Raw genomic sequence first — 72,089 nt, forward strand, 5'->3', positions numbered from 1 at the left:
ACAAACAAACATTGAAATGTTTTGTTCCAATTCAGGCGATCCAGTCTATACTTGTATGCTGTGCGCATCACATAGTAAATCTAGGCTAATAACCGGAATAAGAACGCATAAAGTTTTCAAACTAGATATCATGGTTAGTAGAGGCCGATCTTTGATCGGGCGAGCGGGGGTGCTCATGAAGTAACCTTCCCCAATCGTACCCAAGTTCCCGAGCCGAGGCAACTTTGGTGATGACGGACACATGGCCTTAGGCAAACGAGTCAGGGTTTCCTAAATTTCCCCATAATAAAATATTTAGGTGGCCACTCTGTATCTGGTAAAGCAGTCCATGTTTGACACTTCTTTCAAAAATCTGTTTTCTCAAAATGATTTGCCGGATTTGGACTCTTTGGTTCAGATTTAGAACCGTGACAAATTGAGAGTCCGAACTGTAGTGAGCCCAATATCGAACGGAACGGGGGACTCATCCCTCCCGGGGCGTTCGGGGACGTCTACACCAAGGGGTCCTTATGTTTAGATCTATATGGTCCAATCGTGCTCTATTGGATGTACCACATATGAATATGCTTTGTGAACTGCAACATGACAATTAATCGTTTATGATATGATTCGAATTCATGTGATATGATTTTGTACAATGATAGACATCCTTCATTTAACCTCTTTATACTTGTATTAGTCACTGGCCTTTAGCTCACCCCTTTCTTCTATATATATATGTAGGTGGGCAAATAGAGCGTCAATCATAAGGCAACCTCTGGAGTCCACCCTTTTGTCAGCCATTTTGGAAGTGCCTCCATGATGGGATCTTGGTCTCATGTGGAGCCAAGTGTGTCAACCTTGGGAACCATGTTATTTTGTCTTATTTCTTTTGTTCTTTTATTTAGTACTTTGTTTTGGAACCTGAAATGGATGGACAATATGCAAAAGAGTTAGATGTTACGATGTATTTTTGTATCTATATCTACGAAGGAGTTGGAATTTTAAATTTGTTTGATTTTCATGTATGCACCGCTCAGTGGACATGTTATATTTCATTATTGCTTGTACAGTGCCCCTTTATTATTATTATTTATCAGATTTGTCTATGAGGCCGGAGGTAATCAAGGATTACTAGCCGGTCATGACCTAGACCTTTAGGAGTGGGTTTGGGTCGTGATAGTTTGGTATCAGAGCACGAGTTACCGCTCACTTACCTGTCCATTGAGCAATAAGGTGCCTAGAAAAGACTTAAGGATTGCATTCATATGCATTTCAATAATAAGATAAGATACCTATTTTGAAATGAGTATATGTATATGTTTGTGCGTACAATGTATTTGTCACGATACAAGTTTCATATAGATAATGGTAAGAACAAAAGGGAATGAACAAGAAGAGTCTACCTCCAACTGTCTTGACTGGATAGAGAGAATGATGCGTGATATAGCTGAAAGCCTTAGACAGCAACAGCAACAGCAACCACCATCTCCACTTCCATTGCATGTACCATCAGTACCGGACCATCAAAATGAAGACAGAACCATTGCCCTCACCAAAGAGTTTAAAAAGATGAAACCGCCTTTGTTTCATGGCAGAATTGATCCATTAAAGGCAGAGGCCTGGGTATTGGGGACTGAGAAGTTTTTTGAGGTGTTTCCATGCACGGAGACACAGAAAGTGCTGCTAGCCGTCTTTACCCTAGAAGAAGAAGCAAAAAAGTGGTGCATGTTAGTACGAGGCACTAACAGGGGAATCAATTAGGCTTAGTTCTAGAGATCTTCTACGAGAAATACTTCCCACAATTTGTTCGAGACAGAAAGGTTGTGTTTAGGAAGTTCAATGTCTTGTTCTTGTTTTGTAGATCAAGCTTTGAAGAGTTAAGCTATAAACAAGGAGCCAACTGTGAGTAGTAGTGTAATAAAGTTATGTTCTTAAAGTTATGATTTGAAATGCAAACATATGATACGTTTAGAAAGTTATATTATTGTTTTATTATGAATGAACATCCTATATTTCTGGTATCATGTAATAAGATGACTTCTTGAATGCTATTCATGTTCATTATTGGGAATCATGCCAATAATCCCTTGCTAACTAAGCTCCTTATGTGTTACATGTTTCCACTTGAAGTGGACCCTACTTTGTTCCGAAATGCTTCAAGAATGTCATCACTATGTATATGTATGCAAGTCAAATTTTGTTACCATATGCAAATTATGCTATGTACAAAATACTTGTGTTTGGGTTTGACAAAATTTACCGGTGTTCATTCATTAGCCACTTTACTATATTACTATTCACTAAGTTTTGGCTCACTCCTTTCCCTATATGTATGTAGGTGATGTCACGGATCATGTTATGGATAAGAGAGCAAGCTAGAAGTCTTTTCTTTTGTTTTTCTTCTTTTGAGAGCAAGAGTTTTGGTTCAAGAGCTTTATTTTAGAGTTTATTTTTGGTTGTATATATTGTGAATCATATACTTATCTTTGGATGTTGTTGTACTAAGAAGACTAAGATAAATAAATAAAGTTGTTTGCTTGTATCATATAATTTATGCACAGGCTCTGGTTGGATTTTTGGTAATTAATGGGCTAGGTCAATCTTTCGCTGAAGCCCCATTATTTTTTGTCCAACCTTGTTTTTTCTTGTTAGGCTTTTGGTAATTGAGCACTACTGACCGGTCATGACTACTATCCTGTTTGGGGCGAGATGCGTGACATAACTTGGGGTCAATTTGTGATTCAAGAAAATTATGAGGGCTAAAGCCTTAATTTATGAATTGGAGCATTTAATTAAGTGTAGTATTTAATTTAATTAAGATTTTGAAATTTAATTCGGTTAAAGTTTCTTTGTTTCGAATTAGATGGTGAATGGTAATGAGAATCAGAAACCTAGGGTTTTGAGAAGAAAATATAATTAGGGAATTAATTTAATTATTATTAGGATTTTGGAAATGATCCCTAAATTTTCGGGTTCAATTAGGGTTTGCAAGTTTTCGGTTGGCTCACGTTTTTGACTCTAGGGTTAAAATTAAAATTAATTAAGAAATCGAGAGTCAACATTGATATAATTTAGAAGTAAGGGTCAAAAGAAAAAATTACAAAAGTCAAGGGCCTCACAACCTATCCCCTTTAAACAAATTTCGTCCCTGAAATTTAACTATACATTATTTTCAAACAACTACGGGTAGTTTTCCCTTATCAAGTCCTCTCGCTCCCAAGTGGATTCTTCAATGCCTTGATGACGCCAAAGTATCTTTATTAAATGGATTGCCTTGCCTCTAAGGTTCTTCTCTCGTCTAATTTGAATTGCTACATGGCCTTCTTCAAAAGTAACATCTTTATCAAGGCTAATTTCCTCCAAATTGATGACGTGCGATGGATCCGTGAAGTACTTCTGCAGCATAGATACGCAAAAGATGACATGTATTCTAGCTAACTACGGAGGTAAAGCCAGTCTATATGCAACTTCTCCAATTCGTTATAGTACTTCGAATGGTCTGATATATCGAGACGAGAGCTTCCCTTTCTTCCTAAAACGTATGATTCCACGTCAAGGTTGAACTTTCAAAAACACGTGGTCACCTATTTCAAAAATTAGAGGCCTTCTTCTTCTATCCACATTCCTCTTTTGGTGGTCTTGAGATGCCTTCAATCATTGTCGGATAAATTTCACTTTCTCGGTAGTTTCTAGAACAAGTTCGGGTCCTACTGGACTTGCTTCACCTACTTCAATCCACCAGATCGGTGATCAGCAAGGTTTCCCATACAATGCTTCAAAAGGTTCCATCTCAATACTGGCTTGGAAACTATTGTTGTACGAGAATTCAATTAATGGAAGGTGCACTTAGATTGGCCATCTATCTGTGGATGAAAGGCCGTACTAAAACACAACTCAGTGCCCAAGGCCTCTTGTAGACTTTCTGAATTGGGAGATAAAACGTGGGTCGTAGTTTGACACAATGGTTACCGGGATTCTGTGTAATCAAACGATCTCTTGGATATAAAGGTTGCACAAGGACTCCAATGTGTCACTTATCTTTTAGGGTAGAAAATGCCCTATTTTCGTCAGACGGTCCACTATAACGCAGATAGCAACACGGCCCCTTAGGGTTTTGGGTAACCCAGTCACAAAATCCATAGTCACATGTTCCCACTTCTATTCAACTATTGGTAGAGGCTGCAACATTCCTCTTGGTTTCTAATGTTATGTTTTCACCAGTTGGCATGCAAGGCAAACCTAGCCACATCTTTCTTCATACCTCTCCAACAGTACTGTCGCTTCAAATCGTGGTACATTTTAGTCCCTTTGATATGTACCACAAATGCCGAGCGATGAAATTCCTTGAGTATTCTTTCTCCAAGTGACTCACTACTCGACATAAATAGCCTACCTTGGTATCCCAATCTTCCATCTGAGTGAATTGACCAGTTGGGCACTGGTTCCCCTAATTCCAAGAGTGTCTTGATGAAAACTACTTTTTAATCGTGGTCTTGAGATTCCATGACTTCATTTATTAACTTAGGCATCACATTTTGTGCACCAAAGTATGCCTTCCCTTATTGAACCTTCACTTGAACTCCAAATTCATTGAGAGTTTTAATCATATCTCATTCTTTCACTACCAGTCTAGCTATCATGCCCCTACTCTTGCAATTTTACTCGTCTGCAACTACGTTGGCCTTATTGGGATGACACGAGAGAGTAAACTGATAGTCTTCAAGATACTTCATCCACTGTCTTTGCCTTAAGTTTAGGTCATTCTGTGAAAACAAATACTTTAAACTCTTATGATCTATGAAAATCTCAAACTGTTCTCCATACAAGTACGCCATTGTTTTAGAGGTAAAACCATGGCCGCCAATTCCAAGTCATGCGTTGGATAATTTCACTCATTCGGCTTCAACTACTTGGAACCATAGGCTATTATCTTTCTGTTCTGCATAAGCACGCAACCTAACCCTTCCTTTGATGCGTCACAATACACAGTTTACCCTATATCTCGTTCTAGAATGATTAATATTGGTGTAATCTCGTCTTCAACTCTTGGAAAGACTTTTCACAAGCTTCATTCCATTCGTTACTCCTTTCTGCATCAAATGCGTCATTGGCTTAGCTATTTTAGAGAAATATTGAATGAACCTCCGGTAGTTCCCAACCAATCCTAAGAAACTATGGATTTTCGACATAGTTTTTGGTTGCTTCCAATCCAAGAATGCTTCTACCTTGGTTGAATCTACGACAATCTGCTTTTCAGATACTACATGTCCTAAAAATTTTACTTCTTTTAACCAGAACTCACATTTACTTGCTTTGGTGTACAACTGGTTATCTCTAAGGACTTGAATAACAATCCTCAAATGTTGGTCATGCTCCTCCTCAAACCTTGAATATATTAGAATATTGTCAATGAACACCACTACAAACTAGTCGAGATATAGTATAAAGATCTTGTTCATTAGGCTCTTCAATACTACTGGTGCGTTGGTTAGTCTGAAGGGCATTACTACAAACTTATATTGACCGTACCTAGTCCAAAACGCAGTCTTCGGTATATCCTGATCCTTGACTCGTAGTTGATGGTAGCCTGACCTGAGATCAATCTTTGAATAAAACTTTCAACCTCTAAGTTGATCAAAAAGGTCATCAATTCTTGGAAGCAGATACCAGTTCTTGATCGTGACTCGATTAAGTTGATGGCAGTCGATGCATAACCTTAACGTCCCTTCATGCTTCTTAGCAAATAGAACGGGGTGCTCCCCATGGCAAGGTACTTGGCCTGATAAATTCTTTTTTGAGTAATTCTTGTAGTTGTGTCTTTAACTCCCGTAGTTCCATAGGTGTCATATGATAAAGGGCCATTGATATTGAAGCAGTCCTGGCTTGTAGCTCAATACTAAAGTCCACTTCCCGGGTTGGTGATAATCCTGGTAATTCCTTAGGAAAGACATCTGTGTACTTATGGACTACTCGAGGGAGTTCCAACTCAACCCGTTCTTTTTCATTTAGAACCAAGCTTGCCATGCATCCCGCAAGTTGATCGTGCCATCATGTCTTACGTTTTGTTATGGTTAGGGAATCTTGCCTATCCCCCTTAAAGTGGAAACGTGTTCCATCGGGTGCATAAGCCACTGTTTTCTTTTGATGGAAGTCAATAATTGCTTTGTGGGCGAATAACCAATCAATACCCCGAATAATGTAAAAATTAGACAGTTCCCTGACTCGTAGGTCACAGGTGAGGCGTAAGTCTGAGATTCCTAGTTCACAATTTCTACATATCATTCCTGCTAAAACACTTCGCTCCATTGGCGACATTACATTTAAGGCAATACTCTAAGGGTGTGTTTGTTTTGAAGGATTAGGGAGTGGGATTGGACTATTAGTCCCACCGGACTAATAGTCCATTGTTTGTTTCATTTTTTTTGCTCCGGACTATTAGTCTCACAAATATGAGACTATCCTATCCCATGGGGGAGGTGGGATAGAAACCATGGGATCGGTATCCCATGGGATTATTTTGTAAAATGTCCATTTTACCCTCCATGTTATTACTTAGCAAACAATTAGAAAATGATAAAATAGTCTTTTGGACATTTATAAATTATTTTTTTAGTGTTGTTAATTTAAAATTATATATTAAATAAAAAATTTTAATTATAAATTATAAATTATGGCCTTATAAATTAAATTTTTTTAGTGTTGTTAAAAAATTAAATTTACATATTAAATTAAATTTTTTTTTAGTGTTGTTAATTTAAAGTTATATATTAAATAAAAAATATAAATTATAAATTAAATTTATTTAAAAATAATAAATTATAAATTATGGCCTTATAAATTAAATTTTTTTAGTGTTGTTAAAAAATTAAATTTACATATTAAATTAAATTTTTTTTAGTGTTGTTAATTTAAAGTTATATATTAAATAAAAAATATAAATTATAAATTAAATTTATTTAAAAATAATAAATTATAAATTATGGCCTTATAAATTAAATTTTTTTAGTGTTGTTGAAAATTTAATTTATATATTAAATAAATTTATTTTTTATTATCGTTAATTTAAAATTATATATTAAATAAAAAATATAAATTATAAATTTAATTTAATTAAAATAATTAAAATATTGTGCAAAAAATAAAATAAAACAAATTTTTATTTAATCTAGTTAAAAATAATTAAAATACTAAAGCTATGTTTAATATTGCAATTACTTAGTAAATAATTAAAAATAATAAAATAGTCATTTGAGCATTTATCTTTCTCCATAATATTTCAAACAAACATTAGATAACTAAAAATAGTCCAATCCAGACATCTAATCCCATGACTAAACAAACATACGATACAAATTTAATCAAACCAAATAGTTCCAAGACTAATAGTCTGATAAATTAAAATTTCCCTTATCTAGTCTGTCCAAACAAACACACCCTGAGAGTTTACATTCAAGTTTCAAGGATTCACAAGCTGAAGATATAAAAGAATGCATTACTCCAGTGTCAAACAAAACAAGGACCCAAGATTTATAAAGTACCAAGTTACCTTTTATCACAAACGTATCCTCCTCCCATTCATTCTGTAATGGAAAAACCCTGCCAGTTGCCTTCTGGTTATTGCCAGTTCTAGCATTCAGGTTACCTCCATTCTTCTGGTACGGTTGCCCAGTTGGCCCCATCTTGTTTATCCACAGCTTTTGCCCTCCAACAGCGTAGGCATTTGCTCCAGATCCTACTCCTTGATATCCCAACAAAGGAAGTTGGGGGCATTCACTCTTCTTATGTCCTAACTACTGGTAATGAAAGCATTAGATCTGCCTTGTTAGCCTTTGTTGGAAACTTCCCTTCTGACTTTGTTGTTGTGGTTGTTGTAGTTATTGTTGTTGCTGCTGTTGTGATTGTGGCCTGGCGTAAGGTTTTAGGGTTGCGCTTCCCCTATGGCTCTGCTATGGTCCACCAGATGATTAACCTTCTTTCTGTTTGTTCCAAATTCTTCTTGCACCCACCACTTCCTTCTCAGAATCTAAAGTCTACTACTTCAGTGTATGATCGGAGACGCTGTGGTAAGACTTTCCCTCTAATTGTGAGATCCAAACCCTATTCAAATTTTGTTGCCTTCTCTTCATCATTCTCTACATACCGAGTGGTGTAACAAGCTACCTCTTTAAACTTTGCAGCGTATTGCGACACGGTCATGCTGCTTTGCTTTAGTCATTAGAGCTCCAAAACTTGCCCATGCCTGATGGTGTAGGGAAAATATTTCCTTAGGAATAGCTCCTTGAATTGTCCCCAGGTTATGGTGGTAGTGTCGCAGGTATCTTTTACCAATGCCCACCAGTGATCGGCTTCATCGTCTAATTTGCATACAGCTAGAGTAATTCAGTCAGCATGCTTGGTGATTCCCATTGTATCCAACATCTTCTCAATCTGGCAGAGCCAATTCTCCGCTACCCTCAAATTTGGTACTGTAGTGCATTTTAGTGGCCTCTGCTTTCTAAATTTGAAGAAAAGATGGGTTCTATTATTCTGCTTATTCCCTCTTATCTGTCCCAAATATTCCAAAATCTGGTTTCTAACATGATTAAGGATTTCAGCTCTTGTAGGCATTGGTCCATCTTTTGCACAATGGTTTCTAGGTACAGTACTTATGCATTGTTGTTCGAGGCCCCAATTGTTATTGCTCATTTCTGGGTAGCCGTTGGCGTAAGTATCCACCATTCTGTTTATAATTTGGTGAGGCATAAGTTACGTTCTACTTACGGTGGTGATTACTTAAGACCAATTAAACTAATTAAAGTTCAACTTTCCTAGGGTGTTTGAAATAATAAGCATACAATAAACAAGGAATACAAGAAATCATATAATACAACTTTATAATAGTAGGCGTCATTACAAAAGGTTACATCTTGTTAGCACAAGTGTGGTTATCACACTTCCCTCTACTATTCTTAGAGTTACATTATGACGTACTACACATATATATTTACAACACATAAATAACTAGGGGTTACGGATTACAATTCTAAGCTTGGTTGCTACTGAATTGATCAAAGTCTTCTTCTAGGTTATTATCCTAGAATGAGCCAATTGCTTGCCCTAGTGTGAGGAATGGTGATCCCGACGCTTCTATTGCTCTTGATACTTCGGGAGCATGTTTAGAGGGTATCACAGCTGGTTCAATCGGGTGGGACCCTAGTTTGAGTATTAATTTAGGATAAAAGCTCCAGCTCCCAGCTTGTGGAATGTGCAAAAACCCAAGCCCATTCTGAAGTGCCTCAAACATTGCTTCTAGAAATTTTTGGTTCGTCCTTCTCAAGCTCGAGTGCATGCTTAAAAGCCCAATACTGACTCGTAAGTTGGCGTCAGATTACAGCTCTCTTTTGTTCTGGGGTGAGATAGGGATGTAATCCCTCCAATTTTCTTACCTCATCGATCAATTTTTCTTTCTCCGCTCTCTTACACCATAGGTCATAAACTTGTGGGTCAAGTAATTCAATGTGTTGTTTTTCTCAAAAGTGGTAATAACCCTAGTGGTTGTTGTACCAGATGTTTGATGGTTCATCGGCCATCCTATGTTAAATAAAGAAAATATGTTATTAGTCACTTTAAGTTAATATTAAATAATAGTGTTATAATAATACACTGGTATATAGGGAAAAGGTAATTAAAGTCACAAATCGGGTTACGCGAGTTGAGGGTTGAACCTAGACTCTAATACTAAGTTGTGACACCCCAAATTTTACTCTAAGAGTCAGGGTAATATCACTAAAGAGTCATCTGGTCAATAACCAAGTAAGATCCCAAGAAGGTCAGAGGAATCAATATAGCCTCCCTTCTAAATCTAACCACCTTAGATAGCAACCACAAGAAGCAGACTCAAATTATTCAGTATGTCCCTCTTTTGCTGCTTTATAGAACTTACTCTTGATGCCTACCAATGGTTACATATCGCTTAGCGCTAACTGAGGACCTCAAAAGAGATGGTAAAATAAGGGTCTTGCTCATTCCCCCCTTTCACTAAGCACCTGGTCGAATACAACCGATCTGTTCAAGGGTTCCGAAACACCACTTGCGCAAGGCTTTACTTTCAATTAGGGAACACTTCCCGTCAATCCGTACTTAACACATTATCATCTCATCATTATTCAAATGATCGAAAACTCAATACCACCCCTTTTTGTTTCCCCTTGAATTAGATATTTTGAGATAAAGTTAGAACAACTTATCAAGACAATAATATCTACATATGTATCAACATTATCAAAGGACTATGGTAAGAAACATGACTATAACACATGCAAATATTATACCAAGACATGAACAAGTGATAATAAGCATATACATGAAATTAAGAACATAAGTTCATCAACAAAAGTAAATTTCTAGCTTTTGTGCACTTTAAAGATTGAAATTAAAAGAGACATTTCAGATTTTTCCTAAACTTAGCCTTCCTATGGTTTTTAGATATTTTCATCTAATTTTCAAAAGTTTCATAACTTTCTTAGATTTTTAATTATTTCGGAAATACTTCAGCGCTGTCCAAATTCGTCAACTGTTGCAAAAATTGGGTTTTCTCCCAAATCGATCACTCTTTTCCAATTTAAAAAAAAAAAAAAAAAAAAAAAAAAAAAAGATAGCACTTAAAGGAAGATTTTGATATAAAAATTAGGTGAAGGAGAATTTTCTTCATTTTTCTATAATTTTTGCAAATGGGCTATAAATACTGGTTCTTTGAGTACAAAGTTTGAAATAAGAGATAAAGTAAGAAAATGGGCTAACCTTGCATAATTTTTCACTTCTATTGTGATTAATATCTTCTTCCAGAAGATAGCTTGAATGATCAAAAACCAGTGTGAAATCTAGAAAAATCACAACACAAATCGCAACTCGCAAGAAATCTGGAATCCCAAACAGAAATCACGAATATGCCAAATAGAACATGCAAAATACACGCAATATATGTGGATATATTCTAACAGATATATGATAACCAACTAGAAGGGTAAAACAGTAAAAAAAAAATGATTATAAAATAAAAAATAGGACCTGGTGGAATAAAAGTCTCAATTCATCGGATTAAAAAGAATATAAGAAAAAAGGTTAGACTAATTGATATGAGTGTCTAGAGCAAGATTTTCCAGTAAATTCCCCTTCTACTTTTTTCAATTAATGTTTATTTATTTTTATTTGTTAACAACCTCCAAAGTTTAAAAAAAACAACATAGATTTTAATTGAAAAAATAAAATAAGACCCAAAATAAATAAACAAAGTTTGATCCAACAAGAGAATTGAAATCCAGATAATTTAGATGCACACCGATGAACCCGACCAATTATACCTATTTAAAATTCATATTAACCCACTTAAATTAATAAATAAGTTTAAATGGATTGCTTATTGTCAACCCAATTATAATTGGGTTTACATGGATTGGTTACTCATTTAAGTCTGTCCAAATTCTATCACTAATTCTAAAAAATTTTAAATAATTTTTTTAAGAAAAATTGAAAATTTAGAAAAATTAAAAAATAAAAAATATTTTTTGTAAAAAATTATAAAAAATAAAAGAAATCGGAAAAAATAAAAAAAAGGGGAAAATTCAAAAAAAATAAATAATAATAAATAAAATATATATTTTTTAAAAAATAAAATAATTAAAATTTTAAAAGAAAATAAAAAATAAAAAAATATGTATTTTTAAAAAAACAAAAAAAAATTATTTTTCAAAGAGAGAGAGAGAGAGAAGAAAGTAAATGGCTTGGTTGGGTTTATTTGTTCAACGTGTATCCAATTTAACCTAACACGTTTAAGTCCATTTATTAAAGGGGAAATTACCCACAGGTCCCATGTGGAACATGTGGACACCATTTAATCCCATAACTTTTTGAGTACACTCAAAAGTCCTTTTCCTCTATTTTTCTGCTTTGTGCTTCCCTCTTTACGTTTTCTTCTCTCGTTTTTCTTCCTTCTCCTCTGCCTCTGTTTTCAGTAGCAGCAGCAGAGCAGTCCAGCTTTACCCAAGCGTGAGGATAACAACAAAAGCAAAAATAAAGCTGGCAGCATCCAAGTTCCAAGTCAAGATCTACCGTTACCAAATCATGTTCTTTCCACTCATGCTCTCTCTATTTCTGAAATTACTTACCACTGGCGCAATATCTCACTTGATCTAGATTATATATGAAGTCATTCACTGAATAATGCAATCCTTTTGTAGAAGTCTTCATCCAAATCGCAACCCTGCTCTTCGAAAAAATCAAAATCAAAACCTAAATCTAAATTAAAAAATCAAAATACACAAATCTACCGAATTTATACAAATCAAAAAAAAAAAAAAAAACTAATAACAGAGGAAGAAGGAGAGAATAACAGATTCCGAACAAGTAGTTTTCGAGTTTTAGTTACAGGCGGTAAAAACTGTAAAATTTTGCAGTTTCAAATTTTTTTGGTACTGGAATGAATCATGGTATAAAACTGTAAAATTTTACAGTTTCATAACATATTTTTCAGTTTGATTAATTTGACTCCGGCAACTTCCCGGCGATGTTGAACATTCCGACGAGTCTCCGGCAACCGTTTGACGGAAGTCCGATGGTAGTAAGATGTGAACAGTGTCTGTAAATTAAAAAAAAAAAAAGGATTTTTTGGTAACAATTAAAAATGTATTGTACTAATTGGTGCAAGTGTTTTGTTTTGGGATTAGCTGGATCTTAAACTTGGTACATGGGACTTATCAGTAAGTTTCCCTTTATTAAATGAGTGGGTTTGGGTTGAATTGCTTTAAATGTATAGCTATTTTGATCAGTCCATGTAAACCCAATTACTCGAGCTCAAACTCAATAAAAATTTAACAAACTGAGTTTGAGCTTGACTCGAGTTTGAGCGTGTTCACAAGCTTTAATGAGCTAAATAAATTATAAATTTATACTTATGTATAAGACTAAAATTACAATTGAAACTTTGATTATGCAATATATATAAACATACTAAAAGAAAAGTTTATATCTTACCAAAATAATAATATCTATCACCACTATTATATAAATGCATTATAGTTATTATTTACTGTAAATAAATTTAGCTATTATTTATATTATTTAAATATATAAATAACATATTTATCCTATTTTTTATACATATATTTTATATTATTTAATATATAAATAATATATTTATTTTATTATTTAAATAAATGTTAAATAAGTTGAGCTAACAAGCTGAGTTTTAATATATTTGAACTTGTTTATTCTAACTCGAATTCAAGTTCAAACTCAATAAAAATTTAACGAATCGAGTTTAAATGAACTTTTACCAAACCAAACTCAAACTAATTTACGAACCGCCCTATTCAATTACAAAAGACTAATTCCACAGTCGAAAGAAGTCATACACATGAACAATTCTTCAAAGAACAAATCTATGTTAAGAAACCAACTCTTACATACACTCCATACCAAGTGGTGATTTTTTTTTTTATTAGTAGATAAGACAGTAATTATAATCTTAAGAAATACTTATATAATCGAATAGAGTACTAGTTCACAATAATTAAAATGTCTAAAAACCAATAACTAAAACCCACCAAACCCAAACCCTACAACTACATACAATCAACCTCCATAATGAAGGAGAAATAAACTACCGCACTACTAAGGATATCACATTCTTTTCCATAGAAGTTGAACTCAAAACCTCATACCACAAAAAGTGTTACACAACCATTAGGCCAAATACCTTGATTGCCAAGTTGTGATAAGGACCCACAAAAACTTATTAAAGTATTCAATATTTCTGTGTCTAAATAGAAAAAACATTAAATATTTTTAGAATATTATATTACGTGACATGAGAAAACACAGCATGCCCTAATTACAATTATGCGAATGGCTTCCCTCCTCACTGGAGGGTATTGTTGTTCCAATGGGATCTACCACGTGTCCCGTTTCGATAATTTAAACCGTTCAATATATAGAACTCATCGAGTACTATATGCCTGTAAAAAATCACGTTGATCGGATATCTATAGCTATGTGATCAAATCATATTTTTGTAAGCCGTTTATTTCTTACCATCCATTTATTTTCATACAAAACTGATTTGATCAATAGCTATCGATATCCGATCAATATACTGCTTTACATACATATAATACTCGACGAGTTCTACATATTCAACGGTTCGAGTTATCAAAACGAGACTCACGGTGAATCCTCACAGACCCAACAGTACCATTCAATTCGCAATTAGACTAGAGGAAAGCTATTCCCTTAAATTGGGAATATTGTTTCATAACTACCTAATAAAGATAGTTAGCATGTTCCGGCCATAAATTTTCTGCTATGATTTTTTAGAATTCACGTATGCAATTTCATATTGTGCTTGGAAACCAATAAATATAATTACATGTATCGCTTAATAGATAGTCATTAATGTGTTAAAAAGACTTTCATTAATATAATAAGAGCATTGCTATTAATCCCTACTTTTTTTCTTAGAATCCCAACCTCATTCATTTTGTTTTTAATTCCAATTTTGTTCCAATCTAAAATTTCACTTTTACCCTTATTCCTAATCTTCTAAACCTAATTTTCCAAACTCTAGCCTAGCCTTAATCACCTCCGGCAATACCACCATCTCCGACCACCTCTCACTACTATAACCATCGCCATCTTTAACCACCCCTCATCACTACAACCTCTACCATCTCTAACCACTCCTCACCATCACAAATACCGCTCCCTCCGTCGCAATCAGCCATCACCTCTACCGACAAGCACCCTCATCCCCTATTGCAGATCTAAATCAGAGAAGAGAGATCAATCCATTCAACACTGTTTTATCGAACTAAAAGGATTTGTTCATCACGGTGTTTCTGAACATTTAGGATTCGTTAAACATTGTATTGTCGAACATTTAAGATTTGTTTAGCACTGTGTTACTAAACCCACTCTGCCATCGTGAACTTTCTATCCATTGCGAGAGAGAACGAGCGAGTGAGCGAGCGAGAGAGAGAGAGAGAGATGAAAATCTAAGATTTTCAAAAGAAGATGAAGAAGAAAAAAGAGAAGAGGGAGAAAGAATGCAAGAAAATCACTCGCCATAAGGTTTTAATGGTCGCCATTGTTGATGGGTCTTTTCTTTTGCTCTTTTTCTCACCTATACTTGATTTGAATGCAAGAAAACAAAGAAAACAAATAGAGAATCCAGATTAGAGAGAGAAGCGGAAGGGGATAAGGTTTGGGTTTGGGTTTGGGTTTGGGTTTGGGCGTATAATTGGTATTAACGTGGAGGTTTAAAGAAAAAATGTAAGAGTTTCATTTTGCTGAGTGGGGGTTTAAAGAAGTAGATGGGCCAAAGTAATTAGGTGGGGGTAAATATTAGTCCTCATATAATAAATTATAAGGTAAATTATAAACAAACTTCTTAAAATTTATCTAAAATGTAAATTCCCCATTGCCGTTTTACAAATTACATTTGGTTCCTTTAAATTTTTAATCGCATAACAAATAAATTTTTTTATTAATAGATTAATAAATCAGTTAATAATTTTTAATGATGTCAAAAATTTACTATATTTCAATTAACAATTCTAGTAATTTTATTATTGTATAAAAAAGTAATTAAGAAATTTATTTTTTTGTTAATCCTGTTAGATAAAAAATTTTGACAACAAATATTTATAATTTTTAAATCTACAAAGAGGAATTTATATTTTAAACAAATCTCAATGATGAATTTGTAATTTACCAGAAATTACATAAAAAGAGCAGATTATTTCCTAATTGATTCGTTGTTTACACTGCTTAAAAAAAATAAAAATAAAAATAAAAAGAAAAAGAAAAAAAATAAAAAGAAAAAAAAGAAAAGAAAGAGAAAAATTCTAAATTAAATTGACAGAATTCTATCTAAGATTGACAAAAAAGACAATTAATTAACCATAATATCAATGGAAAATACAAAAACTAAGGAGTAGTTTCGAATGATCTAAATAAATGTACTTTTTGACTTTTTATGAAATATAAGTTTAGTATGAATTGGATTTGAAGTGTTGTGAAAGAGAGGTGATGTGACTTAAATAAAATGATGTGACTTAAATAGGATAGTGACTTTTTAACTTTTTGACTTTTTTAAGTTATGACAAACAAGGCCTAAATTACAGTAACAATTATGTACCTTAAAAAACAAGAAACCAAAAAAAATATTAAAATCTTTTCTTTTTTCCTTCCTAAGCATCTTGGTGTGTGAAAATGGGTAGTCAGATTCAATATAAACTAACCCCAAAATGCTTTTCTTTCATATAATTTTTTTTTAAACATCAACTGTGATAACAATATCATGTGTCTTCTTTTCCTACAACGAACCAGCACCAAGCCCATCACAATGTAAATTGAAGTCGACAAAAACCACATATAACTCCATGTTATTTTTTTTGGCCCACATACAAAACAGACGCAAAAGAAGACATCATCTTGTAACATAGTAACCTCAGCATACAAAAAAAGGGCTTCAGACTACTACTAGTACTACTAATACAGATCAAGATGAAGATGAAGATCAAGAGAGGGGAGGAGGCTCTTCCACCTTTGCAGTCTGCTGCCGCTGCTGATCAGAGGACACCGCTGGACTAATATTATTATTACTGCACATCTTATCTTTAGATGATGGTGCAATCCTTGCCCGCTTTTTTTCTGGTCGATTTATATGTTCAGAAGGAGGCGCTTCAGACAACGGAGTAGAAAGCCCTGGCCCACCAAGCCGTAAATCTGTATTCTCGGCTGGGCCTGCCCATGCTAGCGGATTTACTGCCAACCAAATATATGAAACACACTATGTCATTAATTAATCAAATAGAACAAAAACTTAGAACTACAATTAATTTGGAGGAGTTTTCACAAGCAGCCTAGGGATGGATATATATGATTGAAAATTCTCCAATAAAAAAGGGAATATATTCTTTATATATATATATATATATTAGGCGTTTACGTACCATCAGAAGATTCAAGAAGACCAGCCATCCCCACATTAGTGCCACCACATGGAGCTGCTATCAAACGAACAGGAGCAGGACGCTTCCTCACGTAATTCTCTTGCAAAGGTCTTGGGATTTGAAATGAAAATTGTGACATAGTCACCCCTGCCTCCATGTACTCTGGATGTTCCAGCAAGTACCTGAAGTTAATCACAAGTTATCTATCAAGAGAGAAACAAGGACATCTAAGCTTTCGACATGAAATGCTTTCCTCAAATATATTTTACACATTTTCTATTGTTTGGTTGAACAAAAAGTAGAACATTCTTTAAAGAAAATATTTTTCGTCATAGTTCGACGTGAAATGTTTTTTCTCAAATATATTTTACGCATTTTCTATTGTTTGGTTGAACAAAAAGTAAGTACAACATTCTTTAAAGAAAATAGTTTTCGGCATAGTCTCCAAAATGACTTGTTATTAAAAATTCTGTGACTCAATTGTTCAATTGTTAGGAAGTTAACTTCCAGCTTGGCTCCTTCAGCACATTGATTTTTTTAGAGGTGAAGGGTGGCTCTACATTGGCTTTTACCCAACGCATACGATAGAATGTTTTGTTTCAAGTAACAACCAAACACCGGAAAATACAAAGAAAAATATTTTTCTGTGGAAAATCAATTCACATAAAAAATATTTTCAGGTGTAAAATATTTTACGTCGTAACAAATGGAACCCTAAAGTAGACTACCCACCAATAATTTGTTTACACATTATCTTCGTATTAAACTAATATTACTGGCAAAAAAGAAAAAAGAAAAAAGAAATGCAATACCAGAATGATCAAGCAACATACCTTTGAACCTCAACCATAGAGCGAAGTCTCTTGCCTGGTGGTGCAACATAATACCTGAAACCATCAAAGAAAAAATTCACAATGTCTGGTATTTGTCAGTGAATCAAAATACCTAATATGACCTTTGCAGCTTTTAGAAGGTGCATGGGACAAAGCTAACTAAGAGAAATTCTTCTAATAACCCTCTATTTTATAAGTATTTCCACAATGGATATCAAAATAGATCAATAATTAAGCACAGATTCAAGTTTAGACAAGACAGGAGCGGCGAAGTGTGTTCAAAGGAGTCAAATAGACAAAAAATAAAATAAAAAAACATTTCAACTTGATCCCATTTTAGAAGTTCCCCGTACGGTAGAACTCTTTCATCCTCTGATCCTTTTAAAAGGTCAACAAATTTTTCAAAAGAAGAGAAAAAAGTAAACTGAGAACCGCAAAAGAGCTATGTGGTGGAATGTTCCACTTTTTTTTTCCCAGAACTCCTCTTTATTTCATTAGTATTGTATTCATATAATGTATATGATATATGAAGAGTAAAAAGTCAAACTGAGAACTGCAAAAGAGCTATTGAGGTGGAATGTCCCACCTTTTTTTTCCCCCCAGAACTCCTCTTTATTTCATGAGTGTATCCCTATAATATATATGTTATATGACTGGCAACTATTTACATATTATGTAATAGTATAATAAATAAAAAAATTAAAAAAATACAAGATGTAAAACGTAATTTTTCAAATATAAAAAAACATGAAGGTAGATTTTTTATTTATATAAATTGTTAACCAATAAAATGCCTTGCAATGATGGTCTATCTAATCAATTATACACCAAGATCCCAATTATATATCTTATAAACTATACAAAAAAATTGAAATAAGTATATTAAGAAATGATTGATTTGTTGATTTTCTTCTTATTAGATTTTTACAATGCTTATGCAAGAATTATCTTCTACCAAAAGCTAACAATTTTCTTTTTTTGCCAAACTTATTTTGGTCGCCTCCAAACAAAATTTCTACCTGCATCTCTAAATTGAAGCTAAATTAAGCATACACCTGATGCACCCGTACATCACATAGGCTGGACACAAGTTGTCATAATTTTATACAAGTCAATATTAACCCACTAAGACTAAGCATTAAAATGGATGAAATCCTATCCAATAACAGGACACATTTGGAAGTATCCGACTAGTGTTAGTGCCTGAGATGGACACACCACCTTCTTAGAAGTATTTGCACTTTTTCTACTACCAAGCTATATGAAAAAAGCTAAATTACCATAGTGCATCTTTTCTCATCTTTTTCCCCAGGAGGGCTGCATAAAGGGCCCTCTGTCTCTCTCTAATAGATATCTCCTCAGCAGGAAGTATGCACTTGATGTAGAAGCACCACACCTCCATGCCAAGTGTTTTTAACCATTACCAGCCAATACATGATAAACCTCAAATATACCAGTCAGTAGCTAGCCATGTAGTTTCCTGATTTGTGAAGGAAATATTGGTTTACTTGTGGAGATTGGTGACTTCCACATCTGATAAGCACTCCGTAGAAGAATAAAAAGAAGTTCTTCATCACCTTTTTAAAATGTTACCAGACAAAATGAAAACCCTAAAACTAAAGAAACAAGTTGAGCAGAGGGCTACTCTATGCATGTGGGATTCCTTGACATGAAATAAATAGAGAGACAAATGGAAGAGGATACATACACATCTGCAAACTTGGTGCTTCCTTCACCTCTGATCCGTAGCAGCCGCTGCCACCCAGGAGGAGGTTGGGCAATATTAGGCTTATCAATTGCCCAGAGCCTGCTGCCATCTTGACAAATGTCAGGTGGATCTTCACATGATATTTCAGGCCGCCACTCACGAGCTGTTTCACAGAAAAAAGGCTGCTCTAAAATGTGTTCGCGTATTTCCTCATACTTTTCCTTCGTAGGTATGAGTCTCCATTTAAAACAGTTGGCACACTGGACGGTGAAAGCCCCCACAGATGGCAACACTCTGGAAGATGTTCTTGGGAAACGCGGACGTTGGTACTCGGCATCAGGGACAACTTCAATTTCACCAGTACCAGTAGCAGCAGGGTCATAAACCACCAATTGCTTCTGAGCATCTTCACCAGACTGATTGTCATCATCATCTGCGCTATGTTCCTCGTCCTCTTCCTCTTCCGATGAAATTACATCTATGGGTTTCTGAATAGTGTTATCCAGTTGATCTGAGAAAGTAGAACTGTTGAAGCCATTTTCTTCCCTTTTCACCCTTAGGGTAATTTTTGTAGGCCGTGACTGCATCTCAATAGATCTCAACCACCTGGTGTAACAACTAATGAAAAATGCTCATGTGATTTAACTCAAAAGTCCTTCTAAAGTTTTCAAATATATATATATATATATGTAAAAGTATCTACTTGATTAGCAAATTTCAAATGGCATTTATTCAAACTTGTAAAAAGGGAACCATATGGGAACAAGAGGAATGGCATATCTGAAATTTGGCAGAGAACACGTTTTAGACATTGGCTAGTCAAGTCTTAGTTCACTTTCGGTCTTCATTTTTAGTATAGATTAGTTGCTGCTTGTTCAATAATTAAAAACTCGGTCTATTAACCTTTAGGTTGAGGGTTCAAAACTTCAAACCCAAGGGGGCATACATAATTATTTGCTGCTGCTATAAATTTATTTATGTTTTATTACATTATAAAGGTCAGGGGAAAACCATGATCATCTTAAATTTGCTAGACCTAGAGAGATGGGTTGGCCTAGTGGTTGATGGACCATATTATTGGCTAGTATATGTTCTTGATCATCATATTTGGATACATAAAATGTCTTAACAAGTTAGTGTCAAAGTTTACACCTTCAAATCCTTGTCCTAATAATCGATGCAAAAGTCTAGCCGCCTATAAAATATCTAAACATACTTATATTACTTCTCATTCACTTGAGGAAGCTTTAATAACTGTATGATGCATGAAACAACCTGACGTCATGGAGTGATTTCTAAGTAGAAGTCCTGAATCCTTTTTCTTTCTTTTTTTCTTTTTCAAAAACCCATTTATATGGGTTACTGTTCATGACTCCAACAGTCACCAACATCCTAAACTAAAAACCCGCTAGAACCCTAGCTTTTTCCTTACAATTCTGACATTCATTTAACAATAAAAACCTAAGATACTTGCTCTCCGGAATTTACAGCACCTAATACTTTTCACTTCTAGCAACCTATCACCTTTAAACCCTTCGTTATCAAGAAGCCTAAAATTGATCTTCCATCATCTTAAATTATACATTCCACAACCAAAACCCATAAACAACCAATAGGCTATATACTTTTCCAAGTTTACCCTTCTCCTCATGATCCTCAAGTTTGACTTTGGTGATCGCACCTAATACAAACTTGGAACATCCTCAATGCTAAATCTTGTGATTACGCTGTAGGAGTATGGACCTTTTACTGACCCTGTTCTCTTACTGTATAATTGGTGAAATTTGAATTTAAATCATATTAAACCAAATTTGAGCTATTGGCAACTTTGACCACTCTAAAGGGGGAAAAAATATTAATAGAAAAAATTGCACAATATAAATGAAAAAGACAACATTAAGATGCATATATTGACACAAGCATAAAGAAGCTAGTTTTTTTTATTTATTTAACTATCATAAATTTATCACCATGTATTGCGGAAAGGAAGCGCATAGACAAACCTTGCATGTTGTACAAGGTTCACTCCAGACTAGATACCAAAAATACAACTATGTCAATGTTGATTCTCAAAAGCCATTTACGAGTCAATTTGACAGCTATAAAACCTCATTAAAACAAGAACATTAGAACAACATGATCTCGTGTCACTAGTTCAAATTTGTTCCTATCAGATGATTAATTTGAATGCGTATCTAATTGATATGGACTACATATATATTATTAATAGTATAGATTAGAATCTATAGTTTTATCCATCCAAGTGCTTATAGATAGAGAAATATCTCCCAAATTTTCCCTATTTTAGAGATCAATTAAGAATATATATTCTATAAAGGTATGCAAAATAATGGGAGCTGCTAATACCCCCACCTAATTACGAAACACTCCCCACCCCTTTATTTATTATTACCATTTTACCCTAAACACAAATTTCCCATTTTATTTATTATTTTCATTTTACCCTAACACAAAATTCCCATTTTATCAGCAAATCAAGCCACCTCCCCACCAGTTCCAGCCACCTCTCCAGCCCCTATCCTCCCTTATCTGCCACTCTCTGGCAACCCTCACCACCCCTGCCACTATCTAGCGCCGACCGCCACTCCCCAACCCTTCTACAACCCTCCCTCCCTCCACCTGCACCGCGACCCCCCACCACCACGATGCCCCACCTTCTCTCTCTCTCTCTCTCTCACAATCACAAAGGGGTGAAAGCAGTTAAGGTTTCACAAAGGTGGCGGCGGCAGGCTAGGGATGGCCAATGTTATGATATATATGATCAATATCAAACTTCAGGACCTGAGCAAACAATCATGCACACAACGAATCTAGAACTGAGAAGTAAAATAACAGAAAATCAAACTCGCCAAAGCAACACAAGAGATTTACGTGATTCACCCAAATCTCAAGTTACGTCCACGAAGTCAACAAGGATCTCTCACACTCAATCTCTTGACAATGATCTATCTCTAACTCTCACTATTGTTTCTCTTATTGAGATCACAAAATTTATGAATGAATAAAAAATATAGAGCCACATGGGTGTATTATTTATAGGCTAGCCTCAAACCCAAACATAAATTAACAAGGAAAACAAAACCTAAACTAACATGGAAAAACTTAACCGATAAGGAAATAGTTTAGAATCCAAATCTAACCAAACACTAAGGGTCTGTTTGGAATGATTTCCAAACTATATTTCTACCCCCATATTCCAACATGATGTTTGGATACCACACTCAAATCACATTTCCACAACATTTACAAAACTCTGTTTGAGGTGCGATTTTCAAATTTTTTTTTTTCAAATTTGGCCTAACCGGTCGTCCGGCCGGTTGAGCGGAACAGTGCAAATTTTTTTTTTTTTTTTTTTTTTGCAATTGACATATGTTAATTTTTATATATTCGAAAAAAATATTTTCCAAATTGTTAAATTTTTTTTATGTGCTTTAATAGAATTTTGAGTTGTATGTTTGGTTATGAGTTGTAAGTTTTGTATCAAATATCATATGTCACATCAGAAATTCCCCACTCTTTTCAAAACTCTTTCACCAAACAAATTTTCCACACTCAAATCATAATTTCAAAATTCACAAACTCAAAATACAACTCATACTCTCAAATCATATTTATAAAACTCTACCAAACGCAACCTAATTTTCTTATTTCATTTTCCTAATCTGATTAGGTTTAGTCTTGTTTCAGGCCCACCAATAACAATCTCCCACTTGGAGACTAATCAAGACATGAACAATCTTCACCCATAACTCTACAAAACACTGCAATGACTCGAACCATCAATCTCACATGCCAATGCCAACTGAAGTTGCTTATAGCTTCAGCTTGTCAACTGTAACCACCTTATGTTAGTCTTGTTTCAGGCTCCACCAACAACAATCCCCTATTTGGAGACTAATCAAGACATTAACAATCTTTACGCATAACTCTACAAAACACCGCAATGACTCAAACCATCAACCTCACGTGCCAATGCCAATTGAAGTTGCACATAGCTTCAGCTTCTCAACTGTAACCACCGTGGTTAACATATATGCAGGATTTTCACTTGTGGATGTTCTTCAAGCTGAACTTGCCATCCTCCAAGAATGAATGAACAAAATGGTACTTTATATCAATCTTCGCAAGATGTATTGCACTTTGACTATCATTGTACAACTTGCAATCATCGAACTTCTTCCATGATTCACCTAAGAAATTTTGTAACCATACCATCTCTTTGCAAACATACTCCGCTTTTGTGGTTGAGATAGCCACAATCTTCTGCAACTGAGAGACCCAACTAATTGCAGCGCTACCAAGAGAAAACACATACCCTATTATTGTGCTCTTCCTACTATCAATGTCAACAGCTAAATCAGAATTAATATATCCAAGCAAGTTGATCTTTGTGCTGCCCTACCAAAGAGCCATATCACTCGTACCTCTGAGATACCTAAATACCCACTTGGCAGCTTCCCTATGCACTTTTCCAGGATTGTTCATGAATCTGCTAACAACTCTCACTGCATAGGCAATGTCTGGTCTCAAACAGACCATGGCACACATCAAGCTACAAACAACTGAAGCATATGGTGCCTTCGCCATGTATTTTTGCTCTTCATGTGTAGTTGTTTGTCAAACTAAAGTGGCTTGCTAATGGAGTGCCTACAAGCTTTGCACACTCCATGTTGAATTTATTGAGTACTTTTTCAATGTAGCTTCATTTTATTGTTCCTCTTGTCCCTGCTAATTTGCATCCCTAAGATTTGTTTTGCCGCACCGAAATCTTTCATTGTAAACTGTTTGGACAACTCCTTGAGAGTTAAAATCTCAACGATGCTTGAACCTGCAACAAGCATATCATCTACATACAAGAGAAGTATTAAATATTAAGTGTCAAGCTTTTTGTAATAATGACAATGATCACCATGGCACCAATGGAAGCCACACTTGCCATGAAGCTATCAAATTTTATGTACCATTGTCTAGGCGCGCTTGTTTTAGCCCATACAAACTCTTCTTCAATTTACATACTAGATTTTCTTTCCTAGCCACATCATAGCCCTGTAGTTGATGCATGTAGATATCCTCTTCTAAATCACCATGAAGGAATGCAGTTTTAACATCTAACTGCTCTAGATGTAGATCTTCAACCGCAACAATGCTAAATACGGGTACAAATTGTAGAAATTTTTACCACGGGAGAGAAAATCTCGATATTATCATACTTGATTTTTGTTGGAAACCTTTCACCACCATCTTGGTCTTGTATAGCTTGGTGCCATCAGGTTCTTCATTGTACTAATTCCCAAGTCTAATTCGCTTGTCTCAACCTATAAAGCTTCCTCCTAACATTTTGGCTCACCATTATCAGTTAACAATAGATAATGCAAGGAAGAAGAATAATGATCAACATGTTTCTTGTCTTGTTGACCTCCTAAGCAGTGGGACTCCAAAAATTTATGAGGATGAGGTCACTCCAAAAACTTAAGTTCCACAAATTTTATGAGAAAAAAAAAAATTGAAGTAATCAAAATTTGACCTTCTTCAACTTTAAGTAAAATAAACTTCTAATAAAATACTATTGTCTTATGAGAACAAAAAATAAAAAAATACATAAATTTCTACAATTGTATTCGACAAGGTGTCATTTTTTGGAATCGTTGCATGATAACCTCATTGTCAATAGTGTCAAACACATCATTTTCTATAGATGTTATCAAGTAATCATTCAACCATTGATCTCCCATTCGGTTACATAACCAACTCTTTACATATTTCATTGCCGACAAAACTCTTTCTACTGTAGCGATTGCAACTGATTAAAGTAATGATAATTTCACAAGCAAGTATACCAATGGATGTATAAAATTCTTCTTTGTCTTCACCAACTTCATAGTGGGTGGGTCTATTACTTTGTTGGTGGGCTCAATCGGTGAATAAGTAAATGTTTTATCATAAAAAAATAAAATAAAATAAAAAATTTAAGGATTTTGCCATGACTGGTGGGGGGATGGGACCCCATCAGTCCTTAAGTGGTGTCGCTCTTGCTCCTAAGAGGACGAGGAGGCTACATCTTAGTGGGTGGTGTAAACTTCACATTAGTATCTTGAGGTTTCAACACATCATTATTAGAAATCTCTTCAAGTTCAACCATTTCAGGTTCTTTAGTCTTGTCATCAAGCCTATCCTTGTACATGACAGATTCGTTAAACACCATATCCATTATTTTTCAATTTTCCATGTCCCAAAACCGATACCCATAATTATTAGAGCCATACCCAATAAAGATGTACTTGTAAGATTTGGGAACTAATTTGCTTCTTTTATCAAAATTAATATGAACATAAGAGATACAATCAATTATTTCTAAATGAGATAAATTTACCTCTTTACTAGTCCACGCTTCTTCTGGGATTCCGCAATTTAGAGGAACTGAAAGACCTTTATTAATCAAATATGTTGATGTACCGTTTCGACTTCTAATGATGTTATCGCAATCTCACTATGGGTACCAAAGTCCCGTAGAGAGTACCTTCCCTTTTTTCGCGAGCCACTACCACGGCTACTTTGGTCATCTTCCACGTATCACCGTCAAAGATTATCACAATACCGAAATCTGTGAGTTAGCCAACAAAAATCAAATTCTTCTTCAAACATAGCACATGTCTGACATCATTGATTTTCAAAATTATTTTGTTGGGCTGGTATATTTGTACTTCACCCTTGCCGATTATGTTATAGATTTCATTGTTTCTAAGGTAAACCTTTCCGAAATTACGTGAGACAAAATTGTGGAGCAACTCCTAGTGCAAGGTAGCGTGAAACGACACTAAAATCAATCACCCACAATTCTCCACTTGTTTCTAAAGCCAACACCAGTGCTTCAAAACCATCTTCATAAAAAACATTCACAAACTCCTCACCTTGGTTATTGTCGTTTTGTTTCTGAACTTTCCAGTCCCGGTTTGCGTGACCAGTCTTACCTCAACACTTGCCTGTAAACTTTAGTCGAGACGAAAATCAACCATTCCTGGATTTACTTGTGCTTCTCTTCTTGTTGTTGCCCTTGTTGGGCTTCGTGCCCCTCTCATCTGTTGCCAATGCTGGACTAGAGTTTTCACTGTTATCTTTTCTTCGGGTGTCTTCATTCAAAACGAAACCCTACGTGATCCATGCTCAACTTTGTGAAATCGATGGAATTGCTCAGTGCAACAACCAACGAATTCCAATTCTCAAGAAGACATAATGACGGTGCCAAAACCTTGACTTCTTCGTCAAACGAGATACTAATTGATTCCAACTAACTGATCGTTGAGTTGAAATCGTTAGCGTAAATTACACTTTGCACCAAATCTCACTTTAGCCCCTACACATGAAATTATGACAATCAACCCCTGCACTTCTGGTCAAATCCCACTTTGGTCCCTACACATGAAATCGTGACAGTCAACCCCTAGCACTTTTGCTCAAATCACAAGTGTCAATGTCCCTTTTTTGTTACTTCATTTTTAAATTTTTAACAAAATCCATTCATGTGACAAAAATGTGACACTACAAAATGAGAACAAGAGAAGAAAATCATTCACATTTCCCACCAAATATACTTTGTTCTATGTGATAAGCACATGAGAATTATATAATACAATATATATATATATATGTGTGTGTGTGTGTGTGTGTGTGTGTGTTCATATGGTAAAAATTGGGACGAAGAGGCGAGAAAATAAAGCTTTTTTTAAAAAAATACAAGAAAATAAAGCTTTTGAAATAAATAAAAATGCAACAAAGAAATCAAAGGAAAAGGAAAATGAATAAACAGAAGACTGTGAAACTATGAAGAACAGAGTTCCATAATTCCAGTTTATGCAAAACCCTAGTTCATCTTCTTAATCGTTCACAATTTACATTTTGTTTTAGCCTAATACAATCATAATTTGATGTAAATTTTGGGATAAAGTGTATTTGTGAAAAATGTAAATGATTTTCCTCTCTTACTCTCATATCACGATCACATTCTTGTCACATGACTAGATTATGTAAAAGATTTAAACAATTGAGTAACAGAAAGTGGACTTTGACACTTGTGTAGGGACTAAAATGAGATTTGACCCAAAGTATAGGGGGTTGACTGTCACAATTTCATGTGTAGGGACCAAAATAAGATTTAACCAAAAGTTCAGGGGGTTGACTATCATAATTTTATGTGCAAGGGCTAAGGTAGAATTTAGTGCAAAGTGCAAAGGTGCAAAGGTGCAAAGTGTAATTTACCCAAATCACTAATATGCTCAATCACAACTCCCCCTTTGAACATCTTCAAGTTGAACAACTTCTTGGTCAAATGGACTTTGTTCATGACTGGGGGCTTCTAATCAAATCTTCTGTTGTCTTCTCGTTGCGAATATCAAACGCAACTGACGCAGCAAAGGATAGCTTATCGTACCTAAGATTTTTCAGTCGAGTAACTCCCACTCACTGGTCTTCATTGTTTACGGCTTGTTCGCCACTCCTGTGAGAGGAAGATAAATATCCTTCTGATATAGATAATCCTCTATCAGCATCTTCCACAATCTGAAATTTGAACCATCGGATTTTTCAATGTTCACTTTGCCTTCGTCTGCCATCGTTCTTGCTCTAGGAACCAATGCTCTGATACCACTTGTTATGATATATATGATCAATACCAAACTCCAAGACCCGAGCAAACAATCACGTACACAACGAATCTAGAACTAAGAAGCAAAAGAACAAAAAATCAAACTCACCAAAGCAACACAAGATATTTACGTGGTTCACCTAAATCCCGGGGTGCGTCTACGAAGTCACTACGGATTTACTAAGATCAATATGAAAGGAATTACAAGAGTCTCTCACATTCAATCTCTCTACAAGGATTTATCTCTTACTCTCACTATTGTGTATCTCTCACTAAGATCACAAAATTTATGAATGAATAAAAAATATAGAGCTACATGGGTGTATTTATAGGCTAGCCTCAAACGCATACATAAATTAATAAGGAAACTAAAACCTAAATTAACAAGGAAAACTTTAATCAAGGATATAGTTTAGAGTCCAATTCTAACCGAACACGAATTTCCTTATTTCCTTTTCCTAATCTGATTAGGAAGTCTTGTTTCAGGCTCCACCAACAAAAACCACGCAACGAGTTTGTTGTCCCCCACCCCTGCCCCGTATCATATTGACGGCGGGACACAATCGAGTTGGTAACAAGGGTGGGGTGATTTTATCACTTAAAAAATGAAAATACTAAATAAATAAATAAAAAAGATAGATAATATAGTATATTATGGATAGTAATTTATAATAAATGAAAGTTAAAAGACATAATATAAGAAATAAATGAATGCTAAGTGTAATGTTTTGGGTTTTAGTTTTATCATATTGAAAAAAAATTAAATTAAATGATATATAAATATATTTAGTAAATATAAACGAGGCAATAGAAGCAAAACTTGTCGCAGCCCCACTTCCTCATCAGGCCGATAAAAACCCATGCGGGGCAAGAGGGGGCAAAGAGAAGCAGCGAAAAATGGCCATCCGTAGTGGCAGCTAGGGTGGCGTGGGAGTTGGGCAACAGAGGTGGGAAGGTTTGGGGGTGGCGCTAGAGGTAGGCTAGGGTTTCTCGAGGATGAAAAGAGGGTTGAGGACTGGGGGAGGCTCGTCGAAGGGAAAGGAATATAGGGTGTCGCAGAATGTGGAGGTGGGGGCATGGGCTACTAAAGGAAATTTACAAGGCCATCCAAAGGGTAGAAATGGGATTATGATGGATGGTCAAAGAAATAAGGAGATGAGCAATTATGGTGTATGGGGGTCCTAAATAATTAAGTGGGGCCTATTAGCAACTCCCAAATTATTTGACTCTATTTTATATCTATTTAAATTTTCATAAATTCTGTCATTTTACTAATTCATCCTAAATAACGAACTAATGAATCCCCTTCCTTTTGTCATTGGACTTCCTCATCAAATTTATCATAACATTTGTAATGATCAACTTTATAAAGATCCTAATGTATTCCAAAAGCTCTTAGGATTCGTCCAAATAAACCTTAATTAATTGCTTCCTCTCCACTAATAATAATGTACTTTATGGCGAAGAACAAGTTTTTCTTTGATCTTCCCAAAAGCTTCTTCTACTTCATGAGGATTACATAGAAGGCAAATTTGGTAATTAGATATTATTCGTATCATGGCCAATCATATATGATTTGTGGTTATGAGACCGTGTAGATGAAAATTATCCCTAATAATCTAAATGATTAAGAGATAAGAAAATATATCATGTATTTCCATTTAACATGTAGTAAGGGAACAAATGACCATTCCAATAGGAAAGTAAACTATTTCTCACAGCGAGCAGAGACTGATGTTGTACCAACTATATATTACACTCAATAATAGGCTACTATTTCAATTGTCATGAGTGGCTAATTAAAAAAGTTAACCAATTTTTACATGGTAAAAAGTATGTAGTTGATTAATTAGGTCAAACTCTTAGAAGACACTAGGATTGTGATTCTCTTGTGATCTACACTGTGTTACAAAGCATATATTTAATTAATAGTTTGTAGGCCAAACCCATTATCCTCCCCTTACTCTTAGCACCCACAATCTCAATGTTCACATTTTCTAGCATGCAATGCTGCATTCCGGCTTTAATCTTCAACCAATTAAACAATTGAAAGTATGTAAAGACCAGAAAATTTATTTTTTTATGCATTGTTTAAATTGGATCAATAGTAAAATCTTGGCCTAATAACCTTGAGGTTATGAGTTCAAGTCACGGAGCAATCACTTTGTGCACTATGCCAAATGTTAGGTTTGTACCCAATCTTTTTCCTCTCAGACACACATTAATGTGTCCTAATTGGGCATTATTTTTTTTTTTTTTGTTAATTATTTAAATTGTACCTAATTAATTTAATTTTTCCATTTTGAACATGGGTAATTAAACTAGTGGACTAAATCAAGTGTATTTAGGCCCTAGTTGCATGGTAGTTTCCTTGACCCTATGGCACTCATACGGTCTGACAATTGTAAAAATTGAGTTGCTAATGTTATGTAAAGGTCGTAACAGCCATTATAGTATTGTTAAGGTCGTTATACTTCTATTTTCCACAGATTTTGTATATACAACCACTTTTTTCTCATTTCTTCTCTCTAGCTATTAAAATCACAATAATAATAATAATAATAGAACTTATGGCAGAAAATCTTAGATCTGTATGCTTTGAATGTCCAATCTTCAAGCCTTACAAGACTTGAGTTGCTATGAAGGTTAAATAAGCTTACTTCACTTCTTTCTTTCTACAAACTGTCATTACTTCTCTTTATCGACAAACTTTCATTACTTTCTCACTTGATTAATTGATTAATAACTTATATCTATTTGATTTTAGGTTAAATTTGTTGAACAAAACTTGGATATCATGTCATGTATTTTTATACAATAAACTTATGTTATTCACTTTTAATATTAGATATACTTCATTTTTTTTTTTCCCTAAACAACTAGGAAGTTATTCACAAGTACAATTAGAAAAGTAAAGAAAATTAAATACATCCAACAAAAAACAAATCAATAGAAACTTAAAATTGGTGTAAAAATTAGTACATATATTGGATCATGTTTAAAAACTAAACAAACTCACAAAAATTATTTTGAACCTCAATAAATGTGACTTTCAAATAAAAATGTGTATCGATTTGGTTTCCAAAAGTTGTGCAAAAACTTTAAAAATTCACGTTTTTGGTTGACGCCACCGTTATGTTACGTTCATTACACCTCGCAACTGCATTAGTGCCACTGTTACAATTACCGTAGGCACCACCATTACTCAAAGCCTTGCTTGGAAGACTGACTTAGGCCTCGTTTGGGAACCCTCATTTTTATCCAAAAAGTAAAAAAGTTACTAAATTAGCCAAAAAGCCAACAATTCATACCAAAAAGTCAAAAATTCTCTTTTCTCTCTACTTTTTGCACATCTTTTCGTAAAAAGCCAAAAAGTTATCCCAAGCATACTAGTTTTTTTTAGCTCATATTGTAGCCAAATAACCAAAAAGTTACTAAATTAGCATGTTCCCAAACGAGGCCTTAGCATCTTTTATATCATTTTTCCAAACACAATAGAAAGAAGGCTGCCCCCCGTCCCCTTTTTTGCAGAATCGAAAGCCCCTTCCCCTTTCTCTTTATTTGTTTTCCTTTTGCTCTTCAACACAAGCTAGGAAGCATGGATATGGATATGGAAATATGTCCAAACTTAAAAATGTATACAGGTACAGCGAGGATACATTTGTAAAAAACAATATTATTATAATTTTTAGTAATGTAGTATACATAAAAATAAAATCTAAACCTAAATCCAAAGCATATTCATAAAGCCTATGATGCACGGATATGGACACGGGACGCGACACGAATATGGGAACACACAAATTTTTAAAAAATGGGGGACACAACATGCTAGGGACACATTTAATATATGTAATTTTATTTATTTATTATATGTCTAAAATAAATATAAAAAAATTATTAATTTTTATACAATTACTAAAATTAATTAACATTTTATACAATAATAAAATTAATAAACATATTTTTTAATTTTTTTTAATAAAAAATGAGTTTTTTTTTAAACAAAAATAATTTATTTTATGAATTTTAGGTTTAACAAAAATAAGGATAAAAAAAATAAAAAAGAAATAAAAAAGAGGGAAGAAAATAAAGGAGAGAAATAGAGAGAGAGAGAGAGAGAGAGACGGGTGAATCAACAAAAGGGGGAAAAAATAAAAAAGAGAAACAAAAGAGAGCAAAGTGAAATCAGAGAGAGGGAGAGAGAGAATAGGAGAAGACGAAGAAAAGGGAGGAGAAGAAGATGGAGACAGAAAACAAAGAGGAGGAGGAGAAGAAGAGAGCAGAGAATACCTCAGCTTCTTCAATTGATCTGAACAAGTTAAGGCTCCTCTCCTCTCCTCTCCTCCCTTGATCTCTTTCTCTGTTTCTCTCTTTCTTTGTCTCCTCTCCTCCCTCGATCTCTGTCTTCTCTCCTCTCTCGATCTGTTTCTCTGTCTCTATTTCTTTCTCTTTCTCTTTCTCTTTCTCTATCTCCTCTCCTCCCTCGATCTCTTTCTCTCTCTCTATTTCTCTTTCTCTGTCTCCTCTCCTCCCTCGATCTCTTTCTCTCTCTCCAACAGTTAGGGCTTCGATCCACCTCATGCGTGTCTGGAAAGTGTCACAGCGTGTCCATGGCGTGTTCGACTGGAAAAATTCAAAAAAAAAAAAAGAGGACACGTTAGAGAGAGTGTCGGACACGTGTCCACCGCGTGTCCGTGTCTGACACGTGTCCTTGTCCAACACTCGTACGCAGGCCCTGGGGACATGTCGGTGCTTCATAGCATAAAACATTTTTAGCACTATAAATTCGTTAATTAATCATTCATTCAATTGAAAAGTCCAATCCACACTTCTCCTTAAAACCCAGATATTAATGAGAGGGAAAATGGAGCCTTTATAACCCGTACAAATGGGACAACTCCAGGCGATGTGGGACACATTCCAATACACTAATACATGGTTAAAGTAAAAACAAATTGGTAAAAAAGAGAAATTCCTATTAAGCCAAGTCTTCGAACATTCATAAAGCTTCTAGTACTAAATTCATTAATATTAAACATTCATTCATTGGCATGCCACTTTCACTTATTGAACCAAAAATTCCCAAACCCGAACTAATTTTCCTAAAATTATAAATTTGGTAAAGAAACACAACATTAAATTTTATGCCTTCTACTGAAAGGAAATTTCCATCACAACAGCCAACCTCACTTAAGAAGGAAAATTTAATACAACATTAATATTTCAAGTATCATTTGCATATAGACTTCACTTAAAAAAAATAAAAAATAATGCAGAAAAAACATGTCAAAACTGACTCTCTGTCAACATAAAATTGCAATAAAGAAAATATCCCAAGAAGATTGTTGTACAAAAAATTATAAACTTAAATGGTAAACCCAATATGTAACTCATTCTTTAAACCCAAATCAAAACAACACAACCACCACTGCGATTGAGATCAATAGAGAGAGAGAGAGACAAACTTATTGGTCGATTGAGAGTGAAAAGGAGCCTTCTTGTTGTTCGATCGAGATAGAGAGTGAGAAAGAGTCATATTGCTGGTAGATCAAGACTGAGAGGGTGAAAAGATTGTCGATCGAGTTCCTTGTCCAATATTTGCTTTGCCAATTGAAAATTTGAGGTTAGAGGTTTTTTTTTTTTTTTTTTTTAGACATAGAAGGATGCTGAGAGTTGTCAATCGTTTGTTCTATTATTTTACATTTAGGTTTATTATTTTTACAATTTGACCCCAAAAAAGGTTTTAAATTTATTTTTTTGACCTTCTTGTATCCCAGAAGTATCCGGCTACATAACCTACACATTCGAAATTCAAAAAAATTATTTTAAAAAAAAAATCAGATACTCGTTTGTCGTATCCTGTGCGTATCCCTCCATATTGGACGCGTATCCGTATCCAATACTCATGCACAGGCTATTTTGGAGTATCCGTACTTCATAGATTATGACTCATTTGTTTATGTTTTATCATGTTAAAATTTCACTCACCTCAAATGTTAGTTCATTATGTTTGATATATATATATATATATATATATATTTTACTCCTAGGCTTCATTTGAATAGAAATAAATAAATAATGGCAAGTGAATGATAAAAAGTAAAAGAAAAAAAAAAGGAAAGGAAAAGAAAATACATTTTCTCATATGAATTTGATTATGATGAAAAATTTTGCAAAAAAATAAGAATTCTAATTATAAATAACTACTTTTATAACAAATTTAAGCTTGCTTGTATTTTCTTGCGTTTTTTGCAAGAAACTGGAAGCTAAGTTACCATATTATTATGAGTTGTACAATAAAACTAACTTCATTGTAACTTCCACCACTTTCATACTAAACAAACTTAGAAAACATTTATTTTTTTCCATTTCTTTCATTTTCTACCATTTTCATCCTAACCAAATTGCGCTCCAAGGAAACCACAAGAAAACATATCAGGAAAAAAAAAAATCAATACCGCTTTGGATCACCAAATTCACCATTCTAGAATGTGAGTGTACCATGTGCGTTCCAAAACGTAATTTGCTAGGGTATCAGCATTTCCAGGTAACATTGGTTTTAACTTTTAATAGATCGACACCATATCTCCTTTTTCCATTTTCTTTATTAAAGCAAACCATATCTCCTTATTATTACTCCATCCTATGTCCCTACATTGGCATGCAACCTCTATTTATAAGCACTGGTCACCTTTGTCCTTTATTATTATTATTTTTTCGGGTATTCCCTTTTTTCAATTCCTTATCCTTCTAGTACAATTCATGACTCACACATCATCTCCTTTATACAAAAGAGAAAAACAAAACAAAAACACCAACAGTTTTAATTTGCATCATTCCCAAACACATAATGAGAATGTCTCATTGTGCCCATCTAATAAATTTACTGGTTTAAAAAATAAAAAAAAAATGAGCTTGACTAACTATTTATCCCAGTAGCAACTGTCACCCAATACTTTATTACAAGCATATTTAGATGCTACAGCTATACATATAACCGAAATGGTATCTCCATTTAGAACATAGCTATATTGAATCATCCACAAACACACAGGTTTCATATTAATAGTGAGGTTATAAGGCACGAAGGCAATGAATCCTACTGCACAAACACAATAAGCGAACCTTCTAAACAGCATATCAACAAACTAGCAGCATCACATTTACAAAACTAAATAATAACTGACCTCTTCGAGCTGGTTTCACTCAGATGATTTGATACATGAATCAATTAGATTTCAACATTAATGGGATCCTATATTGCCTGCTGCAAATGAAAAACACCCAAGACATCAAACAATGAACATGTCCAGAAAAAATAAACGAATACATGGATTTATGAAAGCAAGCACAATCATAAAAACACCCAGACCAACAATGTAAAGATTATCTTAAATCAATTTGCATAATAATTTGAAAAAGAAAAACAAGAGGAACGCGCATATAATGATCAAACAATGTCAATCATAGAGCTATAAAAAATAAAATAAAATAAAAAAATTTATTATTACCGAAAACTTATAATAACATGCCAAACAAACCCATGGCTCAGAATAGGCAAATCTACACCAGAAACCACATATTCAAGTTGACAAATCCATAACCAATATCCTCAAAAGATAAAAACCCTAGGAAAATGAACAATTCTAACACAACGACCCAACCAAAGAATAAACAAAGCTTCACAAATCAATGCATACACTACCATTCGTGCAACAAACCGATCAGAAACCATAACGGCCTCAAATATCATTTCGGATAAACCCCCAGAATCGATCCAATCCACAATCTACACAAATATATATATATATATATATATATATATGTATGCATAACTACTTATATAGTATGAGGTAAGAGGAGATTACAAGGATCAGAGATCTGAACTGCTGATCATCGCCACCATATGCGAATCTAACGGCTGATATTTATCACAAACTGTCTTGATCATCTGAGTTATGTACAACTTTTCGTGTATACATATATATAATATACGATAATCGGGAAAGGAGATAGGGTTAACAAAAGGGGGTTTTGGTCTAGGGTTTCACAAAATGGGGAGGGATGAGTTGAGGACGGAGAGGGGAGAGAAATGGGTTGTAGTAGAGAAAGAGATGCGGAGAGACAGAGGAAGATTTTCATACCTTGAGGCAAAATGTTCAGATGTAGCCGCAGAGAATGGAGATGGAAGAGTTTCCACTTCGAGGGAAGGTCTTTTAGCAGCGTCGCCGGAGGGCGAGACAACCGTCGGAGTCGCGTCGGATTAGCGTTGGGAGAAAAACGTTAGGAGGGAGAGAGAGAGACAGAGAGAGGGGAACGGATTGAGAAGGCTTAAATTCGAGGGAGAGACTATTGGTGTGTACCATATAATTACTAGAGGGTATCTAGAGGGTATGTAATTTTTTTTTTTTTTTTTTTGGTACTATAAAAAAAAAAAAAAAAAAAAAAAAAAAAAAAAAAAAGAATGTTATGAGGTGTTATCACTACGTTCGTAGGTTCAGGTTTTAGAGTAGTCGGTTGCTAAACTGATTTGATCTAACCCATAGGAAAGGACTTACCACTAGCCTGATTTAACTTAATCCATAGGAAGGGACCTACTACCGAGGCATTAGTGGAGCTCATCAACCGTCCCAGCCACGGACAAGTTTCGATCGGAGTACAGCGCGAGATCTCCGAAGAGAGCCCCTGGAAAATCTAGGATTTTTCGCGCCCCCAGGAGTCGAACTTGACTCGTGACTGTAGGAAGGTAATGCCTTCACCACTGGGCCACCATCCTCGGTGGTTAGTGGGTATCTAATTTAGATATGAAAATTTTAAATCTTAATATTTTATTTTTAGAAAATTTTAATAATGGAAATTTAAATATAAATATATTTGTTAATGATTTGATGAAATTTTTTTATATTATGTGTATGATCTTTTGTAAAAGGTTTAAAAAATATTCAAATTTAAAAAAAAAAAATGTGTGTTCTTAGCTTAAATCAAATTCTTATTTATGTTAATTAAATTTATCAAAAATCATGAATTCTACTTGTATTAAAATATTTTTTAAAAAAAATAACGAAAAATTCTATAATATATAAATTATGACTTATTTATAATTCTTGGATTATTATTTTGGTTATTAATCGAACAGTTTTTTGCTAAATTCTTATGTTTTTCTGTTATATCTAAAGCGGTGCATCTAGTTTTAAATTATATTTCAAATGGTGTTTGATTATGATTTATTAGGATACTTTTATATGACAACATTTAAGTAAGGACAAATTACATATACTCCCTCGAGTTTTAGCAAAATTACAATTACCCCTGAAGTTTGAGAAATTACAGATACCCCTGAAGGTACTATTTGCATAATAAATTAGAGGACAAATTGTTATGAAAATATAAACCTCGGGGGGCAATTTGTTATGAAAATATAAACCTCAGGGGATATTTGTAATTTCCGAAACCTCAATGGAGTATCTGTAATTTAGCTATACCTCGAGGGAGGTATATGTAATTTGCCCTTAAGTATTTTATTACATGAAAAAAGTGCTTAAAGTGGGTTAGCTCAAAAGTAAGATTTATGTTTATCTACTATCTACTACTATTATAAAAGTATAAAGAATTGTCATTTTTTTATTTTTTTACATATCCCAAAAATACTCTTCCAAACTTGTTAAATATCAATAAAACTACAAACAGTCACAGACATCTTTTGAAATTTAAACACCTTCAAACATTACAATTTACTATCAATCAAACACATTGACCAGTTAAATAACAATAGGCATGAAACTAGAGTTAGATTATGCATCTTACTTCTAAAACTTATTGATCAATTCATGACTTGGTCATTAATTTGCATCAGGTTCGGGTATGTATTGTTGTATTGTTCTTTCTTATTTCTTCCTCAAACCCTCATCTTTTTGTTTTTTCTTTTTTTTTTTTAATTATTTATACATCGTTTGGTTTTGATCATATAATGATATATATATATATATATATCATATTTGTAGTGACTCAATTTTTTTTTTAAATAGCCAGTGTATAATTTAATTGAGTAAATTTACGAATTTAAGTGCTGTGTAAATTCTGTGCGAAAACAGTTTGGTTTTGTATTTTTTTAAAAATAGTTCCCGATATCAAAAAATTATGAAATTTTTATATGTTGTTCTCATATAAGTCTAGCACGTTGAATAAAAATTTTAAAATTAAATGATGAGTATTTATTTTATGAAAATTCACGGATTGATTGATGTTCAATTTAATTTATAACATAATTTTGTTATTTAATTTTTAATGTTTAGATCATGATTTAGATAGATTTGCTGGGTCTACTTTGATATGTAATTGGGCGATATTTGACTTATGGGTGCGAATTTAATTCAAGACCCATGATTTAGATTTAATTTAATTTGAATTTATTTAATTACTCATATTTAACTATTTGGTCCTTTTTTATTATGTGATTGATAGTAACCACAGTGGGAGTTGTTAGTTGATTTTATGGTGCATATAGTGAAAAATTATATATTTTTGTAGTGAATAAAATGTGTATATATTTCGTGGTGAGAAAAATATTATATTTTGTAGTGTACAAAAATATTATATTTTGTGATGAAAAAAATTATATAATTTTATAATTTATATTATAAATTATGAGATATTATTACAAAAATTATATATATATATATACATATACACATATATATTTTGGGAGACAAACCCATGTAGGCCCCATTTTGTTTCCTTGCCATCATTTCTCCTTTCTTTCCATTTCATTTGATTTGTTTGGCTTGAGTTGGTTGATCCTTTTGCATCTCTGTCACTTTTTGTCCGTCTCCCTCTCTCTCTTTCTTTTTTCGCCATTTTTGCTCATACTTTGAGCTTCAAATGGAAATCCTTAGACTGAGATTTTACAAAAACTTTGTAAATGAAAGTCGGAGAGCTCGTCGTGATCTTCGCAATAGTAGTCTCAGATTCATGATTGGACAAGATGGGCCTTCTAGATCTGCTTTTCTTCATTATTTAAGATAAGGACTTTCTTCATATTTTTACATTAAAACTATGTTATGGTTATTTTGAGAAAATATATTATTATAAGAGGTATTGCATATATATATTATTTTTAATATTTTTGTTAGGTAATTTTTGGAAGAATAATTATGTTGGAATGTTAAGAAAAGTAGTATTTTGAGGTTGATTTGGGAAGACCACATTGTGTTGAAATTTTGTTACTAAAAATCTAAAAATTTAATTTTAATAGTTGTATGGATTGTATCTACATCATATTATGATTAGATGATTTATTTTAGGAAATATTAAGTTGAAATATTTTTTTTATCTTTGATTTGGAATTTATTTTTGAGAAAATTAAATTTATGTTGATGAATATTGAGTAAATACTTAAGTTGGGATTATAGAGTTGTTTTGGGATTAAAAACTCTAAAAGTGTTATATTCATGATATTTTATAAAAGATGATATGTTGATAATTCAGTTGTGTTTATTTTTATGAAAATAAAAATGTGAAATATGGACTTTCAAACTCATAACCTTAAAAATGTTATTATTGGGCATATTTCATAATTTTTGATGTAAATATCATGTTGGTTAAGTTATTTTAGAAAAAGTTGTAAAATTGTTATTGGTAGAGAATTTGGTAAAAATATTACCTCTTATTTAGCTTGGCATAAAAAATGGTTATGCTGAAATATAGTTATATATATATATATATATATATATATTTGTGCAAGATTTAGATAATTTTCGAAATCATTCTTTAATTTGTTTTGAAAATTGATTGTTGATTCAAGAAGATGAGAAATTTTTTTTTAAAGTGGGTTTACTTTCTTGTTCCTTTTAAAATAGAAATTGAGAGATTTTGAATTATGAGAATTGAAGAGAGATATTTTTTGTGACTTTCTTTCAATAAATGAAGATGAGTGGTTTTGGTAAGAAAACCTAAAAATTAGGAGTTTTTAAGAAAGATGTTGACAAACTTTGAAGATGTTGTTATATTTATTTTGTGTGCCAAAATAAATGATATTTGAAAAATTGTTTATTTGTTTACATATAAATGATGGTTGTCATGGAATATGAGAATTGTTGAAGTTTTGGAAATTGTTGTTCAAAATGTTGATATAGTCTTAAAGTGACTAAATGGTTGAGATTACTCTAAGTGTGAGAATTATGTTGTCCTATGGATGAATTGGAATAAAAATATTTATATTCATCTTGAGAAATTATATTGAAATGAGAATTTTGATCACAATGGGAATATTATATGGAAGCATTGAAAGTGGAAGAAATATTACATTGTATTATTAATCATTGCATTGGCATATCAATTCATTTGATAATGATGCGCTTTGAAATTTTGATTTGAAAACTTTGCATTGAGAAAGGAATATTGGGAAACAAGTTTTCATGAAATGATTTTGGGATAAATACGGTGGCAAGTCTTGAAAGGTGGTATAGATGATAGGTGTCAAGTCTTCCAGTTAATACTGGTAAATATGACAAACCGGTAGTACCTGTATAGTCTACTTGCAGACACCGGCCTAGGGATTACCTGAGTCGTATTTACCATCTTGGAATTTTATTGAAATTGTTGGATTAATGTGTTTTCAAAATGGCATTGTGCGTAAGATTTTTAAAAGATGAGGAAAATATTTTGAGCATGACATGGCATATGCATTCATCTTATAAGGCCATATAAAATGGATTTAATGAATTGTTTAATTATTTGATTCAATTGATAATGAGATAATTGAATGAATTGAAAAAGATGTCATGTTGCTATTGAAATATGTTTATTTATTTAAGTTAACTTGTTGTGGTTAATTAAACAAATTGGATTTAAGAGATTATATAATAAAATCATATAGTTTTGACATGATATGATTTCACGTATATGTATGAGTATTTTGGTACCCACATAACTTCTAATGTTTTAATATGAGATTACTTGGTGAGTTAGTGGTTGCTCACCCCCTGCTTGTACATGTGTACAGGGAATGCTTTTCAGATTTGAAGATCAAGCAATGGGTTTTACCATTTCATAAGTGTAATGTAGTGATGGATTGTATTACTTCATTTGTTTTTTGGCTGTTTTTTTTGTAAAGAGTAGTGTCCTCTCTTTGATTTTAAGCTGCAGGACATTTCTTTTATTTGTGTGCAAATGTCATTGTGGTATAACGAGAGGGAATATGCATATTTAATTATTCATCATTTCATCAAAGGATGAAATATTTTTTGTAAATGGACTTAATTAATGAATATTGATAAGGTTATCCGAATAATAAAATACGGGGCGTTACAATATTCTTGTAAAACAATTAATTTTATCTAATTTACCAGAACAATACAAGTAAATTTTATATTATTACTAGCGGTGGGTGTAAGTAATTTTGTTGTTTCCTCCACTACCTTCTCATAAACACTGAGTATTCAAACACCTTCAAACATTCTCATATGATTATTTTTGTAATAATTTCACTACCATGACCTATTCAATATTTGTCTCATCCACTACCTCCTCGTGAACAGCGGGTGAGAGAAATTTTGTTAGATTCAAATCAAGAAAATTCATAAAATTATATAAAGGAAAAAAAATATGTTTGTAATTAATCTACTCATCTATAAATTTTTTAGCTTTTAGGATGTGTTTGTTTTGAAGGATTACAGGGTGGGATTGGACTATTAGTTCCATCGGACTAATAGTCCATTGTTTGTTTCATTTCTTAATTTTAGATTAATAGTCCCTATGGACTATTAGTCCCACAAATATGAGACTATCCTATCCCATGGAGGAGGGTGGGATAGAAACCATGGGATTGGTATCCCATGAGATTATTTTGTGAATTGTCCATTTTACCCTCCATGTTATTACTTAGTAAACAATTAGAAAATGATAAAATAGTCTTTTGAACATTTATAAATTATTTTTTTAGTGTTGTTAATTTCAAATTATATATTAAATAAAAAATTGTAATTATAAATTATAAATTATAAATTTAATTTAATTAAAAATAATAAATCATAAATTATGGCCTTATAAATTAAATTTTTTTAGTGTTGTTAAAAAATTAAATTTACATATTAAATTAAATTATTTTTTTAGTGTTAATTTAAAATTATATATTAAATAAAAAATATAAATTATAAATTAAATTTATTTAAAAATAATAAATTATAAATTATGGCCCTATAAATTAAGTTTTTTTAGTGTTGTTGAAAATTTAATTTATATATTAAATAAAAAAAATTTTATTGTCGTTAATTTAAAATTATATATTAAATAAAAAATATAAATTATAAATTATAATTTAATTTAATTGAAAATAATAAATTAAAATATTAAAATATTGTACAAAAAATAGAATAAAACAAATTTCTATTTAATCTAGTTAAAAATAATTAAACTATTAAAGTTATGTTTAATATTGTTATTACTTAGTAAATAATTGAAAAGGATAAAATAGTCATTTGAACATTTATCGTACTCCATAATATCCCAAACAAACATTGGATAATTAAAAATAGTCCAATCCAAACATTTTATCCCATGACTAAACAAACATAGGATACAAATTTAGTCCAACCAAATAGTCCCGGGACAATGTATCCTAGAATGAATTACAATCCCCCCTTATCCAGTCCGTCCAAACAAACGCACCCTTAATGTTAAAAACACTTATAGTTCCCATTATTACTACTCTTTGTTTAATTTTTTAATTTAACTAAACAAACAAACAAACAAACAAACAAAAAAATCTAACTACTCTTATATGCAACAATAAAATTATCAAAATTATTCATTGAAAAATATTTTTCATATCATTAAAAATCATTAATTCACTTAATAATTTATTTACAAAAAATTTAATTATTAATATTGCATACAAATCAGAAAATAATTTTTAAATTAAAATATTAAGATGTATAAAATGATAGTTTCAAAGAAGTTTCGTATTACAATTTTGCAACCACGAGATAAAATTTTGAGATTTCTACAAAAATAATAGTTTAAAAGAAGTTTTGTATTCCAATTTTGGAACCACATGAAAGCGAATGATCACATCACTATGATGTAATAGAAGTTGCGTATAAATCAATCTAAAAAAAATTGAAAGATTTATTATTTTAATGGAGAGGACATAATTTATAAATAAAGTACCAACAATGATTCATCCCATTTTTTCCCCCACCCCATTTGACCCCCTCTCTCTCTTATTGGTTACATTTTTTTTTCTTTTTTTTCCTGCTCCTCCAATCACCACCCGCCACGTGGCAAAGGGGGGTGACGGGGTGACCCCCAAAAGGGGGTCCCAGGCATTATTCATAAAGTAAAACAGAAAATACAATGGTCGTACGATTTATAAGATTAAATTTAATTTTTATTAGATTTATAAGATGCAATTTGTCAGATTAAATTATTATTTTAAGTGAATTTAAATTAATTTAATTAGATGAATTTACAATTTTGAGTTGAACCTATCATCTTTAATAATTGGTTAAGTTATTTCCAGGCCGACGGACAAGAAGTTTCATATGGTGATTCCATGAAATTTCTGATCAACGAATACACAATGAATAACTTATAATTCAACATTGCTTCATGTTCAACTGATTCAAATAAAAATGAAAACTTATAGGGGTATAGAATTAGTTATAGAATCAGATACAATATTATGGGAAAAAATTTAGTTTAAATTTTATTCGCATTGGTGATTCCATGAAATTTCTGGTCAACTAATCTACACAATTAATAACTTATAATTCAACATTGCTTCATGTTCAACTAATTCAAATAAAAATGAAAATTTCTAGGGGTATAGAATTAGTTATAGAATCGGATACAATATCATGGGAAAAAAATTTGGTTTAAATTTTATTCGCATTATTTAAACATTTTTCCTTCTCTTTTCAAATTCTAATCCAAATTTATAATTTAGATCCAAAATATTTAAATATCACCTAATGTGAAAGAGTTGTGTCCAATCCAATAACCATGTGAAAGAACTTTAAAAAAACATATACAATTCAACAACTTTATTGAATGCCATATTGGTTGTATAGATAAAAGGTGCCAAGTGCACTTTTTTTTTTTTTTTTTTTTTTTTTTTTTTTTTTTTGCGCTAATGCATTGTCAACCGTAGTTTGGAAGAGAATGAATTGAACACTTAATTTGAGTACAATTTTACACCTTATAAAAAGAAGATTTGACATTGGTTTTATATATATACATATATATATATAGAGAGAGAGAGAGAGAGAGAGAAATGGAGAAAGTCCATCCCAAAGGGATATAAATCATTAAATTCAAAGTAAAGTCTTGATTGGTAACAAAGACACACAGGAAAATGTCACCGGAAAAAGTCACCAGCAACGAAAAACTTGACAGTAACACTTAATTAGTGTTTAAACATCTGAACATATATATAAGAGTAATTTTTCTCCTACTTTCTTGTTTTTCAAACTCACATTAATATACATACGAGCTGATTGGATTTTTTTGCAAAATAACTAATTTCTACTTTGATTTAAGTTCAGTCCTCTTATTGGTTGATGCTTGTTCATTCTTCTTTTTTTACTAAATAGTTCAATATAGGCACTTCCCCTTCTCATATGTAGCTCAAATTAATTTTTTTTCCTCTATTTTTTTTGCTCTAGATTATCGATCAAAACATGGAAAGAAAATACTCCAATACCAACAAAAAGAGATGGACAATACCAATGGTATGAACTTGTATGTCAATTTCAATGAATAAATAAATAAAATGTTCATGATTTGTTACAGTTACTAATGAAAGGATTTATCACAGATGCAATTTTAGAACGTCTTTATAACAGTTGCGGTTTAGACCTGACCCTTTTCATGTTCTTAGATTCATACTCTTAACTGCTGTTTATAAACTCTTACTCTCATTGCTAGTTGAGTTTGATTGTTTGGGAGCTATTATTGTATTTGAAACAGGTTAGGAGTTTGTTTTTCAAAGAAGTTGCTGTTTAGTTTTCTTTTTGTTCGCTCGAGCAATGTTTTGGTCGCTCAAGCGGTCTTTGAGATCTTCAGTATTTTTACTGGTCTGTAAAACTTCTAGAAGTGGGATATCTTTGCTTGAGCGGTATTTTTTGCACTTAAACAGTCTTTTGTAGGTCTGAACTTCTAAAAGGGGGTCATTGTGCACTTGGTCAGGAAAAAGGGAGATTTTATCACTTTTTCACTTCCTTTCTCTCTCTAAAACATTTCAAACCCTAATTTCTTCACACTCTCTCTAGTTCCTGCCTTAAAACCCCAAATACTTCAAATCCATTGATTTCTCCACCCTAGTTCCTTGGAGAAAAAGGTAGAGCTTGTAAAAAGTTTTGTGTTGATTGGAGAGGATATCGTTTTTGACTCCGCCAAACTTCAACCCTTGCTCTTTCTTCTTCTAATATTGAGGTAGAGATTTCTTCAACCTTTGGTATGATTTTTAGCCTAGTTATTTGTTCATTGAAGAGATTAAGTGATTTGGGAATTTTGGATTAAACCTAAGATTTGATTTTGAAATGTAAAAGAAAGGTTTTCAAATGGGTACTTGAGAAAGGTTATGGAGATATGTTTTATGGTTGAGATATGTTGAAATGTTGGAATTTCTTTACTAAAATGTGATTTTGAAAGTAAATGAGGTTTTGTTCTAAAATCATTGATATTTGGTTTATAAAAGAAAAGAGAAAAGATGTTGGGTTTTGAAAGAATGAAATGAATGTATCTGTTGATGATAAGGGTGGAGTTAGATATATGATATTGCTCCATTTTGAAAATGATGATATTATATCTTTTGTTGAAAATTATCTGTTAAATAGAAATTATATATTTTGGGCTATCAATGGAGGATAACTTTGATTGTTGTAGAAATTGCATGAGGATTAGGTGAATTGGAACTAATTAATCATACATCTTGCATTGAGCATTGTTTCATACTTAAGCATTGAAAATGTATTGTTTTGAGAAAAATAAGTAAATACCTTAATGAATGTGGTTAAGGGGTGTGGTTATGGTTATTATATTGGCCTGTGTGTCCTTGGTAAAAGTCCAAAAAGCCATGCAATTAGGTGTTGATCCTTTTGGTTAGTACTGGTAAAATGGCTTTGATAGTGCTTGTGTAGCCTACTGGTAGACATGTACCTAGAGATTTCTAGTGTTTTGTATCCACTGCCCTGTTTTCTGATATAAAAGGATATTTTTCATGAATTGATATATAATCCTAGAATTGCATTGTTTTGAGATAAAAATGTAAAGGTGCCGTTTAGTAACACTTGCCGTTTGGTAACACTTATCTGTTTGGTAACGTTTACGTTTTCAGTTTATATTTACAAAAATTTTATAAACTGGTTTTTGTTTATTTTTAGAAAAACATAAACTACAAACGCGCTTGGTAATTGACAAAATGTTTAAAAAAAATTTAAAATATAAAAAAGAATGAAAAATGACAAGTGGTGGCAAGTAGCGGCGGAAGACGGTGGTGGAAAGTGGTGACGGTGGGTGGTGGGTAGCGGATGGTGGTGGTGGGTGGGTGGGTGACGGTAGCGGGTGGTGGGTGGTGGTGGGGGTGGTGGTGACGGGTGGTGGGTAGTGGTGACAGGTGGGTGGCGGATGACGGGTGGTGGTGGGTAGGTGGCGGGTGGTGGTAGGTAGGTGGCGGGTGGTGGTGGTGGGTGAGTGGGTGACGATGGCGGGTGGTGAGTGATAGCGAGTGGGTGGTGGTGGTGGTGGCAGGTGGGTGGCAGATGACGGGTGATGGTGGGTAGGTGTAGATGGGTGGGTGATAGTGGCGGGTGGTGGGTGGTAGCGAGTGGGTGGTGGTGGTGATGGCAGGTGGGTGGCGGATGACGGGTGGTGGTGGGTAGATGGCGGGTAGTGGTGGTGGTGAGTGGGTGGGTGACGGTGGCGGGTGGTGGGTGGTAGCGAGTGAGTGGCAGATGACGGATGGTAGGTGGGTGGCGGATGACGGGCGGTGGCGGGTGGGTGGTGGTGGCGGGTGGTGATGGTGATGGTGGGTGGGTGGGTGACGGTGGCGAGTGGTGGGTGGTGGTGGCGGCGGGTGGCGGGTAATGGGTGGTGGTGGCAAGTGGGTGGTGGATGGCGGGTAGGTGGTGGGTGGTGGTAGTGGTGGGTGGGTGGGTGGTGGCAGGTGGATGGCGGGTGGGTAGTAGGTGGTGGTGGGTGGTGGTGGCGGATGGTAGCGAGTGGGCGGTGGTGGGTGATGGTGGGTGGCGGTGGTGGCGGGTGGCGGGTAGTGGGTGGTGGTGGCAGGTGGGTGGCGGATAGCGGGTAGGTGGCGGGTGGTGGTAGTAGTGGGTGGGTGGGTGACCATGGCGGGTGGTGGTGGTGGTGGGTGGTGGCAGGTGGATGACGGGTGGGTGGTGGGTGGTGGCAGGTGGATGACGGATGGGTAGTGGTGGTGGGTAGTGGGTGGTGGCGGCGGGTGGGTGGCAAGTGACTGGTGGTGGCGAGTGGTGGATGGTGGTGGTAGGTAGGTGGTAAGTGGTGGTGGCAAGTAGGTGGCTGGTAGTGGTGGTGGCGGGCAGTGGATGGTAGTGGCGGGTGGTGGGTGGATGGCAGGTGGGTGGTGGTGGTGGCGGCGGCGAGGGGTGGGTGGTGGTGGCAGGTGGGTGATGAATGGTGGTGGCAGGTGGTGGTAAGGGGTGGGTGATGGGTGGTGGTGGAGGAAGACGGTGGTGGAAAATGGTGGCAGGTGGTGGCTAATGTTGGGTGGTAAAAAAAAAAAAAACTAAAAACTCAAAACGGAAATACATTTTTTGTGTTTTCATTTTTTAGCCAAATTTATAAACTGAGACCACTGATTTATAAATCAAAAATTTTACCAAACAAGTTTTTATTTGAGTTTTTAAAATTTTTGTAAATATAAACAGAAAACTGAAAACGTAAGTGTTACCAAACGGCATCACGTTTTCAGTTTTCTGTTTATATTTACAAAAATTTAAAAAACTCAAATAAAAACTTATTTGATAAAATTTTTAATTTATAAATCAGTGGTCTCAGTTTATAAATTTGGCCATAAAATGAAAATACAAAAAATGTGTTTCCGTTTTGAGTTTTTTTTTTTTTTACCACCCAACACTAGCCACCACCCGCTACCATTTTCCACCACCGTCTTCTGCCACCACCACCTACCACCCACCAGCCACCACCACCACCAGCCACCACCACTCACTACCCACCCGCCACCACCAGCCACTACCCACCACTCGCCATTACCATCCACTGCCCGCTACCTACTTGCCGCCGCCACCACTCACTACCCACCTGCCACCACCATCCACCACCTGCCACCTACCATCACTAGCCACCTGCCACCCACCCGCCACCACCACCATCACCCGCCACCCACCTGCCACCACCATCCACCACCCACCACCACCCGCCACCTACCTGCCACCACCCACCCCCACCTGCTATCCGCCACCCACTACCCGCCACTACTACCACCCACTCGTTACCACCCACCACCCGCCACCGTCACCTGCCCACCTACCGTCACCCACCCACCACCCACCCACCGCCACCCACCATCCGCCACCCACCTGCCACCACCGTCACCCACCCACCCACACACCACCACCACTCACCCGCCACCACCCACCGTCACCACTTTCCACCACCGTCTTCCGCCACCACTTGCCACCACTTGTCATTTCTCACTCTTTTTTCCATTTTTAAATTTTTTTAAACATTTTGTCAATTACCAAACGCGCTTGTAGTTTATGTTTTTCTAAAAATAAACAAAAAATAAATAAAAACCAATTTATAAAATTTTTGTAAATATAAACTGAAAACGTAAACGTTACCAAACACACGTTTTCAATTTTCTGTTTATATTTACAAAAATTTAAAAAACTCAAATAAAAACTTGTTTGGTAAAAATTTTGATTTATAAATCAGTGGTCTCAGTTTATAAATTTGGCCAAAAAATGAAAACACAAAAAATGTGTTTTCGTTTTGAGTTTTGAGTTTTTTTTTTTTACCACCCAACACTAGCCACCACCCGTCACTATTTTCTACCACCGTCTTCCGCCACCACCACCCACGACCCACCACCACCTGCCACCACCACTCACCACCTACCACCCGCCACCGCCACCACCACCACCACCACCACCCACCACACACTTGCCACCACCACCCACCCCTCGCTGCCACCACCACCACCCACCACCCACCACCCACCTACTATCCACCCGCCACCCGCCATTACTATCCACCACTCGCCTCTACTACCCGCCACCTACTTGCCACCACCACTCACCACCCACCACCCACCTGCCACCACCATCCACCACCTGCCACTACTAGCCATCCACCACCACCAGCCACCTGCCACCCACCCGCCACCACCACCACCACCACCACCACCACTACCACCATCACCCACCACCCACCCGCCACCCACCTATTATCACTACCCACTCGCTACCACTTACCACCCGCCATCGTCACCCACTCACCTACCACTCGCCACCACTCGCCATCTGCCACCCACCTGCCACCACCACTCACCACCTACCACCACCACCACTATCACCCACTCGCTACCACCCATTACCTGCCACCGTCACCCACCCACCCACCATCACCACCCACCACCCACCACCACCTGCCATCCGCCACCCATCACCCGTCACCACCACCACCACCACCACCCACTCGCTACTACCCACCACCCGCCACCGTCACCCACCCACCCACCCATCACTACCACCAGCTACCCACCACCCACAGTTATCACTTTCCACCACCGTCTTCCGCCGCCACTTGTCACTACTTGCCATTTCTCACTCTTTTTTATATTTTTAAATTTTTTTAAACATTTTGTCAATTACCAAACGCGTTTGTAGTTTATGTTTTTCTAAAAATAAACAAAAACCAGTTTATAAAATTTTTGTAAATATAAACTGAAAACGTAAACGTTACCAAACACACCAAAAACGTTTAACAAATGACATGCACATACATTCACCTTATGACTAGATTAAGATTTATACATTGTGTTAAAGTATCTCTACTGGGATTTAGCTCACCCAATGTGGAAAACAACTTTCAGGTGTTGATGATATGCCTCCACTAAGGACATAGTTTGGGAGGACTTGGAGCCAAGAGTTTCTTTTGTTTTCTTTTGATGTAATTATTTTTGTACAAGCCTTGGGCTTTAATTGTATTGTGTTAAACTCATTTTGTTGTAACCAAGCATTAGCTTGGAAAGATGTAGCCATTAAGGCATGAAATTACTTGATTCTCCTTTTATTTCAATTCATGAACTTATGTCATATGCTACAGATTCAGGATCTAGGATTTATGAATGTATATGTCATCTTTTGTATGATTAAGGAGTATAAACATAATGTAAAATACAATGCTAGTGATCTATTCTACGGAATGTTATGATGTGGGTTGTTGTTATTATTTCGGGACGTTACAACTTGGTATCAAAGCTACCAGGTTTGAATACTTTGGGAATGTGGGATCTGGTTTTTACTATAATGGGTTATCTCTCTAGATGATATTAGAAGTAGACCTAGTGTGCTATGTGATAACATATTTATGTGATTAGATGAGTATGTGATTTAATTTCTAAGATATTGATTGGGTCTACAAGTTTCTAGAAGTCCTGTTAGAAGAACACTTGATCACTGCTATTTCTAACTAGAACTCTAGCAATGTTGCAGGATGATCATTATCTAGAAAGGAAATCCGTTTGTGTTTATGTGATTAAGTGCTTATATGGAGTGAATTACTTGTTGTCCACCTCATTACGACGTGAGTGAATTAGCTTTGACACATTTGTAAATGTGCTAATCTATTGTGTTACCTTTATTAGGATCTTAAGACGTAGATGTAGTGGTGGTAAATGTGGCAGGCCTAGGCAATAGGAGATGTCGATACCGGATGAAATTCTGACACAAGAGGATGGAGTTGGTCAGGCCAACGTGGCTGAGTTAGCAGGTCAGCAAGCCATAGGCGCCTTAGCCCACAAGAAGGCTACAGCTGTGCGGGAATCCATGGACATTCTTAAAGCTGATATTCAAGTCTAGGCCCATGTTGCTGAAACAGGGCCATCTTTTTTTAAGAGGGAGCTTCTTTAGTTGAATTCGAATAAGTTTTTGGAGGATCCTAAGGAGCCACTGAAGGTAGATGAGTGGCTAGAGTAGATGATGAAGACATTTGAGATGCTTGGCATCGAGGACGACGGTTTGAGAGTGACCTTGGCATTTTTCCAATTGAAGGGAAATGCGGGTCAATGGTGGAAGTATGTGCGATGGTGTGTTAGTGTGACTTGGGAGACCTTGGTTAACGCCTTCCAGGATAAGTTTTTGCCACCCACTGTTAGGGAGAAGCTGAGAGATTAGTTTTAAAGCTCAAGTAGCTAAACACACTAGTAGTCGAGTTTGAGGTTACTTTTACTAGTTTATCAAGATTTGCACCAGAACTTGTAGCGATGGAGGAATGCCATTGCATTGAGTTTGAGAAGAGGTTGAGGATCGGGCTCCTTTTCAAGGTGATCAGGTCTATGATTAGGGATTACGGTCTCCTTGTGAAGGTGGTGGCTCACTTAGAGACCGCGATCCAAGCAGAGAAGAAGTAGATGAGGGGCTCTAGGTAGAGGACTTAGAAGGTTTAGGGGATGTTAGAGACAACAAACGACAGAGGGGTTTTAACCCACAACAGTTCCAAGCGGCACAGTTGTGACGCCCCGATTCTACACTATTGGTTGTAGTCAAGGGAGAGTCACTAATGAGTCCTATGGTCAATAACTAAGTAAGATCCCAGATTGCTGGAGGAGTCAAATTAGTCTCCCTTCTAAGTCCAGCTTTCTTAGGCAGCGCACTACCCTTTTGACAGATTTTAAAAGGTATTGACATAAGGTCTCATAAGCAACGATAAGGTTCATACATATACGTAGAATATAAATACATAACAATCACAAATATACTTAATTCAAAAGCTTGTTCCATTACATTATATCCCAAAAGAAAGTTTAGATCTTCACATGAGTCTTACAAAATATCAAAAAGAAATTTCTAACTTTCCTAAGATAGCCAAAAGTCTTCGAAGGTTTCAGGCTCGTCGTCTCCAGCTATAAGTCCCTTTTCGTCACCTGGCATGATACGCCGTGAGCTTTGAATGCCCAGTAAACACACACACACCCCGCTCCTTTTTCCCCAGTCCAATACACAATCACCAATATAACATCAAGTAGTAATGCATGATACTCAAATAAATAAATAAAGGGTTATAAGTTAGGTGTTAGTAAGCTAGAAATCCCACAAAGAGATTTCATCCTCTCAACCACAAGAATCGGACGCGGATTATTCTGTATGCCCCCTCTTTTGCTGTTTTGTTGCAGAACTAACCTCGGATGGCTACCAACGGTTATATACCGTGTAGCGCCAACCGCAGGGCCTCAAAAGAGACGGTAAAATAGGGCCTTGCTCGAATCCCTCCTCATATCAAACCACCTAGGGTCCGAATACAACTGCTCCGTTTAAGGGTTCCGAAAACCACTTGCGCAAGACCTTAACTTCCAAATAGGGAACGCATCCCAACAATCCATACATCACACATTATCATCTTTTCATTACTCAAGAGATCGAAAACCCAATACCATCCCAATTTAGTTTTCCGTTGAGTTAAATGTTTTAAATCAAGGTTAGACAACTTAACAAGATAATAGTATCCACACAAGCATGCATCAATAAGATGAAGAAGGTAAAGAACATAACCATAACACATACAATATCATGCCAAGATATGATCATAAGCTAATAAACATTTTCATGAACACAAGGGCATAAGACATCAAACATAACAGAATTTTCCAAATTCAATATCACATAAGGATTAGAATGAAAGGACTATTTTAGGTTTTTCACCGAACTCATCCTTCCTATGGTTCGTATAGAATTTGATCTAGTTTCTAGAACATATTTTGGAAATGGGATAGCTTTTCTAGATTTTAAGTTATTTAGAAAACATTCCAGCGCTGTCCAGATTTGTTGATCGTTACGAAAATTTGATTTTCTTGCAAACCACTCACTGTTTTTCTATGAAACCAATTTTAGTTGAAAGCTAACTCCTTAAGGAAGATTTTGACATAAAATATAGGTCTAGAATAATTTTATACATTTTTCTATAATTTTTGAAAGTGGGCTGCGAAAACAGATTCTAAGGTTCAATGCCCAAAACAAGAAGATTTATGAGAAAAGGGGTCCACTAAGGGAAAGTTTTCATTTCTTTTGTGATGAAAACATGCTAACTAACATATATTAAACTCAGAAATTTGCTTGAAAGTGTGCCTTTGGAAAGTTTGAGAGATTGGTATGAAAAAAGATGGTTTTGTGCCGAAATGATGGAAGATACAAGAGAGGTAGAATCAATGCTCAACTCTTAGCATTTTTAACTCAAGTAAATCATCAATAACACATTTGAAAACATTATTTAGAACCCTTAAGAACATGTATTTGAAAAAGGAAAATGAAAGAGAAGGGTGTGTTGTGGCTTACTTGCTAAGCTTTGAACAAGATGGCTCTCTTCTTCCTTCCTCTCCCTCCCTAGACTTCTCTCTTGCTCTCCTTCCTCTCAAGACTCTTTTCTTGCTCTCCTTCCCCTCTTCTAGCCGAATGAGTGTGTGTGAGTGTGTTGTTGTGCTTGCCAAGCAAGGGGATGGTGGTATTTATAGGCAAATTTTGGTGTAAAAGGACATAAAAGCCCACTAGTTGGAAATGGATGGAAAGGTTAGGATTTGCTTGGAGTTTAAAGGGGATAGGAGTGATTAGGGAGCTTAATCATAGGATTAAGCAACATCTAGTTGATTCCTAGTTGAAATGAAACTAGTATTGGAAATAACATCCTAGGTCTAGGGTGCTAGGTTTTGGGTTTTCTAGAATACCATGATCATAAATCTTGAAAATTGGCTTCTCACTTCTCCCTAGGGTGGCTGGCCATTGGGAAGGGTGATGGGGCTATTTTTTTAATCAATTTAGGTACTAGGGGTACATTCCTCAATGTATATATATATATATCTCAATTGATTGATGGTACTTATAGTATAAGGGTACATGTACTAGTTTTTGAGCTAAATTTTGAATTTAAATAAAGAGTGAGGGCTTGGAATTAAATTCATGTATTGGGACCTTACTTATGTAGAATTAAACTAAATTAGGCTAAGGAACCTAATCTGGCTAGGATATTCTTGTTTCGATAAGAATAAAAATAAAAGTGCTAACCGACAAGATTCGAAATAATTCCAGGAACTGAGGGGCTTTAAGAAAATAATTCAAATATTAGGGTTTTTAAAGTGAATACATTTTTTCAAGGGCTTCACAACAGTTTAGATCTACCTTTCCTGTATCGATTTCTGGTTCAGGGAAAGGTAACCAGGATGGTTTCACTTGCTTCAAGTGTGGTCAGTTAGGTCACAAGTCTTCAGTTTGCCTGTAGAAAAAATGAGGGCTACAGTCTACACTGTCTTTGGCTCGTCTTCAGAGTTAGAGTCAGAAGAGAGGGCAGCCCTTTACCTATTATCAGTTTAGGTAGTCGAGGCACTTGAGGAGGTTTTGCCCTCAAGTAGGTGGCATATCTGGTGCATCTGGTTTTAGATAGACATAGAGCTATTAGCCTAAACATTTAGCACAAGCCTTGAGGACCAATCAGGAAGCCTCTTCGGCTTAATCCGTGTATCAGACCTATGCTCCGAGGAGTAAACAGGTAGAGTAGAGTCCTTTAAGGCATGTATGATGTTACCACGCCGGATCAGTTGCCAACGCCTTTTGTTGTGAGAGATAACTTTTTGTTGTTCAATTCTATTGCCGATGTGTTGATAGATACTGGCGTATCTCATTCCTTTAGTTCGTCTGTATTCGTGTCGATTTTGGGGTTAAAAATGGTTCGATTAGTGTCTCCGCTTAGGATAGAGTCACCAGTTGGGGGTAAGGTTTTCTTGGACCGAGGATGTCGCGGTTATGAGATAGAGGTTTCCAGCCACCAACTTCCTTTTGATTTCGTGTTGTTAGACATGGTAGGTTTCGATGTCATCTTGGGCATGGATTGGTTGTCTTCATACCATGCCATCATAGATTGTTACTGTAGGAGAGTTACGGTGTGCACCTCAAGTGGTGATTGTTTTCATTTTCTAGGGGACAGAGTAGATAAATTTTTGTTTCCATTGTACGACTCACGAGGTCAGGGTGAGCTTAATTTCCTCATTGCAACCTGCTTGGGTAATGAGAGTAACATGGTTTGTAACACCCTGACAATGGACCTCCTTGGTCCTGTTCATCCGGGCATTCCCAATAAACAATCAACAACAAGAATAAGTCAAAATAATAATGAAATAACAACAACAACATTCCTTCCCTTTTGAACTAATTCCAAGTCTTACAATAGTGTCTCATTACAATCATAAATAAAATAAAATAGTTCAACAAGTGAGGAATGATACAACAAAATCAAGTATAAGTTAACTTTCCCTTTACATTTGCTCTTTCTTACACCAAAAATACAAATTGACATATAGTCACCAAGACTGCCTTAGGCATATACAAAACACGATTTCAAACAAAAACTTCCATATCCCAAAAGTTTTCGCCTTCTCAAAACATCACTTAGTAGGCGCTTCTTCTTTTGTTCCTGAAAATGGTTAGCTTTGGGGTGAGCAAAAGCTCAGTAGGTAATGTATTTAACAAGTTATAACATCAATTGAAAGACACACTATCATGCAATGCAACATTTGATAAATTATATTATGTATGCTTATAAATACTTTCATGTATGAGTATGAAATGAGTAATGTAAAGGTTAAGTTAGCATTCCCTGAGTTCAGACGGGGCGGTAAATATACTATGACATTCTAAGTAAGAGCTAAAATTCAAAAAATATATATAGATATAGATTTTTTTATACTTAAAGTAGTCCCACATTTGCCGACTCTAGAAACAGCGGGGCGATGGGCACCCAAAAACATTTTTCTCTTCCACATTTGCAGACTCCAGAAACGGCGGGGATGTGGACACCCAAAACCATGTTTTTCCACATTTGTTGACTAAAACAGTGGGCTCATGGACACCCAAAACCATGTTTTTCCATATTTGCCGACTCTAGAAACGGCGGGCTCATGGACACCCAAAAATATTTTTCCACATTCATCCAACGGTATGCGCAGACAGGGCAATTGGGCACCTTGACTCCCTGCGCGGGTACCAAATACAATACACAACTCAAAACCACTCAACTTACTACTCGGACTCATAGACTATTTACCTCCTTTCAACTTTTCGCTGTTCGCACCGTCATGGTATCATAAAAGAAATTTAATAATGCATATGATGCACGAGTTTGTAAATTCTCATTTTCCCTTAAAATGATTCCAATTCACAACAATTCACTATTTCCCTCTTCAATAATGAGGGTTTCTCATTCAGCAAAAATCATTATCATAAGGTGTATATAAAAAAAAATAAAAATAAAAATTCAAATCATACATTTCAACCTCAAAGTTAAACAAATGCCTTCAATTTCATGTTTTTGAAATCAATTAATAAAAACCCCCTTTTTATTGAACAATTTTCAAAACTTGGGTATTATATAAAATTTAGGGATTTCCTTCATTTCATGAAATTCAAGCTAGTGTTCATTGCAAACAACAATAATCTTCAATAATCAACACATTCCTTCCATAATCATGAAACATTTCTCACTTTTGACCAATCCTTTCACTAACACAAAACAACCTCTACATCTATATAGATATATATAGGATGAGTATCTAATGAAACTACGACATATGAGTTTCAAATTGAAGCTATAACAAGTTAAAGACACCCCTACCACAAAATTAGAAGCTAAAGTGGAGAATCCACATGAAACCTCAACCAAATCGCGAAACAACAGGTAAAAAGCTTGAACTTGACTTGCTCTTCAATTATCTTGAAAGATCTAGGATGAATCTAGAGCAAAAAAAATCAAGTGTTTTGGGGGTTAGGGTTTCAAAATGGTTTGATAGAGAGAAAGAGAGAATATTTGAAAAAAATGAAAATGAAATGAGTTGGATCGACTCTTTAAGTCAGTTACCTCGACAAATCTCTCGAGGGAACTTTTCTTCGCTCGAGCAAGTAATAAAATTTCAAAGAGACTGCTCGAGGGATAACTTCCACCACTTGAGCGGTAAATGCGAGGTTCCAGAAGTTTTATAGAGCTATAGTGAAAATACTAAGAGCATGAAATCTACGCTCAAGTGACCACTTCATCGCTCGAGTGGTCTTGTCTGTAAAACGATCTTCGTTCGAGCGACCAAATGACTACTCAAGCGGTCCGCCAAATTCAACTGTTACATGGTCCGAGTTGGATGTTTTTCCCGAAGATCTTATTAGTTTGCCACCCCATCAAGAGATTGAATTCTCTATTGACTTAGTGCCTGGCATGACACCAATTTCCATAGCACCGTATAAATTTACACCTGTTGAGTTGCATGAGTTGAAGGTTCAACTCCAAGAACTGTGTAGATAAGGGCTTTATCTGCCCTAGTACATTGCCTTAAGGAGCACCAACTCTCTTTGCTAAGAAGAAAGATGGCACATTATGACTGTGCATTGATTACCGGAAGTTGAACTGGGTAACTGTTAGGAGCAAGTACCCATTGCTATGAATAGATGATTTGTTTGATCTTAGTGATGCCTTTTGGGTTGACTAATGCGCCGGCTTTGTTTATGGACTTGATGAATTGAGTCTTTCGTGAGTTCTTAGACCGATTCGTGGTTGTCTTCATTGACGACATCTTAATCTACTCACCTTCTGAGGAGAAACACAATGAACACTTACAGGTTGTACTTGAGTCGTTTAGAGCACATTGGTCATATGCTAAGTTCGGGAAGTGTGAGTTTTGACTAAAAGAAATTAAGTTCTTAGGCCATGTGTTATATGGTGAAAGGTAACTATAAACTCATCTAAGATATTGCAGTGCAAGATTGGGAACAACCTAAGAATTCCTTTGAGATCCAAAGTTTCTTGGGCTTAGTTGGGTATTATTGACGTTTTGTAAAAGACTTCTTTAGACTGGTCTCACCATTGACTAGATTGATGATGAAGGGAATTAAATTTGTGTGGAGTGAGACATACAAGAAGTCATTTCAAGAGTTTAAGGTTAGACTTACCATTGCTTCAGTTTTGATTATTCCAGAGAGGGATTTGGGTTATTTGGTTTATTGTGATGCGTCTCGGGAAGGTTTAGGTTGTGTATTAATGCAAGAGAGGAAAGTAGTAATGTATGGCTCATGACAGTTGAAAACACATGAGAGAAATTATCATACTCATGACCTAAAGTTAGCGGCGGTGATATTTGCCTTAAAAATCTGGAGGCATTACTTATACATGGAGAGATTTTAAGTCTTTTTTGATTACAAGAGTTTGAAATATTTGTTTTCACCAAAAGACTTGAATTTGAGACAGAGAAGGTGGATGGAGTTTATGGAGGATTATGATTTTGAGTTACACTATTATCCGGGGAAGGCCAATGTAGTGGCCAGCGCTTTGAGTAGGAAATCCATAAGTAGTGTAGTTAGTATTGCCATCCAGGAATAGGAGATGTTGGGCACTATAGGTGAGTTTGACTTGCACTTGGACAAATTCATTGAGTTGGCCACCGTATTTACTGCAGTTGCATAACCTACCTTAGTTAGCCGAGTTATAGAAACATAACGGGGTGATATCCGGGGAAAGATAGCTAGTGGAAAGGTAGAGAAAGGCTTGAATATGTATTCTGACTCGAGTGTGAGGTATCTAGATCTCCTTTTTGTGCCAGAATCTTATAGGGAGGAGGTACTCCAAAAGTTCCACCATTCATGCTTTATGGTACACCCGGGAGGCAAAAAGATTTATGATGACCTTAGTTGCCAATTTTGGTAGAGGGGGATGAAGAGAAACGTTGCTCTGTTTGCCTCAAAGTGCCTTGTCAACAAGTGAAGGTAGAACATCAACGACCATTAGATTTGTTGCAACCTTTACCTATAGCTGAGTGGAAGTGGGAGCATGTCATGATGGATTTTATTGTGAGTCTTCCGAAGACTCAACGAAGTAATGATGCCGTATAGGTAATAGTTAACCAGTTAACCAAATCAGCACATTTTGTACCTATGCGCATGAGTGACTCGGTAGATTATCTTGCTGACCTTTATGTTAGGGACATAGTTCAACTTCATGGGGTCCCTGTGACTATTGTCTCAGATAGAGATTCACGTTTTACGGCTCAGTTGTGGCGGAGCCTACAGAATGCTTTGGGCACTAGGTTGACGTTTAGCATTTACTATCATCCTCAGACTGACGGGCAGTCCGAGAGAACCATTCAAATCTTAGAGGACATGCTTTAGGCTTGCATTCTAGACTTTAAGGGGTCGTAGAAGAGGCATTTACCTTTGGTGGAGTTTGCTTATAATAACAGTTTCTAGGCGAGTATTAGTATGGTGCCTTTTGAGGCCTTGTATGTTCGACTGTGTAGATCTCCTGTGTGTTGGGCCGAGGTGAATGATGAACCTATGTTAAGCCTAGAGTTAGTTCGGGAAATGACGGAGAAGGTCGCACTTATTCGTAAGAGGTTGGTTTTGGCTTTGAGTCATCAGAAGAACTATGTCAATCGTAGGAGGAGATCTTTATCTTTTGAGGTAGGAGATCATGTGTTTCTGAAAATATCACCGAGGTGGGGTTTGATGAGATTCAAAAAGAGTGGGAAATTGTCTCCTAGATTTATTGGGTCTTTTGAGATTTTAGAGCAGATTGCGGAAGTAGCTTATCATTTGGCCTTGCCGCCCTAACTTTTCGAAGTTCATGATGTGTCTTATATTTGTATGCTCTAGAAGTATGAACCTGACCCTTCACATGTATTAAATTGGACCGAGTTAGAGGTAGATGGGGATGCCTTGTATGAAGAGAGACCAATTCGAGTGTTAGGGATCAAGTCTTGTGAGAGAAGACTATTTCACTGGTTAAGGTGTTGTGGTGACACCATAGGGTTGAGGAAGCGAATTGAGAGCATGAGGTGGAAGTCCGTGAGAAGTATTCAGACCTATTTGTTGATGTTTGAGACTTGTATTGAAAATCTTATTCATGTTGTTGAATATAATATTTTGTGTTGAAAATAATATTTTGTGCTGAAAGACTCTGTTTATCATTGTTACAAGTGTGGATGGTCAATGATTTGGATTAAATCTGGTAGTTATTGGTTGATTTAAATTTCGGGGACGAAATTTCATAAGTGGGACATTATAATGGATCCGATTTAGACCCGACCCTTTTCATATTCTTAGATCTGGAATTCCATACCTTTAACTGTTGTTTATAACTTCTTACTCTCATTGTTAGTTGAGTTTGGTTGTTTAGGAGCTATTGTTGTGTTTGAAATAGATTGGGAGTTAGTTTTTCAAAGGAGTTACTGTCCAGTTTACTTCTTGTCCACTCAAGTGATGTTTTGGTCGCTCGAGCTGTCTTTGAGATCTCCCAGTATTTTTTATAGGTTTGTAAAACTTTTGGAAGTAGGGTATCTTTGCTTGAGCAATATTTCTTGCACTCGAGTGGTCTTTTGTTGGTTTGAACTTTTGGGAAGGGGTTATTGTGCACTCGAGCGGTGTTTTGGTCGCTCAAGCGGTTTCACTTATTGTGTCTAACGCTCGAGTGGTGTTTTGGTCGCACGAGCGGTCTGTGCGTATATCAGACCGGGAAAAGGGAGATTTTATTGCTTTTTCACTTCCTCTCTCTCTCTAAAACATTTAAAACCCTAATTTCTTCACACACTCTCTCTAGTTCTTGCCTTAAAAACCCCAAATACTCCCAATCCATTGATTTCTCCACCATAGTTCCTTGGAGAAAAAAAGGTAGAGCTTGTAGAAAGTTTCCTGTTAATCGAAGAGGATATCATTTTTGACTTCGCTAAACTTCAACCCCTGCTCTCTTCTTTTTCTAATCTTGAGGTAGAGATTTATTCAACCTTTGGTATGATTTCTAGCCTAATTATTTGCTCATTGAAGAGATTTAGTGATTTGGGGATTTTGGGTTAAACTTAGAGTTTGATTTTGAAATGTAAAAGAAGGGTTTTCAAATGGGTACTTAAGAAAGATTGTGGAGATGTGTTTATGGTTGAGATATGTTGAAATGTTGGAATTTCTTTACTTAAATGTGATTTTGAAAGTAAATGAGGTTTTGTTCTAAAATCCTTAATATTTGGTTTGTAAAAGAAAAGAGAAAAGATGTCGGGTTTTGACAGGATGAAATGAATGTATTTGTTGATGATAATGGTGGAGTTGGATATGTGATATCGCTCCATTTTGAAAATGATAATATTATATAATTTGTTGGGAATTATCTGTTAAATAGAAATATCTATTTTGGGCTATCGGTGGAAGATAACTTTGATTGTTGTAGAAATTGCATAAGGATTAGGTGAATTTAAACTAATTACTCATACATCTTGTATTAAGCATTGTTTCATACTTAAGTATTGAAAATGTATTGTTTTGAGAAAAAGGAGTAAATACCTTGGTGAATCTGGTTAGGGGGTGTGGTTGTGGTTATTATGTTGGCATGTGTGTCCTTAATGAAAGTCTAGAAACTCGAGCAGGCAAGTTGTAGACTGCCCGGAACTCCGCTCTCCGCGCGCGAGGGTGCGAATCGTTTTGTTCTTAGTTGCTACAGTTCGGACTCATGTCACGGTTCTGAATCTAATCTCACAAAGTGCAATGTGAGACCGATAAATCACCGAAGAGTCCAAATCCGGCAAATCGTTTTGGAAAATCGATTTTTAATAAAGAAGTGCCAAACATGGACTGCTTTGCCAGATACAGAGTTGCCACCTAAATGTTTTGTTTTGGAAAATTTAGGAAACCCTGACTCGTGCCTAAGGCCATGTATCCGTCATCACCAAAGTTGCCTCAGCTCGGGAACTTGGGTACGAGAGGGGAAGGTCATGCAATGAGCACCCCCGCTCGCTCGATCAAAGATCGGCCTTTACTAACATGATATTTTGTTTTTGAAAACACATGCGTTCTTATTCTGGTTATTAACCTAGAATTACTATGTGATGCGCACAGCATACAAGTATAGACTAGATCGTCTAAGTTGGAACAAATCATTTCATGTTCGTTTGTTTGAAAATGGTTTTGAAGTTTGCTACTCACAAGTAGGCTAAGTCGTGGTTTTGCCACCCTCGAGTGGGCTTAAAACTTGTATTTCGATGAATTGTTCCAATTTAAGCAATCCAACCTTTACCCACAGGCATTCAAGCAGTTTAATCACTTAAGCAGTTCGCCTCATGGCAAGCATGCTAACATGGCAATATACAAATCTTATGCAGTATGCTAAAGCGTAAACACTCACAGTGTACTCCAAGCCAAAATAGAGAACTAGTTAGAAATCATGCATGATCCTAGTTCATGTTAAGATGGCTAATGCAACACATGAAAAAAATGCAACTAAGATAGGCTTGGCTATTCTAAGACGTCATGTGAATGCAACTTGATAACATGCTGTTGAACACGTGTTCAAGTAAATGTATTGAAATACAATGCAGTTTGTATGATGCGCCGAGCTCGGTGCATGCAAAACAAATGAATGAAGGCACGCATGCGAAGCATAAGGATGCTAATCGAAATATGCCCTAAAACTAACCATCATAAGCAGTTAAGTAAAAGGGAGAAACAAATGGGGGTTGGAAGACATGCATCACACATACGCACGCTTATTACAAAAGTTGGCCCCCTTGACGGAGGGTCTGAATGAGTATGCTAAGCTAGCTACGCTAAGCTATTCTAACTAATCTAATAATCTAATTAGACTAATTATTACATAATCAAATTGAATAGCTAACTAACACTAAGCTAATTATTACAACACGTTAACTAATTAACAAATTAGCTAGTTTAATTCAAAAGCTAACTAACAAGTATAGCTAACTACAAATTACAAAGCCTCAGCTCAATTCTAAGAGTTTGAAGATGCATGCTCGATCGCCTCGCTTGGAAATCCGTTACCATGCCTCATGTTGCCTCTGTTTGCACACTTCTGCACCTTTGAAAATTATGCCAACTTCTGTGATGCTTCTGACCTACCTTAGGAACCATCTAAGGGGTAGTCGGCCAAAAGGTGTGGCCATCGGCCAAAGAATAATGGTCATCGACCAATTTTAAGGCTATCGACCAATTTTTGATAGCTGATCGGCATACTAAGTGGTCGATCGGCCACTGTTTCCTGCAAATTCCTCCTTTTGCTGCAACAGAGCACTAACAGAGGCATGGCAATGTATTTGCAAGAAAATGTGTGTGCAACCACACTCCTTATCATGTTCAAAGCTCAAAGGAGTGTAGTGCTCGACTCTCGAGCCATCAATCACGCATTTTAATGCATGATGACCAAAGAGGCCGAGTTACACAAGTTAATGGCAAATGAATGCACAAGAACACATAAATGCCTTAACCTTCATCATGCATGATCAAAAGGGTCGGCGACTGAGAAATGAGGCACGTTTCGTCACTTCAAGTACAAAGCGTCCTTCGTTTCCCGTGTTTGGACTAACTCCCTATCCAAACACAATGCAAAGCACACAACATGGAAATGCAATGCAACTCAACATAAGCATGCCAAATGCAATGCAACTCAAGCATGCAAATGTCATGCAATGCAACAACATGCGAGATGGACTTAAACCGGATATGGACAAATCTCAATCATGTCCAAAACAGTGGCCATTAAACACCAAAACTAAGGCACCAAAAGGCAGAACATGCATGCACACATATTGGTCCATAAGCTAGGCAACAATGCACAACCCTTAGAGGCACTCAAAGGATGAAAGAGACAAGTCTATATGCTCTAAAATGTCATGGTAAATGATGCCAAATCATATACATGTCACAAATTAAGCATGCTATGGTGCTCAAAACTCAAAGCTAACAAGGCCAATTGCACTACAACTATGCAAAACACGAAGCATATGGCCAAGGCAACCCAAAACAGTCCTAGAACATGTCAAAATGAGACTAAAACATGTGTGGACCAAAGCTAAAACATGCTAGCATGAAGGGCATGGAGCATGAACTTGCAAGGCTAATAAGGAGTATTACACTACACCTATCAAAACCAAGCATGAGGTGACTTCAACAACAAAAATCAGAGTTATATCATGGCAAAATGAAACCAAATACACATTGATATGGTAGCTTACAAGCTTAGGCAAAATGGCATACGCAATGGCTCATTCTTAAGGCATAAAGAACCAACTCTTCAAAGCATTGAAAGAGTGACAAATGTGAGTGCATGACTATGAAGCATGCACTGAAATCCCATAACAAATGATTCCAAATCATGCAAATAGTCTATGCAGTGCATGCTAGTGGACTCAATGCACTAAGCTAATGAGCAAGATTGAACCATGGCTATGCAAAGCAATGCATGCATGACCAAAACAACACAAATCAGAGCTTAATCATGGTAAAACATGAATAAAAGCTTCTTAGAGTTGAGCCTAAAGCATGCTAGAATGATGATCAAAAGCATGATACACATTAGGCTAGTAAATGGAAATACACTACAAGTATGTAAAGCATACAAGATGCTATCAAACCAACCTAAAACAGAGTTGAGGCATGCTAAAATAACACAAAGAGCTTGCTGAAATGGAACCAATACATGCTGGACAAACATGCTACTTTGATGAGCCATCTATGCAAGCATGCAAGACACAAGGAGAGGGGATGACCCTCTTCTATTTGGGACCTCAAAACACCATTTCCACCACTGAAATTCCTCTGGAATTCAATGGTAGAAAGGTTATGCAAAGACAAGAACAAGAGCCTAAAGTGATGGCCCAAAACAAGGCCAAACAAGGCCTTAGAGGGGGTAGACCACCCCCAACACCAACAAGACCTTAAACAAACATGCTAAGGACTAAAAATCAGAACTTTTTGCAGTAGAAAGTCAAGCCAAAATAAGCATGCAAATACGTCCAAAAGCTTAAACAAGAACAAGGGTTTTAAGGGTTAGTAACTCACCCTTGTAGAACCACTTCAAGGCTGCAACTCCAGCAACCTCTTTGAGCTCAAACCAGTCTAAAAACTCCAAAATCAACCTCAAAGTGCCTCAGCAACAATAGGATGGTGTTTGAGTGTGTGTTTGTGTGCAATAGTATGATGAAAATGCACTTTTGAGCACAGACAAGTGCAAATATATAGAGAGAGAGGAAATATATATAGAGAGAGATATATATCTTGTATATCAATTTTTTAGAACCTCTGGAAAGGGAGAGGGGTCTCCCTTCTTATAGAAAATCAAATCTCAAGCTTGTTGAGCAAGCATGAGACTTGATTCAATCCCTTCATACACGTGTATGGAGGATACACTAAGTGACCAACAGCTGGCACCAACTGGAAGAAAAATATCTGCAAAAGCAGAAAAAGGGGTCTCGGCCAAAAAAATGGCCGATCGACCAAAAAGAGTGTCGATCGGCCAACACTTATGGCCGATGACAAGAAAATAAGGCCGATAAGCACAAGGCTTGGCCGATGGATTGTAGGGCTGGCCAACAAGCCATCATCTTCCCTCAGAAACAAAACCACAAGTCCTTGGTCCACAACCAAGCACAAAACAAACAAGTTGAGAGGTTCTAAGGCAAGGCGCGCAGCCGAGACCTTCATGAACTCAAAACGAACACGAGCATGGATGATCATCGAGTGTTCAAATGATGATGTCCAAGTCTTGAGGACGGTCAAAAATGGGGTGTCTACACAAGTGCAGATCCTTCCGGTTAGTACTGGTAAAATGGCTTTGGTAGTGCTTGTATAGCCTACTGGCAGGCACGTACCTAGAGATTTCTAGTATTTTGTATCCGCTGTCCTGTTTTCTAATATAAAATGATATTTTTCATGAATTGATATATAATCCTAGCATTGCATTATTTTGATATGGAAATGTAAAACGTTTAACAAATGGCATGCACATGCATTCACCTTATGACATTGTTAAGATTTATACATTGTGTTAAAATATCGTTATTAGGTTTTAGCTCACCCTATGTAGAAAACAACTTTTAGGTGCTGATAATATGTCTCCACCATGGACATGGCTTGGGACGATGTAAGGTCCCGGTGTCCTGTATCAGGAATGGAGGGGGAGTAGTTCTAGGATGGGTGACCTACTGAGAAGAACAAATCCGTCCAGGCGTGGCCCAAAGCGGACAATATGGATGACGTGTGAAGGGTTGGGGTGTTACAAATGGTATCAGAACCGACTCTTTGGAGTATCAAGTGTGGGCCCCTGGCATCTTTCGGTGTATGTGGGCGGGCTTGTGAGCTAGCAGGCTACTGCACAGGGACATACAACCCTAAAGAGGGTGCTGTAGACATCCTATTTCTGACCACCTTTAAGACTTGGGCGCCATTGATTGATCACTCGATGATGAAAGTCATTCTGTACAATCATTCAATTTCTTTAGCAAGAAGAGTTTCTAAATCCCAACCTTACATCCCATTTTGGACCAAAACTATTTTAGACCTTAAAACCCTCTCTTTCAAAATATTTTTGAAAATGTTTCTACGATGTTCCGAGACTTGCATTTCAATAAAAATTATACTTTTCGGTATACCGAGTAAGGACAAAGTGGAAATAAATGGAAGGGAGGTGAACTCTTTAAAAAAAATCTTTAAAACATCTTATTTAGAGGTTTGGAGTTGAGGAAAATAGGAGGGGATGGAGGAAAACTAGTTGGGGGAGAAGTTGGGCATCAATCCGTTAGGACAAAACTGAGCAACCTTCACTAAAATAGGCATATCTCTTATGGGAGCCGAATAAATAGAAGAGTCAAAAGATGAGTACTCCAGAAATTAGATACTATCCGGCTTCATATTGCGTGACTAGGACGCCCAATACGTTAGGAAAGTCGAATAGACGGAGGTCAGTGGCTCCGAATGAATAAAAGGGGAATGGGATAAAAGTAGGCTCAGGCCCCGAGGCCCAAAAAGCAAGTATAAATACAAGAACTATAGATTTAGAAAGGTATGTAAGAATCATTTCACTAAATTTGGTAAACAAGCTGTTCTGAGTGTCTGAACTAACTTGTCCGTCGGAGTGCTAATTCCGGCACCCCCAACCGGAGTGTTTGTGTCTTTTCAGGTGACTAGCTGAGGATCACTAGCGTCTCCCAGGATCTGAAGAGTATTTCCAAAACCACTTCTCCATAACTGGTGCCGTCTGTGGGAATACGCAAATACATCCATGGCAGGCGTGACCGAAGATCCTCCGATGGCCACTGACGAGACCGCACAGAGAGGTGACCTCATTCCGGTGAACTCGCTTGGACCAAAAACCATCGCAGCAAGACTTGCCTCGGACCTCTGCTCACCTTCAAACCCAACGCAAAAGACAATACAAGCGACCATGGCACAAGCTAGGCAAACCAAACAGAGGTTGGACAACATCATCGCTGAGAACGAACGCCTTCCTCGCGATCTAGCCTCGAAAATAGCAAAATCCAAACAAACGGTGCGCCAGGCTTCTGAGCGACCCCCGAGGGCAGATGATCAACGATCTCGGACTCAACAGTAAGAAATTGACGGCCGCCATGCTTCAATAGATCATCTTGAGGAGTTGGTAAAGAACGAACGTCTCCACCAATGCGTCTGGAAGAGTGTGGTCGAAACACCTGCCCGTCCGAAGGATGCATTTCCGCTTGACACCGTCCATATGATATAGAGCCTGCCAGCCGGCCCGGCCGTACATGCGATCCAATCACATCCAGGCCCCTAACAGCAACTCACGCCAGCCAAGCGGCCCCGAGAAACGCCAACTATCACCTTTGACGATTCTGATTTGATCGGTGTAACACTCCCTCACATCGATCCGTTAGTTGTTGAGCTGCGCGTAAATCGGTTCACCGTCGAACGCGTTCTTATCGACCAGGGCAGTACCTCGAAGGTTATGTATTATAAAACCTTCACCAAACTCGGATTCAGCGAGTCAGACCTGACTCCGTCTCCTTATCCACTATTCGGCTTCAATGCCACTCTAGAGTACCCATTGGCAAAGATCAGCTTACCCGTTTGAGCAGGCTCCAGAACGGTGGACGTGGAATTCTTGGTCGTCAGGCTGCCATCATCGTACAATCTCATCATGGGGCGATCGTGGTTGCATACCTTGTAGGCCGTCCCAAGCACCTATCATCAACTGCTACGTTTCCAAACAGAACACGGCATTGAGCAAATCTGCGGATCCCAGAAATCGGCACAAGAATGTTATCTCCTTGCCGCCAGAACGCCAAAGGAACTACAAGTAAACTCTATTGAGGTGCCAAATCGGGAGATCCTAGACGATGTTGGGCAGTATCCAAATGAGAAGGTCACGGAAGATTTAGACCGAGTTGACATTGATGGCAGCCCAAAAAAGTTCTTCATGATCGGCACCTCTCTGAATCAGGCTGACAGGCAGCAGCTGATCTCTTTCTTGCTCAACAACCTTGACGTCTTTGCGTGGACTCTGTACGAAATGTCGGGAATAGACCTGTCAGTTTCACAGCACCATCTAAATGTTGATCCGAAATGTAAGCCGATTATTCAGAAAGGCCGACGGTCAGCCGCGGAGCACACTGCCGCCGTTGTTGAGGAGGTAGACAGACTGCTTGATGCCGGGGCAATTAGAGAAGTCACTTACCCTATGTGGCTCTCCAATACAGTGGTGGTGAAGAAGAAAAATGGGACTTGGCGAGTGTGCGTTGACTTCACGGATCTGAACAAAGCTTGCCCCAAAGACTGTTTTTCTCAACCTAGAATCGACCAGCTCGTCGATGCGACGGCACGTCATCAACGCATAAGCTTCCTCAATGCTTACAGAGGCTACCATCAAATCGCCATGCATCTAAATGACCAGGACAAAACTGCCTTCCTCACCCTAAGAGGAACCTATTGCTACAAAGTTATGCCCTTGGGCTGAAGAATGCAGGGGCAACCTACCAAAGATTGGTCACCGCCATGTTCAAAGAGCAACTCGGCCACACTATGGAAGTATACATCGACGATATGGTGGTCAAGTCCAAAGAAGAACAGAGTCATATTGCCGATCTAGAAAAGACATTCAGTATCTTATGCAAATACAGAATGAAACTGAACGCTTCCAAGTGTGCGTTTGGAATTGGCTCTGGCAAATTCCTGGGTTACATCGTCAATCACTGAGGAATCGAAGCCAACCCGAGGCAAGTCACAGCAATCTTGGAACTCGGCTCCCCCCGTTCAGTAAAAGAAGTCCAAAAGTTGATGGGGATGGCCGTTGCACTCAACAGGTTCATTAGTCGGTCTACAGATCGCTGCCGACAATTCTTTTAGACACTACGGCAGGGTAAGGCTTTTGAATGGTCCGCCGAATGCGAATCAGTCTTCAACGGACTCAAGACCTACCTCCGCTCAGTACCTCTCTTGACAACACCCGCCGTTGGTGACCCGCTCATCCTATATCTGGCAGTTTCCGATAGGGCCGTCAGCGCCGTACTGTTAAAAGAGGAGGAGGGGGAGCAACAGCTAGTGTATTATGTGAGCAAAGCAATGGTTGACGCCGAAACACGCTACCTTCCGCTGGAAAAACTCATCTTAGCCCTAGTCATGGCGGCAAGAAAACTGATGCATTACTTCCAGGGACATAGCATTGGGGTGCTAACAGATTATCCCCTCCGATCAGTTCTCCGGAGTGCAGAAGCATCAGGACGTGTTTCAAAATGGGCTCTTGAACTCGGCCAATATGACATTCAATTTTTACCTAAAACTGCAATCAAGGGGTAGGTGTTGGCTGACTTTGTTGCCGAATTCATCGGCGAGCTTGCCACCCTCAAACCTGATGAAGTTCGACCAAAGGTTGAAGTTCTACCAAAGCCGAACTGGAGAATTTATGTCGGGGATATTTGGCAATTATACTGTGATGGATTATCTAACCAAAGGGGCAGTGGCGCCGGAGTTGTAATCATGTCTCCAGACGGCGCAGTAATTGAGCAGGCCATCAAGCTTGGCTTCGAAGCATCAAATAACGAAGCCGAATACGAAGCCCTTCTAGCTGGTCTGCGAAATGCACACCTTCTCGGCGCTCGGCGTCTGCTTGTGTTTTGTGATTCAAAATTGGTAATCAATCAGCTAAAGAGGGAGTATGCGGCAAGAAACGACCGTATGGCGGCCTACATGAAAACGGCCAATTCCTTGCTTGCAAAATTTGACCATCATGAACTGAACCAAATTACACGTGACCAAAACACACACGCGGATGCCTTGGCGTGCCTAGCCTCCGCCATCAATTCTGAGATCAAACGGACCATCGAAGTAGGTTTCGTCCCGGAGCTGAGTATTGGCCCTTCGGAGGAAATCCACGTCAACGTTATAGAATCCGCACCAAGCTGGATAGACCCCATTGCTGCATTCCTCTCTTCTGAACAACTCCCAGAGTACAAAAAAGAAGCACACAAGCTGCGAAATAAAGCCCTGCGATACTATCTAGATCCGCAAGAAGGGCTTTACAAAAAGTCCCTCTCTGGTCCATATTTGGAATGCGTGCACCCCGACAAAGTAGAGGAGCTTCTGACAGAGATACATGAGGGCAGTTGTGGCACCTATTCTGGCGGACGCTCCCTGGCCCATCGAGCTATAACGTAGGGATACTATTGGCCGACAATGAGAGCTGACGCGGAGAGTTATGTAAAAAAATACGAATAGTGCCAAAAGTTCTCCCCATTAACCCATCTGCCTACTGAAGAGTTGAACTCTATCACCAGCCCCTGGCCGTTTGCTCAGTGGGGACTCGATATCGTAGGACCGTTGCCCAGGGCCCCAGGGAACAAGCGATTCTTAATCGTCGCGACAGACTACTTCACAAAATGGGTCGAAGCGGAGGCTTTAACACATATACGAGATGCCGACATTAAAGGCTTTGTATGGAGAAACATCATAACACGATTCGGCATTCCGAGAGCTCTCACCTCAGACAATGGCACCCAGTTCGATTGTGGCGTATATCGAGAGTTATGCAGCAAATATGGCATTCGGCCTTACTTCTCGACACTAGCCTACCCCCAAAGCAATGGTCAAGCTGAAGCCTCTAACAAATCCATCCTAGACGGCATCAAAAAGAGACTGGAAAAAGCTAAAGGAAAATGGGTCGAAGAATTGCCGAGTGTATTGTGGGCTCATTGTACTACGCCGTGGAGATCCATTGGAGAAACGCCGTTTGCTCTATGCTTTGGAACCCAGGCAATCTTACCCCTGAAAATCAGCCTCCCAACTCTGAAATCGCAAGTTTTTGATATGGGCCGAAATGACATGATGCTTGCCCTGGATCTGATTCTGATCGAAGAGCGAAGAGACCGCGCCCTAGTATCCATGGCACGGTATCAGCAGCAGCTCGCCAAATCGTATAATCAGCGAGTTCAGTTGCGCCGATACACGCCAGGGGAGCTTGTCCTGAAGAAGGTACTTCCAGCTAACCAGAGACCGGCCGATGGAAAATTGGGTCCAAACTGGGACGGCCCCTATCAGATAGAATCCATCGCAGGAACAGGGGCATATCGGCTCTCAGACATGTCAGGAAGAAGCCTGCCACGGCCTTGGAATTCAACACATTTACGTAAATTCTATCATTGACCTGACTTGTGGGCTTGATACTTGTACATATTCCATCGTTGCAATACAAAGCTTCTCGTTTTCTCAAGCTCGCCCCCAAGCCTTTAAGGGCCGATTAAGCCTTCTAAGGCCAAAATAAGCCTCCGAATTCAGAGCCCCCTTTGGTGCATGTCACCTCAGGGCCGATAAAGCCTCCGGATTCGGAGCCCCCTTTAGTGCAGGTTACCTTAGGGCCGATTAAGTCTTCGGATTCGGAGC

The 72,089-nt window shown here is 36.6% G+C and overlaps 1 protein-coding gene across 21 annotated transcripts; it reads right to left on the reverse strand.

Moving 5' to 3' along the window:
• Positions 1–16,247: 16,247 nt before the first annotated feature.
• LOC114298528 (methyl-CpG-binding domain-containing protein 2) lies at positions 16,248–36,596 on the reverse strand. Of its 21 annotated transcripts, XM_082920895.1 has the most exons (9): positions 36,318–36,512; positions 36,042–36,094; positions 35,361–35,440; positions 26,441–26,942; positions 25,903–26,133; positions 19,512–20,117; positions 17,804–17,857; positions 16,971–17,152; positions 16,248–16,782 (listed from the first exon to the last, which is right to left on the reverse strand). In XM_082920895.1, the coding sequence occupies exons 6-9, from the start codon at positions 20,096–20,098 to the stop codon at positions 16,535–16,537; spliced, it is 1,071 nt and encodes a 356-aa protein (XP_082777021.1). In that variant the 5' UTR covers positions 20,099–20,117; positions 25,903–26,133; positions 26,441–26,942; positions 35,361–35,440; positions 36,042–36,094; positions 36,318–36,512; the 3' UTR covers positions 16,248–16,534. The 21 variants fall into 21 exon arrangements, with proteins under 21 accessions (XP_082777021.1, XP_082777012.1, XP_082777008.1 ...); XM_082920886.1 differs by lacking the exon at positions 36,042–36,094 and having other exon boundaries at positions 36,318–36,591; XM_082920882.1 differs by lacking the exon at positions 36,042–36,094 and having other exon boundaries at positions 19,512–20,129; positions 36,318–36,591.
• Positions 36,597–72,089: the final 35,493 nt, after the last annotated feature.

Source organism: Camellia sinensis, chromosome 3 (genome assembly GCF_055761805.1).
Source record: "Camellia sinensis isolate YWXY chromosome 3, ASM5576180v1, whole genome shotgun sequence".
NCBI lineage: Eukaryota > Viridiplantae > Streptophyta > Magnoliopsida > Ericales > Theaceae > Camellia > Camellia sinensis.

Coding starts and splice junctions, on each gene's coding strand:
- LOC114298528 (XM_082920880.1), bottom strand. CDS start 33,709: ATGACTCTTTCTCACTCTCTATCTCGATCGAACAACAAGAAGGCTCCT. Junction 17,858..19,511: donor AGCACCAAGTTTGCAGATGT/GTATGTATCCTC, acceptor TGATGGTTTCAG/GTATTATGTTGCACCACCAG. Junction 17,153..17,803: donor TCTATGGTTGAGGTTCAAAG/GTATGTTGCTTG, acceptor GATTAACTTCAG/GTACTTGCTGGAACATCCAG.